At 45.1% G+C, this 72,089-nt stretch overlaps 1 protein-coding gene across 1 annotated transcript; it reads left to right on the forward strand.

The window, feature by feature from the left end:
- Positions 1–31,347: 31,347 nt before the first annotated feature.
- On the forward strand, positions 31,348–33,603 carry LOC114304154 (uncharacterized). Its single transcript, XM_082872322.1, has 4 exons — positions 31,348–31,633; positions 31,703–32,313; positions 32,503–32,635; positions 32,963–33,603. Exons 1-4 carry the CDS (start codon positions 31,348–31,350, stop codon positions 33,601–33,603), a joined length of 1,671 nt encoding a protein of 556 aa, XP_082728448.1.
- Positions 33,604–72,089: the final 38,486 nt, after the last annotated feature.

Raw genomic sequence — 72,089 nt, forward strand, 5'->3', positions numbered from 1 at the left:
CGAAGCTGCCTACGTATCCCAAAGATGGGAATCAAGTCTTACGTAGTTCAGGCTTGGGTTCACTCGAGTATTTTCACTCTCCTTTTGCGCTCTAACTTTTGCCAAGGCCGCCCTTTGCGGGTTTTCAACCTTGCGAGCTCAGTTTTTATATTTTCTAATTTTTTTTGTGCTCTGAATTTTGCCTAGGTCGCCCTTTGCGGGTTTTCGGCCTAGCGAGCCTCTCAAGGATAGTATTTCTTCAACTTGTCCATATTGATCGGTTGTGAGAACTCCAAGCCATCTAGATCCATCAGAACCACAGCCCCACCTGACCAGATAGCTTTGATGATATAAGGACCAGTCCAATTGGGTTTGAACTTGCCCCTTGGGTCGTGGATGGGAGCTCGGTTGTCTTTGAGCACCAAATCTCCTTCTTTCAGATTCCTGGACTTAACTTTCTTGTTGAAAGCCCGGGCGATTCTGCGTTGATAGCCTTGGATGTGGTACAGTGCCTTCAGTCTTCTTTCATCAAAGAGCATGAGTTCTTCGAATCTGCTTCGCTGCCAATCTGCTTCGGCTATCCGGCATTCAGCCAATACTCGTAATGATGGGACCTCAATCTCAATGGGTAGAACAGCCTCCATTCCATAGACCAATGAATACGGAGTTGCTCCAGTAGAAGTTCTGATTGAAGTCCTGTAGCCCCACAGAGCAAATGGCAGCTTGTCTGGCCAATCTCGATAGGTTTCCACCATCTTCTGTAGTATATGCTTGATATTCTTGTTGGCGGCCTCAACCGCTCCGTTGGTCTGCGGCCTGTATGTAGAGGACTTATGGAAAGCCACATTGTATTTCTCCAACAAGTCTATCACTTCTTTCTTGAAGTGGGAACCATTGTCTGAAATTATTTCGTTTGGCACCCCGTAGCGACAGATGATGTTGTTCCTGATGAACTTTGCGACATGCGACGCCTTCAACACTGCGTATGATTGGGCCTCGACCCACTTTGTAAAATAATCTATCGCTACCAGGATAAACTCATGCCCGTTTGACCCCTTCGGGGTAACAGCTCCGATCACATCAATTCCCCAGACTGAAAAAGGCCACGGCGAAGTCATGTTGTATAGTTTTGACGGTGGGATGTTCATGCGATTTGCATGAATTTGACATTTGTGGCATCGCCGAACAAAACCAATGCAATCCTCCTCCATGGTTGACCAGTAGTAGCCCTGTCTGAGGATCTTTCTGGCCAGCATTACTCCATTCATGTGTGCACCGCACTCCCCCCCATGGATGGCTTCCATCAGGCGTTTTGACTCTTCGGCTTCTACGCAGAGCTTATGCATTCCCAGATGACCCCTTTTGTACAGCTTTCCCCCGCAGATAACGAACTGAGCAGCCATTCTTCTGACAGCCCTCTTATCCTTGGCATTTGCCCCTAGTGGATATATCTCCTTTTCCAAGAAGTTCCAGATGTCGTAGTACCAGGGGTTGCCGTCTTGAACCTCATCTATGGCGGAAATCGACTCGTACGCTGGCGCAAACTTCTGATCAATAATGACTGGACGCATCCGGACTCCGGACGGGATGTCTATCATAGAAGATAGAGTTGCTAATGAATTTGCAAACCTGTTGTTCTCTCTTACGAGGTGGGTGAAATTTAGCTTCTCAAACCGAGGAATTAACAAATCCAAGGTTTGGTGGTAGGTTATCATCCTTTCCTCTTTGACCTTCCAATCTCCTTTTGCTTGAGACACAACGAGGTTCGAGTCCCCAATGACGTCCACTCGTCTCGCCCCTAGTTCTAGGGCTGCTTCTAGGCCAGCAATACATGCCTCATACTCTGCTTCATTGTTGGAAACCTTGAACCGGAGCTTGAATGCTAAAGGGATACGGGAATCATCAGGCGCTATCAGCAACACCCCTATCCCATACCCATACTGGTTTGACGCTCCGTCAAAGTACATTGTCCAAGTTTCATCTTTGACGTGCAGAATGGCTTCATCTGGGAATAGATACTCAACCGCTTCATCCCCCTCAACCGGGTGGTCGGCAAGGAACTCCGCTACCGCTCTGCCTTTTACTGACTTGCGCGTCACATACTTCAAATCAAATTCGGAGAGCAACAGCAGCCAACGAGCTAGCCTACCTGTAAGTGCTGGTTTTTCGAAAAGATATTTGATGGGATCCAAACGCGAAACCAACATTACAGAGTGGGCTAACAGGTAGTGCCGCAGCTTCCTGGTTGCCCATACCAAGGCCAAACAAGCCTTCTCCAGCGGTGTATAGCGGGTCTCGTAATCCAACATCTTTTTGCTCAGATAGTAGATGGCTCTTTCTACTTTGTCTTCTGATTCCTGCGCAAGCATGCAACCCATGGTGGTCTCAGTTACTGAAAGGTATAGTATCAACGGTCTCCCCGGCTCTGGCGGTGACAACACGGGTGGGTTCTGTAGGTACTCTTTGATCTGCTCAAAAGCTGCTTGACATCGGCCGTCCCATTGGAATTTCTTTCCTTTCTTCAGGAGACCAAAAAGTGGTTCACAAGTCAAGGTTAGTTTAGAAATAAACCGCCTTATGAATTGCACTTTACCTAGAAAGCCTCGCACCTCCTTTTCAGTCCTTGGTGGTGGCATTTCTAAGATGGCCTTGATTTTGGAAGGGTCGACCTCGATGCCCCTTTGTGTGATCAGAAACCCTAACATCTTCCCTGCTGTAACACCAAACGTGCATTTCTGGGGGTTCAGTCGCAGCCGAAACTCTTTGATCCTTTGAAAGAATTTTTGTAAGGCGGTGTAGTGGCCCTCTCTATCTTTGGACTTGACAATCATGTCGTCCACGTACACTTCGACCTCCTTATGGATCATATCATGTAATATTGTAGTTGCTGCCCGTTGATACGTAGCTCCAGCATTTTTCAAACCGAATGGCATCACTCGATAACAATATGTCCCCCACGGGGTAGTGAACGCAGTCTTCTCTCGGTCTTCGGGTGCCATTACTATCTGATTGTAGCCTGAGAAACCATCCATAAACGAAAGCAAGGCGTGTCCTGCCGTGAAATCCACCAATTCATCGATGTGCGGCAAGGGGAAGTCGTCCTTCGGACTGGCCTTGTTTAAATCCCTGAAGTCTACACAGACCCGAATTCTGCCGTCCTTCTTTGGCACCGGGACTATGTTGGCCAACCAAGTTGGATATTCAGACACCAACAGGAACCCTGCATCAATTTGTTTGGTGACCTCTTCCTTAATCTTGAGGGCCCAGTCCGGGCGAATCCTTCTGAGTTTCTGTTTGACAGGGCGGGCCTCTGGATCAAGAGGGATCCGGTGCTGTACAATCTCAGGATCGATTCCAGGCATGTCTTCATAGGACCACGCGAAAACATCTTTGAAATCCTTTAATAAAGCGACTAAGCGCTCGCACTCCTCTGAAGACAACGTGGACCCGATCTGGACCAGCCGCGGGTCCTTCTCAGTACCAATATTCACAGAAGTGATTTCATCGATTAAAGGTTTAACAAATCTTTCCTGCTCTTGATCAATTAATCGTTGCAAAACTGGAGGAATTTCTTCCTCGCTATTTTCATCAAAGTTTTGAAAATCCTGATTTAAGCAATAAATCAAAGGCACAGAAAAATACTCGGAAACCACATCCACATCATTCTCATTAAATACTTCCAAGCCGTCAGATTCCTCTGTTACAACAGACTCAAAAGAAAATGAAAAAGATGACCTAGACAGGACTGTGGTATCCGGGTTATCACCCCCAGGAATACCGGACTCAGACTCAGTCGAGCTGGAATCTGATTCCGACGCAGAAGATTCGGTAGAATCAGATTCCGGCTCACTACCTGACCCGGAACTGCTAGATAAAAAGCCTTCTTCATATTGCCAGATGAGAGAAGGTGCGATAGATGCATCCAAGATCGACGCTGGAAAGCCCGCAGCTATTTCATCTCCAATCACAGAAACCGAAGAGTTATCCCCCGAGCACTCTTGGCCGATCGGAGGATCTGATAGTAGACTCGCCAGTGCTACCCCCATTTCCATCTCTGTACTCTCAGGATCCACTGCTTCACACTGCTCAGTCTCAGTTGGTGGGTCTGTCTGCGCTTCGGCAACGTCATCCCCAGATAGTTGTATGTCGAAGAAGATTTCAAAACCAGGCACGCGCTCCCCCTTCGCGTTTAGCCATGGCTCCGGGAAGCCGCAGAATGGAAAATCTTCCCCCTCCCGGACGAAACGTCCGTTTAGGGTACCCCAGATGGGCCTGTGCATTAAATCAAATGGCTTCCCGGCCTTCTTTGCCCTGGCCCTTCCGGCCATTTCTTTTCCTTTCCTCACCCAATCCTCCTTGGTGGGCAGATAACCCAGTCCAAAGGCGTGAGGATTGTGCGGCACTTCGGCCAACACTGAGACGCCTTTCCGGCCACTTCTCCCTAATCCCATCCCAGGGGTATGTTTTAGCTTGTTCATGAGGTATATGGATTGTGCACTAACATACATGCCCTCATTCGCAGCCATGACATTCTGCACTACTTGAGCCTCGGCCAAAGTGAACCCCGACAAAAATACATCCTCCGTGCCGTGCTCGATTTCTAAGACGGGTGTAGACACTTCCGGCGGCGGATGGATTGATGAATTCCCAAAAACGACCGCTACCCCTTTCCCGTGAGGGTATTTCAGCATTTGATGTAGGGTGGAAGAGACTGCTTTGACCTGGTGCAACCACGGTCGCCCCAATAGTAAGTTAAAGGTTGCGGGAACGTCCAGGATATGAAATTCGATACTGTGTTGTCCTGGACCAACCTTAGTTTGAATTTTAACAGTCCCCATCACCTCTCTGCTGGTATTGTCATATGCCCTGATCACTTGGGTGGTTGGGACGAAATCTACAGGCTTCAACCCGATTGCATATGCCGTTCTGGTCGGGCAGACGTTAATCGCAGACCCGGTATCAACAAGTACCACCGGTATCCACTTATCTCTACATTCCACAGAGATGTAGAGAGGCTTATTATGATTTGCGCCCTCAGGCGGTAGCTCCTTGTCTGAAAAAGTTAATGCCGGGGAACCTCCTCCCGGAAAAACCAGCCCAACCAGCTGTTCAGGCGTGGTGTCTATAGAAAGTTTCGACTTGTCCATGGCAGATAGGACAGCTTCCCTGTGCACTCGTGATGCCATTAGCAGTCCCCAGATGGAGATGTCTGCTTGCATTTTCTTTAATTGTTTCAACACAGCCTCGTCTTCAATCTGCTTCTCCTTTTGTCTCTCTACTTCTCTGTCTTTCCCGGATGCTTCGGGTTGGTCTAAGTGTGGGGGCTTGAAGTACCGCCCACTTCTTGTCATGTGGTCCACTTCATCAAGATACCAAGTATCATCTGGTTGGCCATTTCCCCAGTCTTCATCGGTGTGGGCAAGACACAAATCGTCATCTTCCCACCACATTCCGCTGGCAGCCAACAGACATCTGTCCGGCTCCAGTCTACTCGCACTTTCAGTGCTCTCTGTCCAAATGCTCGCAGCGTTGTCTGTCTTTGTGCACACAGCACTTCCGGTCCCCTCAGGGCCCTTCGCCTTTCTGGCTCTCTCAGCTTCCTCAAACTTTGCTTGTTCCAACTGCGTCAGTACAGTTGTTTGTTCAACAGTTCCCACATCCGTAATGCCCATGTCCTGAGCGGAATTCTTAACACCGGCGCTCTCCGGCGGTACAACTTGATTTTCGGCCGTTCCGGCCACAAATGATGTTTCTGCCCCTGCCGGGCTCTGTTCTGGTTGGGCTTCCCCCACTGCATCCGGTTGATCTTCAAGCCATCCAGTGGCCTCCTCTGATCCCTCATAATCATTCCAGTTAATGGACGCGTCCTCCAACTCCTGATCATCGCGAAATTGCAAGTTAGCAAAGTCCTCTTCTATGGTTGTCGGCTCATCTGCCCATAGCCTAGATCCATCCTCTCGGATCATGCACAATTCTCCTGTCTCGGGAAATTCTACAATTAGCCCACTTCGGCTCGTTGATAGGATGTGCCTGCTCGGATCATAAGCTCTCTCAGCGAAACTCTGCCCAGTCCCAGATTCAACAGACTCGGTCTCTCCCAAAATCTGCCCTGCCCTGCCTTCAACGGTCACCACCATCGGTTCTGGTTGGGTTTTGGAGGTGTCCACCATGCACAAGAAGTCAGTGCAATCGGGGAGGAGCACCTCTGGCTTGGGTAGGTGGGTGGGAGTAATGTAGATGCTAGGATCGTAAGATGCGACCCCAGTCTGGATAAAGTTAATTCTTTTGGGAGGAGGAGCTTGGTTATGTGATGGGAGAGGGTTGGTCGTAACATTGGGTTGGTCGGGAGGTGCGATCACCTGTTTGTCAATAAGATCTTGGATCTCATGACGCAGTCTGTAACAACGGTCGGTGTCATGACCGTGTTGTTGGTGGTATGCACAGTATTTTGACGAGTCATATGAGGGGGGGAGTGGATTTGGTAACGGCTTTGGTTCCAGGGGTTTCAAATGATTCTTTCTGATCAGTATTCCTAGAACTTTGGTCAGAGGCATATATAGTGGAGTAAAGGTTCTTTGGCCTCGGGGTTGGAATCGGCTGTTTTGTGAGTTGCTTCCGGACGCGCCGGAGAATGGTGTGGCAGTCGTGGGTCTTGGAGGGGGAGGGGGAGTGGTGGTGACCATACCAACTTCCGAGGCTCTCGTATTTGCAGCGCCGCTCGGGCCTGCGTTGTTGTTGCGATTGAAGGTCCTCCTCGGTTGTTCTCTGTCCTGGTCAAGCAGTCCTTGCCTCATAGCATCTTCTATTTGCACCCCCATATCATGTAAATCTGCGAAAGTAGGGAAGGGGACCACAATCATTCTTTGCATTAACTTGGGGTGGAGATTGCGCACAATCATCCGAATTTGATCCTTGTCAGTGGGCCTTAGAGTCATCGTTGACGCCTTTGCCCTCCACCGGATCACAAAGTCCGAGAAAGATTCCTTAGGCTCTTGCCTTGTTGTTTCTAGATCACGGGTTGTGATCTCGATCTGCGTATTATAGGAATATTGTGTGACAAAGGCCTCGGCCATCTCATCCCAGTTCTTCTTTACCTCATCCGATAATCTTGCGTACCAATGGGAGGCCACACCCGACAGGGTTCGGCCGAATAATGAGAGCTTCTGTTGTCGTGTGAGGCCCATTGGCCGCAAGACATCCGCAAACAGTCGGATATGAACCATGGGGTCACCAGTCCCGTCAAAACGGTCTATTTGTGGCATTTTGAATCTATCGGGGAGCGTCACGGCCTCCTCGGTATATCCATCTCCGATATCCGGCATAGCCTTAGCCCCTTGGGATTTTTTGAAAAGCTTCTCCAGTTTGCTCAATTTCAGAGCCGTAGGATCAACCTCGTCCTCGGATGGAGAGTCCGGGTGATTGGATGTATGAGCCTTGGACAGTTGTGGTGGAATTGGGGGCGGGACAGGCCCCGTTGGAAGACTTGTGTCCTCTTGCAGAGTCTGGATGGTTGGTACGGTATTCTGGGTGTTCGGAGGAACGTCATGAACGGCAGGAGCCTTCTCAGGTAATGGGGCCCTTGCCGGGGGAGGGACTTGTTGCGAAGCAGATGCCTCATTCTGCTGTTGCAGTCTGGTAATCAGCTCAGCCTGATGGGTCATAATTTCAGACTGTTGCTTAGCGAGTTCATCCCGGCGAACGGCATCTTGCTGCATGGCCTGCATAGTTTCTTGCATTTGGCGCATCATCTCCTCAATTCCTGTTGGTGCCGTCATACTGTCTTGATTTGTCTGAACTACTGACAGATTTGTCTCAAGGGGGATCTCAGTCCAACTGTCCACTGGTGGGGGATACCACTGTTCTGGTGCTCTCAATTCAGATGTACTGCGCTTCCTTTGTTTCCTTCTTGTAACAGGGGGTAAAGAATGGAACACTGGCTGTCCGTCGATTAGATCCTCAGATCGGTGGAGCCGACGACCGCGCGTCCAAGGTGCTTGGGGAATGCCTGTTGGGTCGGAAGCAATCGTGCTAAAACTGACCTAGCAAAAGATAAATAAAGCGAAAAGGAAATAAATAAACAGATAAACGGGCAGCATAACAGCTTAAAATAAAATGCAAGACACATAGTCGGGCATAATCAACACACAGTCAATAAGCTGAAGTATACACTGTCCTCAAACACTGATTATCATCCCTGTATCATTGTTCCCTAAAACAGAATCTGATATCCGCAGATAAATATTCCTCAAATACTGGCTGACGCCCGCAGGCCTGATACCCGTAATAGAAAACTGATGCCCGCAGGCCTGATGTTGACAATGCTGAACTGATGCCCGTAGGCCTGATACTGTCAATACTGAACTGATGCCCGCAGGCTCGATACTCAAACTCATATACTGATATGATGCCCGCAGGCCTGATACTGCCGATACTTGAACTGAAGCCCGCAGGCCTGATGCCCAAACTCATATACCGATACATGCATTCCTGTAGAGACGCACTCTAAAGCACATAACAGATAAGTGAGAGCCAAAACACCCCTATGTTGGGGTAAGGTTTCCCTGTCCTATTTTGTCAGGAGCTAAGGTTTCACTATGCACATAGCGGTTTCAAAACAACCTATAAACGGGTAAGCAACCTGTCCTAATTTGGAATGGTCACTATGGATCCGAATATGCACTAGGTCGAATGGTCAAAAAGGGTGCCCCGGTAAAACCGGGGTTTGTGTTCCCATACTGGCAGAGCCCACAACCGGTCAGCCTTATGGTCATGCCTTGACAAGACAAGCCTCCGGCAAACCGTTCAGGAATAGCAGATGGCAAACACGGTGTCCTAGGCGCACCAATGCAAATGCAATGCAAAGAAACACACAAGTGTAGTCAAAAACAGATATCATGAGTTCGAGTCAAGTTCTCTAAATCCCCAGCAGAGTCGCCAGAAACTGTAACAGGCCCGCGGGGGGCCTCGCTACAGCTCGGACTCGCAATGTTTGTCACGGTTCTTAATCTGAACCAAAGGAGTCCAAATCCGGCAAATCGTTTTTAGGAAAACTGATTTTTGAAAGAAGTGCCAAACATGGACTGCTTTGCCAGATACAGAGTCGCCACCTAAATATTTTATTTTGGGAAATTTAGGAAACCCTGACTCGGTGCCAAAAGGCCACGTGTCCGTCATCACCAAAGTTGCCTCGGCTCGGGAACTTGGGTACGATTGGGGAAGGTCACTTCGTGAGCACCCCCGCTCGCCCGGTCATAGACCGGCCTCTACTAACCATGATATCAATTTTTGAAAACATTGTGAGTTCTTATTCCGGTTATTAGCCTAGGTTACTATGTGATGCTCACAGCATATAAATATAGACTGGATCGCCTGAATTGGAACAAAACATTTCATGTTCGTTTTTTGAAAATGGTTTGCTACCCGCAGGTAGGCTTTGAAACATTTGATGATTTATTCCAATTCAGATAACCCAACCTTCACCCACAGGCATTCAGTCAGATATATCGGATAAGCACATAGCCTCATGGTAAGCATACTATCATGGCATTCACTCACACACATGCAAGGATGCTAAAGCATAAAACTCACCGAGTACTCCAAGCCAAAATAGAAACTATATTAGAAATCATGCATGATCCTAAGTGTACAGAAATGCCTAATGCAACACATGCAAAATGCAACTATAGTAGGCTCGGCTATTCTAAGATGGCATATGAAATGCTACAACTAACATGTATTCAACTTGGTATTGAAAGTACAATGCAGTTAGTATGATGCGCCGAGCCCGATGCAGGCAATACAGATGAATGATGCAAACATGCTGTCATACTTTATGCTAATTAAAATATGCCCTAATCTAACCATAAAAAAGCGGATAAATAAAAGGGAGAAAGACGTGGGGTTGGAAGACATACATCACACTCACCCACACTTATTACAGTTGTGCCCTCACAGAGAGGGTCCGAATAAATATACAGTCCCAATATTACAGTCCCGAATAAAAGAATATTACAGTCCAAAATATTACAAAATCCTAATTAATTAATGAATTAACTAAGAAAGCAAATAAAACTGGCGTGCAAGCCAGGGACTGCCTTGCTTCTGATGGATGATGCATGTCCGGATTGTCTTGCGCGGAAATCCACCGGAATGCCCCAATTAGCCTCTGTTTACACCTGTTCTTGAAATGCGTGCCAAGCCCCCAAAAGGTTGCTGATTCCTGGTTTTGCTGCAACAGAGAGCAGGAAAGGGGCATAGCAATGTATTTGCACAAATATATGCATGTCTCGATCCTCGTGCCACCAATCGTGCATACCGAGGCATGATGGCCGAGGAGTCGAAATGCACAACTCAATATAGGATAAATGCACATGAAACTACAGCTAAAACCTAACTCCATCATGGATAATCCGGAGTGTCGGTGACTGGGGAATTGAGACACATTCCGTCACTCGGAGTACGAAATGTACCTCGATTCCCGTGCCCGGACTAACTCCTATTCCGGACACGATGCAATATGCATGATATGCATGAAATGTAACTAAGATGCGATCCTAACATGCACAGTGCTAAAAATGAGGTGCCTCGAAATGCGTGCACACGGGCACGCAAACCGCGGTGACGACAGATACAATGAAAATAAGATGCCTCGAAGTACGTGCACACGGGCACGTAAACCGAGGCGATGACAGATACGGTGAAAATGAGATGCCTCGAAGTGCGTGCACATGGGCACGCAAATCGAGGCGATGATAAATGCAATGAAAATGAGATGCCTCGAAATGCGTGCCCACGGGCACGCAAACCGAGGCGATAGATACAATGAAAATGAGATACCTCGAAGTACGTGCACACGGGCACGCAAACCGAGGCAATGATAAATGCAATGAAAATGAGATGCTTCGAAATGCATGCACGCGGGCACGCAAACCGAGGCAATGACAGAATGATGAAAATGAGATGCCTCGAAATACGTGCACACGGGTACGCAAACCGAGGCAATGATAAAATGCAATGAAATGGCATGGAAACGACAAGTGGGCTTATACCAACATGAAGTGGGCCTCAGCCACACTCACATCGGATGCCGATGGCAGAAAATGAAGTGCCTCGAAATGCGTGCACGCGGGCACGCAAACCGAGGCAATGATAAAATGACATGGAAATGACAAATGGGCTTACACCAACATGAGTGAGCCTCAGCCACACTCACGTCGGATGCCGATGGCAGAAAATGAAGTGCCTCGAAATGCGTGCACGCGGGCACGCAAACCGAGGCAATGATAAAATGACATGGAAATGACAAATGGGCTTACACCAACATGAGTGAGCCTCAGCCACACTCACATCGGATGCCGATGGCAGAAAATGAAGTGCCTCGAAATGCGTGCACGCGGGCACGCAAACCGAGGCGATGCAAAAGCGATGCGAATGACATGGAAAATGCAACATGGACTTATACTAACATGAGAGAGCCTCAGCCACACTCACATAAGATGCCGATGGTAGAAAATGAAGTGCCTCGAAATGCGTGCACGCGGGCACGCAAACCGAGGCAATGATAAAATGACATGGAAATGACAAATGGGCTTACACCAACATGAGTGAGCCTCAGCCACACTCACATCGGATGCCGATGGCAGAAAATGAAGTGCCTCGAAATGCGTGCACGCGGGCACGCAAACCGAGGCGATGCAAAAGCGATGCGAATGACATGGAAAATGCAACATGGACTTATACTAACATGAGAGAGCCTCAGCCACACTCACATAAGATGCCGATGGCAGAAAATGAAGTGCCTCGAAATGCGTGCACGCGGGCACGCAAACCGAGGCAATGATAAAATGACATGGAAATGACAAATGGGCTTACACCAACATGAGTGAGCCTCAGCCACACTCACGTCGGATGCCGATGGCAGAAAATGAAGTGCCTCGAAATGCGTGCACGCGGGCACGCAAACCGAGGCAATGATAAAATGACATGGAAATGACAAATGGGCTTACACCAACATGAGTGAGCCTCAGCCACACTCACGTCGGATGCCGATGGCAGAAAATGAAGTGCCTCGAAATGCGTGCACGCGGGCACGCAAACCGAGGCGATGCAAAAGCGATGCGAATGACATGGAAAATGATATGTAAGCATGCTAATGGAATTTCAGCAACAAAATATGGGGGAAAACAGTCCCGAAATGAAGTGAAATGACATGAAATGTAAGGAAATGACCCGAAATGCAACATTAGGCATCCGAAATGGCCTATAGCCATACTAAATATGCACAACATGGACATGAAATGCAAAGACAGAAGCTAGACAGTCCCAAAAGATGCACTTTCGCAGTTATGAACATGGCCAAACAGCAAGCATAGGTAAGGGAAGCATAGCATGCAAGAATGGGGGCCAAAAGAGGGGTAAAGAAGCAAGTGGTGTAAGCAAAACTCAAACTGAAAAATTTCCTTCTACAACACTGAAGATGGACCAAAAATATGAACATTTACAGTATATGGCAGCCTCAAAATCAGTATACAAACATGCTAAAAATATGATGCAAAATAAGGCTCAAAAGGTGCTAAAACATGAAGTGTATAAACTAATCACCAAACAGGAAAAAAGTGTGAATGAAACATGAAGTATAGGCCAAAATAAGACCTCTTTCAGTTCGGACCAAGGTCCAAAAACAGAAGCAAAGAGAGCTATTAATTTATGCAAAAATGGGGCTAAATAGGGGATATAACTACAAGTGACATATGGAAACACCAAACAATGTTGAGCCCTTCTCCAATGTTGAAGAGGGGCTCAAAATATGCCTCATATCAGTTTACAACATGCTCGAAAATAAATTGCTCATAGGTCAAAAAAAGGCATACAAAATCATGACATACAACATGGTCAATGAAGCAAGTATATTATGGAGAGCTCAAACAAGGTTGAGCCCTTAATGAGAAGTGATGATGAGCTCAAAATATGGTCCTTTTCAGTTAGGACCGAAGCTTGAAACCAAAAGAAATGAGGCTTAGAAATAGATCAAAGGAAAGGGTCAAAAGGATCAAAGTGGAACTTACCCTTGAAGATCTAGACTTTGGTTGCTTCTTGGATGGATTTGCTGCTCCTTTGGCCTTCAAGAACCCTTCCTAGCTGCTGGAAATGAGATAGTGGTGGTAGAGTTTGGTGGTATAGAAGGAATGGAGGTTAATGGACTTAGGGTTTTTGAAGAATTGAAGAAGATGAAGATGGAGTTGGCTATGGAGTTCTTAAGATCAAATTTTCTAACCCCCTAGAAGAAGGTCCTCAGCTGGTTATCAGGTCAAGAAAGGGGGTGTAAAAGGGGGGTCAAATGGAGAGGAAAACTCTCTCCCAAAATATCCCCCGGATACAGAAAATATCTGGGGGATATTGCCTCACAGCTGGAAGGGGCACAGTGAGGAGAGCACGGCCGGCCGCTCACTTTGGCCGGAGGTGGCCGGCCGGCCACACCCCCTAGCCGGCCGGCTAGGGGTCAAAAGGGTCAACCATCTTTTCTGGCCGGCCAGGTATTGGGGAGGTAGGCCTATGTGTGTACAACACAACCATGTAATTGAAATTCCAAGAAAGTGGGCCCAAGGGGTTCAACAGTGGCTCGGAAAGAGGGGTTCAAAAGGGTCAAGTGACCTTAATGGCCGGCCATGAACTTTTAGGGGCCTCTCAGATGTGTAGATCACAGATATGTGGTTCAAAGTTCGAGAAAAAGGGTCCAAGGGGTTCAACATTAGCCCGGAAGAAAGGGGTCAAAAGGGTCAGGTGACCTTAATGGCCGGCCATGAACTTTTAGGGGCCTCTCAGATGTGTAGATCACAGATATGTGGTTGAAAGTTGGCAACGCTGGCTCTAAGGTATTCAACATTAGCTCGGAAGTTGGAAAAACGGGCGCCGGGAGGCTCCGGAGGAGAGATAACTGGTTGCTGCAACAATTGCTGGCCTCCCACCCTTCAGTGACCTTCCCTGTGATAAAACAGAGGTACCTGCCAAAAATGAACGAAAACCATTGCAAAACGAATGTTCCGGGGCCAAAACACGCATTTCGAGGTCCCGGAAATGGGCTGTTAAGCACCGAAAATTGTATTTGACCTCGAAGTGGGTTTCTCAGCCCTCAGTGTCCCTCAAAATGGATGAAATAGGATGTATGCCAAAAATCAGAGCAAACGGAGATGGTTAGGTGGTCCCGAACCGAGGCACACGGCCTGACGGCTCCGAAAACCGGGAACCGGACTCCGAAATGGGCAAAATGGCCTACGGCCACCAAATGTAGCCTACGGACATTGAGAGATGGTCTACGGGACCTCTCCCTCCCCTCAGGAAAAGAAACGGAGAAAACCGAGTCTGGCTCGCAAACCGAGACAAGGCACAGAAAAGGGTTTGGAAGTCCGGAGGCAGGGCTCACAGCCGCGACTCTGAAACTTCTGAACAAGCACATTATGCAACATCACCAAGCGCTTAATCGGTGACGTCTGAGTCTTAAGGTCGGTCAAAAATGGGGTGTCTACAGTTGCCCCTCTTTGACAGAACTCGGAAGTCACAAGTGACGGGAGTGAATGTCAAAGCCTAGAGACGACCCATTTTTGACAAGGCCGAAGACTCAGACAAACATACAAGATAGAAAAAGATGTGCCCGCAGGCATGCCCGCAGGTAGGGGGCAAAATGCAAATGATATGCAAGAAGCCGAAGGTAGCCCGATGATCGTGCAAATGCAGCTAGCTGTAATGAGGCAAGTATTCGCAAATAGATGCAACAATTTTAAGCAAGAATGCAAAGCGACAACTACATTTCATGCAGTTAAGAACGCGGGGGATTATTCAATCCCCGCCATGTCTCACACGGAGAAGATACAATACCTGCGTGATTCGTCTGGTCGCACCAGCCTCAATTGAACCATACATACAATATCGTGCCTGCAAGAGAGAGAAATTGCAACAAGCACAATATGCTAACAACATATATTCAATGTGATTTCGAAAGTTTGACACACGCAGTGTTGGTGAGTGGATGCATCGTTATGCAAGAATGAGATATGTGTGACGACGCATGCTCAAACACAGAGGTATACAAATATCTAGAAATGTACATGACGATGCGAGTATGTCTATGAGAGTGCAAGACGTGTGCATGAAAGTACAAAACGAGCATGAATCGGAGTGTCATTCGTCGTGAAACAACGAGTATGGAAATGCGTGTTTTGGCGAAGGTAACTCGATCACGACCTCTGATCTGCTTCTTTGAAAGGTTACAGCTCATTCAAAAATGATACACTTTGATTTCGATGAATGATGATGAGACACATGTCAGCACTCGAAACCGAAGTCCCGACGGAGCAATTTTGCGGCCGGAAGTGTACGTTTCTTGAACTTTTTCAGGTCCCGGGAACTCCGATCTTCCTCAAAATTTGCAGAGAGCTAGGTGAGTATGTGGGGAGCATGGCCGGCCGTTTATCTTCCCAAGGGGGGGTGTCCAACCGTTTTCTAAAAAAGCTAATGGCTGGCCGGCCATTTCTGCAAAAAGCAGATGGCTGGCCAGCTATTTTTAGAGGTCGGCCGGCCGTGCCCTTTTCCCAGGGGCATTTTCGTCTTTTTGCCTCCTTTTTGCATGCATTTCATCCAAGGCTTGAAGCCTATAAATAGCAGCCGAACTCCATTTCATTCCTTGCCTCTTTCAAGGCTTGAAGCCTACAGATGAATGAATGCAAACATGCTATCATACTGTATGCTAATTGAAATATGCCCTAATCTAACCATCATAAGCGGATAAATAAAAGGGAAGAAAGACGTGGGGTTGGAAGACATACAACACACACACGCACACTTATTACAGTTGTGCCCCCGCGCAGAGGGTCCGAATAAATAATGCAGTCCCGAATAAAAAAATATTACAGTCCAAATAATATACAAATTCCTAATTAATTAATGAATTAACTAAGAAAGCAAATAAAACTGGCGTGCAAGCCAGGGACTGCCTTGCTTCTGATGGATGATGCATGTCCGGGTTGTCTTGCGCGGAAATCCACCGGAATGCCCCAATTAGCCTCTGTTTACACCTGTTCTTGAAATGCGTGCCAAGCCCCAAAAAGTTGCTGATTCTTCGTTTTGCTGCAACAGAGAGCAGGAAAGGGGCATAGCAATGTATTTGCACAGATATATGCATGTCTCGATCCTCGTGCCACCAATCACGCATACCGAGGCATGATGGTCGAGGAGCCGAAATGCACAACTCAATATAGGATGAATGCACATGAAACACAGCTAAAACCTAACTCCATCATGGATAATCCGGAGTGTCGGTGACTGGGGAATTGAGACACATTCCGTCACTCGGAGTACGAAATGTACCTCGTTTCCCGTGCCCGGGCTAACTCCTATTCCGGACACGATGCGATATGCATGATATGCATGAAATTCAACTAAGATATAATCCTAACATACACAATGCTATGAAAATGAGATGCCTCGAAATACGTGCACATGGGCACGCAAACCGAGAAAATGACAGAATGCAATCTAAGATACAACCTAGTATGCACTATGCTGTGAAAATGAGATGCCTCGAAATGCGTGCACACGGGCGCGCAAACCAAGGCGACGGTATATGCAATGCAAGTGACTAAAATGGCATGGAAAAGGTAACATGGACTTATACTAACATGAGAGAGCCTCAGCCACACTCACATAGGGTGTCGAATGATGAGAATGAAGTGTCTCGAAATGCGTGCACACGGGCACGCAAACCGAGGCGATGACATACGCAATGCAAATGACATGAAAACATGATATGGGCTTTTACCAACATGAGTGAGCCTCAGCCACACTCACATAGCATGCAGTCGGATAAAAACGAAGTGCCTCGAAATGCGTGCACACGGGCACGCAAACCGAGGTGATGGCAAAATGCGATGTAATGACATGGAAACATGATATGGGCTTATACCAACATGAGTGAGCCTCAGCCACACTCACATAGGATGCCGTCGAATAAAAACGAAGTGCCTCGAAATGCGTGCGCACGGGCACGCAAACCGAGGTGATGGAAAAATGCGATGTAATGACATGAAAACATGATATGGGCTTATACCAACATGAGTGAGCCTCAGCCACACTCACATAGGATGCCGTCGGATAAAAACGAAGTGCCTCGAAATGCGTGCACACGGGCACGCAAACCGAGGTGATGGTAAAATGCGATGTAATGACATGAAAACATGATATGGGCTTATACCAACATGAGTGAGCCTCACCCACACTCACATAGGATGCCGTCGGATAAAAACGAAGTGCCTCGAAATGCGTGCACACGGGCACGCAAACCGAGGCGATGGCAAAATGCGATGTAATGACATGAAAACATGATATGGGCTTATACCAAGATGAGTGAGCCTCAGCCACACTCACATAGGATGCCATCGGATAAAAACGAAGTGCCTCGAAATGCGTGCACACGGGCACGCAAACCGAGGCGATGGCAAAATGCGATGTAATGACATGGAATGGATAGAAATCATTCTAATGGAATTTCAGAACTAAAATATGGGGGAAAACAGTCCCGAAATGAGGCGAAATGACATGAAATGCATGGAATTGTCCCGAAATGCGAATTTAGGCACCCGAAATGGCCTATAGCTATGCCAAACATGCACAACATGGACATGCAATGCAAAGAAAGAAGCTAGACAGTCCCAAAAAAGGCACTTTCACAGTTATAAACATGGCCAAACAGCAAGCATAGGTATGGCAAAAATGGCATGCAAGAATAGGGGCCAAGAGAGGGGTAATGAAGCAAGTGATATAAGAAAAACCCAAACTGAAAAATTTCCTTCTACAACATTGAAGAGGGACCAAAAATATGAATATTTACAGTATATGGTAAACCTCAAATCAGTATACAAACATGATAGAAATGTGATGCAAAATGAGGCTCAAAAGTGGCTATAACATGAGGTATGCAAAATATTCGCCAAACAGCCAAAGACCCTTAATAAAACATGTAGAATAGGCCAAAATAAGCACTTTTTCAGAACTGTAAAATGGCCAAAAACAAAATCATGGTAGGCTAACTAAACATGCAAGAATGGGGAATAAAAGAGAGATATAACATGAAGTGGCATATGGAGGCCCCAAACCATGAAAGGACCTAAATGAAATATGAATAATGGACCAAAATAATCACTTTTTCAGAACTGTAAAATGGCCAAAAACAAAATCATGGTAGGCTGCCATTGCATGCAAGAATGGGGAAGAAAAGAGGAGTATAAAGGTAGGTACAACATGGAAGTCCCAAATGGTGTTGAGCCCTTCTTCAATGTTGAAGAGGGGCTCAAAATAAGCCTAATATCAGTTTACAACATGCTCAAAAACAGATTACTCATGGGCCAAAAATAGCATGCAAGATTATGGCATATAAGAGGATCAATGAAGCAAGTGCATCATGGAGGGCTCAAACAGGGTTGAGCCCTTAATGAAAAGTGAAGATGAGCTCAAAAGAGGGCCCTTTTCAGTTAGGGCCGGAGCTTGAAACAAAAAGCATGTGGGGCTTATAAGTAGATCAAGAAAAAGGGTCAAAGAGGAGAAGTGTTACTCACCCTTGAAGACTAAGACTTTTGTTGCTTCTTGGACCAATTTGCAGCTCCTTTGGCCTTTGAGAAGTCTTCCTTGTTGCTGGAAATGAGGTGGTGATGGTAGAGCTTGGTGGTGTAGAAGAAATGGTGCTTAAGGACTTAGGAATTTTCAAGGAAATGAGAGGTATAGAGATGGAGTTGTGTATGGAAGCTTGAAGAAGAATTTTTCTAACCCCAACATGTGATATAGCTTGCTTGTTATATAGGCCAAAAAGGGAGTGCAAAGGTGGGGGAAAAGGAGAGCAACTTTCCCCCACAAAATATCCCCCGGATAAAGATCTTTTCTGGGGGATAAAGCCCCACAGCTGTAAAGGGAACAGTGCAAGGAGCTCGGCCGGCCTGGTACTTTTGCTGCAGGTGGCCGGCCGGCCACACCCCCTAGCCGGCCGGCTAGGGGTCAAAAGGGTCAATCAGATTTTCTGGCCGGCCACCAATTGATGGTGTCCTCCTATGTGTGTACAACACAACCCTGTGGTTAAAAGTCCAAGAAAGTGGGTCCAAGGGGTTCAACATTAGCCCGGAAAGAAGGGTTCAAAAGGGTCAAGTGGAATTACTGGCCGGCCACCAACTTTTAGGGTCCTCCCATGTGTGTACATCACAAATATGTGGTTCAAAGTTCAAGAAAATGGGCCCAAGGGGTTCAACATTAGCCCGGAAGGAGGGGGTCAAAAGGGTCAAGTAGCATTAATAGCCGGCCACCATTTTTTAGGGTCCTCCCATGTGTGTACATCACAAATATGTGGTTCAAAGTTCAAGAAAATGGGCCCAAGGTGTTCAACATTAGCCCAGAAGTGCGAAAAACGGGCGCCGGAGGGCGTCGGAGGATGCATAACTGGTTGCTGCAACAATTGCTGGCCTCCCACCCTTCAGTGACCTCTCTAGTGATAAAACAGAGGTACCTGCCAAAAATGAACGAAAACCGTTGCAAAACGAATGTTCGGGGGCCAAAACGCGCAGTTCGGGGTCCCGAAAATGGGCTGTTAAGCACCGAAAGTGGCATTCGGCCACGAAGTGGGTTTCTCAGACCCCAGTGTCCCTCAAAAGGGATTAAATAAGATGTATGTTAAAAATCAGAACAAACGGAGGTGGTTAGGCGGTCCCGAACCGAGGCACACGGCCAACGGTCCCGAAAAACCGGAAACCGGACTCCGAAATGGGAAAAATGGCCTACGGCCACCAAATGTAGCCTACGGCCACTGAGAGATGGTCTACGGGACCTCTCCCTCCCCTCAGGAAAAGAAATAAAGAAAACCGAGCCTGGTTCGCAAACCGAGGCAAAGTACAAAAGAGGGTTCGGAAGTCCGGAGGCAGGGCTCACGGCCGCAACTTTGAAACTTCTGAACGAGCACATTATGCAACATCACCAAGTGCTCAATCGGTGACGTCTGAGTCTTAAGGTCGGTCAAAAATGGGGTGTCTACAGCCATCGGCTGAATTTGATGGCCATCGGCCAAAGTTGATAGCCGATCGGCAGCTTTGGTGGTCGGCCGGCAGCCTTGATAGCCGGTCGGCCATTGCTTCCTGCAATTTCTCCTTTTGCTGTAACAGAGCACAAACAGAGGCATGGCAGTGTATTTGCAAGGGAATGTGTGCACAACCACCCTTCCTATCATTTCTTAAGCTCAAGGGAGTGCGATGCTCGGCTCTCAAGCGACCAAACACGCATCTCAATGCATGATGGCCAAAGAGGCCAAGTTGCACAATTTAATGTCAATGAATGCACACAAATAACACAAAGGGCCTCCACCACTATCATGCTTGATCAAGAGGGTCGGCGGCTGAGAAATGAGGCGCGTTTCATCACTTCAAGTATGAAACGCCCCCCGTTTCTCGTGTTTGGATTATCATCCAATCCAAACACAATGCAACACACACAACATGCCTATCTATCAATGATAATATGGCATGCACAAGATTCTACCATAGGAACAATGCATGCATGGCATGTTTAGAGGCTAAGAACATCAAAGCTAGTAAAGAGCATCTTACAAGAGGCATGCAATACCAAGTTTAAATGGCCAAACCAACTATGGACAGACCTCATGTATGCCAAAATAGTGGCTAATATGACCTGAAATGATAGCATGGATGGCAAGAGAATGATGCTCATGCATTGGCTCACAAACAAGGCATAAAGGTGCAACTCTCAAGAGCACCTAAAGAGTGAAAAACATGGAAGTGCGGCAACAATAAATACTCTGAAAGATGCCAAGGCATGCAAATACCTTAAGCCAAGCATGCAAGATACCTCAAAACTCAAAACTAGTCAAGGCTATTACACTACAAGCATGCACAACAAGCATCATACGACCAAGAAGGCTCAAAACAGAGCTAAAGCATGCCAAAATATGAATAAAAGTCTGCTGGAGTAGAGCCAAAAACATGCTAAAAGGTAGTCCAAAGTATAGAACATATTAGGCTAACTAAGAGGATTGCACTACAAGTACATGAAGCATGTGAGAAGCAACCAAACTAACCCAAAATAGAGTTATATCATGTTAGAATAAGGCCTAAAACATGCTAAGATAGAGCCAAAACATGCTAGAAAGACAAACTACTTTGCAAGGCTACAAGTAGGATTACACTACAAGTACTAGAAGCATGCAAGAGGCAACCAAGACAGCCAAAAACAGAGTCATGGCAGGTCTAAAAAGTCACAAAAAAGTACTCAAACAAAGCCTCAAGAAGATAGAAATGCATGCCCTTTTGATGAGCCATCAACACAAGCCAACAAGAGTAGAGGAAGGGGGACAACCCCCACCCATTTGGGACCTCAAGACCACATTTCCACCACTGAAATTCCTTTGGAATTCAGTGGTAGGAAGGCCAAAAAGAGATGGTTTTAAAGGCTTTAGAAGGTAGCATAAAACAAAGCAAATAAGGCACCAAAGGGGGTAAACCACCCCTAACTCAAGCAAAGCCTTAAACAACCATTTTAAACACTTCAAAACAGAACTTTTTTCAGTTGAAAGCAAGGCCTAAAATAGTATGAAAAGGGGGCCAAACACTTAAGCAAAACAAGGATTAAAGGGGGTAACAACTCACCTTTGAAGAACCACAGCAAACCAGCACTTCTGAGCCAAAGAAAACAAACTTTGAGGGTCCAAACAAGGTCCTCTAGTACCTCAGCAACAAAGCAATGGTGCTTTACTAGGTGTTGTAGTGCAAAAGTGAAGAGAAAACACATTTTAAGGCTCACAATAGCACAATATATATATAGAGAGTGAAATATAGAGAGAGAGGGATATGTATCTCTCTCAGCCAATTTTCTGAACCCTGGAGAAGGGGGAGGGCCTCCCCTTATATAGAAACACAAGCTTCAAGCTTCTTGGATAAGCTAGAAGCTTGTTTGAATCCATCCATACACGTGTATGGAGGATACATAAAGTGACCAATAGCTGGCACCAGCTGGAAGAAAAATATCTGCAAAAGTAGAAAAAGGGGCCTCGGCCAAACAAATGGTCGACCGGCCATTAAAGGTGCCGACCGGCCACCACTGATGGCTAATGGAAAGAGGGCATGGCCGATGGGCACAGGGCCTGGCCGATGGGTTGTAGGGCTGGCCAACAGGCCACCCTCTTCCCTCAGAAACAAAGCCACAAGCTCTTGGTCCACAACCAAGCATAAAATAGACAAGCTGAGAGGCTCCAAGGCAAGGCGCACATCCGAGACCTTCAAGAACTCAAAACGAACACAAGCATGGGTGATCATCGAGTGTTCAAACGATGACGTCCAAGTCTTGAGGACGGTAAAAAATGGGGTGTCTACAGTTGCCCCTCTTTGACAGAACTCGAAAGTCATAAGATGACGGGAGTGAATGTCAAAGCCCAGAGACGACCCATTTTTTGACAAGGCCGAAGACTTAGACAAACATACAAAATAACAATACATAGATGTGCCCGCAGGCAGGGGCAAAATGCAAATGACATGCACAATGTATAACATAACTTATGATTATGCAAAGAGGACTGTAATGAAGCATCTAGATGCAAATGTTATGCAAACAAATGCAACAGCAAACTTGTACACAAGCAAATACGCACGAACCAAACTACAACTCATGTGGAAAGGATGTAAGAAAATTACAATTCTCACTGCGTTTCACGCGGAGAAGGCCAAAAGCGACTATCGGTAATACTTGAAGTCTCAAACACAACATCTCTCAGCGTATCACACGCGGGAGAAGGAAAGGTAACACTTCCCAGCGTATCACACGCGGGAGAAGGAGAAGCAACATCTCTCAGCATATCACACGCGGAAGAGGAAAAAGCGACGCCTCTCAATATATCACACGCGAGAGAGGGAAAGGTACACCTCTCAGTGTATCACACGTGAGAGAGGGAAAAGTACACCTCTCAGTGTATCACACGCGAGAGAGGGAAAGGTACACCTCTCAGCGTATCACACGCGAGAGAGGGAAAAGCACACCTCTCAGCGTATCACATGCGAGAGAGAGAAAGGTACACCTTTCAGTGTATCACACGTGAGAGAGGGAAAAGCGACACCTCTTAGTGTATCACACGTGAGAGAGGAAAAAGTACACTTCTCAGCGTATCACACGCAAGAGAGGGAAAAGTACACCTCTTAGTGTATCACACGCGAGAGAGGGAAAAGCACACCTCTCAGCGTATCACACGCGGGACAAGGAAAGGTAACACTTCCCAGCGTATCACATGTGGGAGAAGGAGAGGTACACCTCTCAGCGTATCACACGCGAGAGAGGGAAAAGTACACCTCTCAGCGTATCATACGCGAGAGAGGGAAAGGTACACCTCTCAGCGTATCACACGCGAGAGAGGGAAGGTAAACAGTGCAAGCACTGAGGAGTTGTATAAACATCAGAGTGCGTCCCAATGCTTCTAACAAGGGTATAGCATAAATACCGAGCGCACCCGGGTGTTTCCAACCAACGAGGTGCTAGTGTAGACATAGGGCGTGCCCGAATGCCTCTAACCAACGAGATGCCGGTGAGGAAGGGTGTTACCCGGGATTCCTCTAAATGAACCGTATATACAATATCATGCATGTATGAGAGGGAAACTTGAAAGACACGATGCAATGCCACGCATGTCTTCTGCGAGACGAATGACAACGATGTACACACAATGCAAGATAACCAACAGTGCATATTCAATGCCAGATAAACAACGGTACATAACGATGCGAGTAGAATGGTGCATAGCAATGCAAGTGAAAAGTGCATAACAATGCAACTGAAACGTGCATAACAATGCAAGTGAAAATGTGCATGACAATGCAACTGAAACGTGCATAACAATGCAAGTAGAACATGCATAACAATGCAAGTCTTGCATACATGACAAAATGCACTAACACAGCATATTCAAAGGCGATTCATTGTTTTTGCGGTACACAAAAGGATACGGAAAAGGATACACTTTGTTCGTACTGAGTGCCACGCACTGGAAACATGGTTCGAGGTCACCACGGAGGCCGCTTAAGCTTCAAAAGGTACACTTCCCTGCATTTTTTTGAGAGATGAGGGTACAAATCAACATGATAACCCCAAAAAAGGGCATTGGAGGTTCATCGGCCACAAGAGGGAGCTATCGGCCACCCATCGGCCACCAGAAAACTCCATCAACCAACAATGTGGCCGGCCAGCCAACAATTTGGCCGATCGGCCAACAATGGCAGATTCAGGGCAATTTTGACATTTTGCCTCGGGTCTTTAAGTATAGGGTTCTAAACCCTATTCTTTCACTTCTCCCTTGCCGAAATCCTTCATCCTCTCTCTCTAGATCGCTTTCCTCCCTTCGATCCGAGCTTTACACATGTTTTCAAACCTCCCAAAAATTTTTGATTCGCAAAACCCTCGTTGTTTCAAACACTTTGCACCGATTTAAAAGTGTTTTTGGTGCCACATTCTTGATTTCCATCACTTGGGGTTTGTTTCTCCCGAGTTACCCTTGATCTTCATGCCTTCTTTCGCACTTCGACATTTTTTTCCATTTCTCACCCCTTGGGGTTGAATTTTTGTTGACTTTTGGCATTCTTGCCGATTTTTCATACCTTCGACCATTTTCTCACTCTTCTCGAGATTGCAGATGATATTCCACAGGGTGGGACTGCCCCAGGGATGGATATGGATCCCGAGTTCGAGCCTTTGCCGCTTGGCATTCGGCCTTTTGACCCAGCATCTTATCACCCTGACGTACACGTATTGCCTCCTGACAGTATTCGCCAGTTCAGGAGCTTTGCGCGAGGTGCTTCGGAGGACCTCCTGCTACGCGAGCCGAAGTCACACTTATCCTATGGCGCCGCTGAGGTATATTATTCCTCTTTACTTTTTGCGATGTAGGTCATATATCTTGGATAGCCAATATCACTCTTCATTTGATTAACCCAAACACACTTGTGTATCACATGCCTAGTTCATTTTAAGCACAATCATACATGATACTTTTGTCAACTCAAACATATGTATGCACTGCATTTTTATCAATTCTGAACACATGAATACACTGTATTCCTGACACTGCTTCGCATTTATTTATCTTGAACACAGGGAGATTCTCATGCCTTCCGGGGTTATGGGAACACCATTGCACGAGATTGGCACATGGAGTTACCCGATGATGTTTGCCACATCGTCGATGAGGCCGATTTTGGTATATTCTGCATGGGACTCTCGCGCCTCACTGCGAGTCGGCCTCTTCTAGGCCCCTTAGTGGAGAGGTGGTGGGACACCACCGATTCTTTCCACCTTTCTACAACAGGGGAGATGACGATGACTCCCTTCGACTTCTTGATGCTCACCGGCATCGGAGTAGGGGGTGATCTGATCCCTTTCGACACTGATATGGGCGAGTGGGATGCTGCCCAGATCTTTCTGCTAGGGATTCGCCCACCTCTCTCCCAACCAGGGATGGTGCCATATTCGTGGTTCGAGGACCAGTTTAGGGGGGAGACGCTGACGACCAGCGAGGAGGTCGAGCACTATGCTCAGAGGTTTTTCATGTTCTTGCTTGGCACTACTCTATTCGCCGACTTGGCGAACACTGTTGGCCTCTACCTCTTGAGTGCACTGGTAGACGTGTCTCGCATTCGGTACTATGACTGGGGTGGCACAGGCTTAGCCACACTGTATGGATATGAGTTCCTCATCTCGCCGGAGCGGGCACCTACTAAGAGGCTACTGGAGAGCTTGGGAGGTACATCTTTCCCTTCTACTTTACAGTCCTGCTATACATTATCTGTACACCAAACATACTGTATAACACACAATCTATTTTACACTAGTTGTACACTGCACACACTGCACATCATTCTCTGATTTCTGCTTTATCTGTATACTGCTTTACTGATAAACATACTCATTATTACCCTTTTACATTCTGTAGTTGTGGGTATATGCCTACTTCTCGAGGCTTGCGCCAGAGCTGGAGGTAGAGATGCCTCCCATGGTTCCGTATTCACATAGGTACGATGTGAGATGCGAGCGGAGGCCGCGAGAGTCTTTCTCATTCTTCCGCCAATATTTTGACACTGTAGCCGCAGTGGAGGTATTTCAAACCCTACAGTTCATCTGAGCTTTGCTTTATATTGCACTTTCAATAGCAGATAACAACCTGTATATCCATGATTTGCAGATCACCTGGCAGCCCTGGGCAGTGCTGCCTGATGCAGTTAGAGACCGGTTTATGGGCGCTCGGGAGACTTTCCAATTTCGGGTTTTGCTTGAGGGTTTGGTCTATCGAGCGTAGTACTTGGGTGAACGCTTCCTGCGACAGAGCCTTGGCTTACCCGAGCCGGTGGTTCTGATGTCGCCTCCTTCGCACATGAGGCAGGCAGAGATGTACACCTCGCAGGAGATGGCTGATTTCCCGATAGGTTGGGATGCCGACTTCTTCAGGTAGGACGGCGACTACACCGTCTTCATCTAGACATATCTCATGCAGCCTCTGGCCAGTGTTCGCCGAGGTGAGAGAGAGAGACCTGCAGCCACAGCAGGAGGAGTGGAAGGATCCAGGGCGACCTAGGCCCATGGTAGGAGGGGTTCCCAGAGGGGACAGAGAGTAGAGTGGCCAGACCTGCCCACTACTATGACATGCCAATGACAGGCTGGAGAGAATTATCAGATTCCCATCGCTCTTCCCCCAGTTGATCATAAACTCGTCGGAGTTCGAGGCTTGAACCCGGTATATGCTATACTTTACATTCTGTACATTCATTTCATTTCAGTTGATATCCCACAGATTACTGATTACCTCAACACTTTTGTAGGCTTCCATAGAGTACACTGGGCAGGCTCTGGAGCTGTCGGCTTGGGTGATGGGGATGCTAAAGAGGAGCAAGGACCTGCTCAGTATTTACGGTATTCCGGTAAGTTCTTGCAACCTCCATCCCATAACCCTTTATAATCTGCTCTATATTGATCTGATGCATCACATTATCAATACTACATTTGATACACCACACTTATATACCACTCACGGCACCAATACGCTGCATTTCATATACTGGCCACGACCCTCATACACTGCAATCATTCACTGCTTACAGCGCTCATATACTGCTCACAGCATTCATACACTGTAATCATATACTGCATTTGATAGCATACTCAGCTTCGCATAGCATAACTGATGCGTTTGCCAAATTATTCTTTTCAGGCCCCATTCCAGATACCAACCACAACGGGATATTCAGTGCCTCAGCAAGCAGTAGGGGGAGCGGGACAAGGGACTCTAGCGCACAGCCGGAGCAGAGCTGGGCGTACTCATACTAAGAGCAGTTCACGGAGGCCTGTCCCAGATGATGATGAGTCTAACGAGGAGATAGTGAGTCTACAGTTAGAGTCGTCTCAGGATGGAGATGAGGCTGGAGATGGTTCAGGTTCAGACTCAGGTAGCGGAGCTGACGGTGGTAGTTCTGGGCCTTCGTCAAGGAAGAGGACGAGGAGGCCTTCCTGCTCTTGAGGCGACTGGCGCCGATTCAGATGTTTCACTTTTGCTTTATTTCTGTTTTTGCTTTAGTTTTTGCACATTGTACAGCCTCAGACAGTTTTATGTTCTCTAAAACTTTGTACTTTTGCAAAAAGAAACCATGATGGAATGAAAATAACTTTTGATTGAAAAAGTGTTACATTTTATATTCTAAGCATCACAACACATCGCATCGCACATCATATAAATGAGATTGAATTTTGTTTGAAAACCACACACTCGAATTGCAATGTCTTAATCTGGTAGTGAACCAATTGACAACTGAAAGAACAAAGCAACTCGATAAGCAAGACAAGAACTCAACATGCTAACCAGATGTGAATACAACTCAATAAGCAAGACAAGAACTTAACAATCAACGCAAAATACAACTCGATAAACAAATGCAACAACTCGATAAACAAATTGAAGTAACACAGGCGCGACTTCGCAAAATCGTCACAAAAAGCATTTGAGGTGGAACAAGTCATAAGTTTTCAACACCTCCAACACATGGACAGCTCAGAGAACAAAGGAGGGGCCATCGGCCAAGGTGGGCGGCCATCGGCCATCATAAAGGGCTATCGGCCACAAAAACTAGCCGGTCGGCTAACAAGATGGTCGATCGGCCATTATAACTGGCTGCCACATGTCTTCCACTCAACACCTTATCTTCTATAAAGGTTCCAACTTCGTGGTTTCTCCATTTCAACACAGTTTTTGCACCAAATGGAGGCATTTCTTGTCCAAAATCTCACAAATTGGATTGCAAACTTGGATGGCTCGGAAAAGTTAAACTTCTGGGGTTTCAGAATAAATGCACTATTTACTCTGAGCCGCACCCCACTGCGTTTTCCGTTCCTCCATGCCGCGGCAAGATGTTGGAATCTGGTAACTCATGTTTTTAGCTTCGGCGGACAAGAGATGTGTCCCATTTTCGAAGACTTCCAACCTTTGATGGAATCCGAGTGCGATGAAGAGATCTTGCCCCAACTTCATTTTGGTCACATCCGAGCCTTAGGACGGATGTGCGGACTCACTTTGCATGACGCTCGGTCTTTGATTCTTGACGGGAAATTGGACATCCCCAACTTGATTCGTCGGTCTTCTGATGCAGGTGATCGCGACGATCATCACTGGCAGGGTTTTCTGTGACATGTGCTTTGCTTGTGCATGTTGTCTTATTTCTTGCTTGCCCCAGGCTCCGAAGGATCTAGCGTCTGTTTGATTGAGGTTGCCCAAGGCTTAAAAGAGGGCAAGAGCTGCATTGCCATGACGCTAGCTGAGACACTGATGGGTTTGGATGCTTTCCATCGCCGAGAGATGACTAGATTTGCGGGGAGTCCACTACTGCTGCAGGTAATGTTTCGCTCCCTACCTCACATGTGTATTCCTTACATCACTCGACCCTCAGGCTCTGTTTTTCTCTCAAAATCCTTTTCTCACTTTTCTCTCCACGCACACCTCTCTATTCTTTAATCTCTTATTTTTCATCCCTCCCTAGATATGGTTGATGGACAAGTTGAGAGTGGTGGACTCATGCCCGGTATATTCAGCCCGCGGCTATTTCTTTCGGCGACGTCTAGTCGATGCCCCTGATGAGGGATGGAAGTGCGAATGGATGTGCAGTCTGTCCGCTGTCAGCATTGCTTGGCGCTGCCCCTGGCTCAATCTACCGGCAATGAGTTACAGCATGTCTCGCCAGTCGGGCATTCAGCTGATTGGCTTGACACACTGTGTCTTTTACTTCCCATTCTGATTCCGGTGACAATTTGGGCATGATCAGACTTGTCCGGAAGAAGGGATAGAGTACCCTACCGCATTTTCGGTCCGAGGCGCACAGCTAGATCGGTATGCCACAGTGTGGAGGACGAGAGAGCTTCTGGCCCCCACTCCCACTTTCAGTCGCACCCTCTCTGATGAGTGCATAGCTTGGCTCAATGAAGAGGCACAAACCGGGCCTACTTTGGCATCAGAGGCTTCCACAAGCTCTGGGAGGGGGCGCAGGAACACCTAACTATGCCCCAAGTTTATTTGCTTTAATCAGTACTTTCAAGTTTTCTTATGAATGTAATAAAAAAAAACAACTTCAATTTGTGTTCAAGAACAGGAGAACTCTGTACTGAAATCAATGTAATTGAAGGTCGCGGGTACTGAAATTTTTTTGTTTGGTCCAAAAATGGTCTAAGTTGTAAAAGATTAATTTGAACAAAATCAAATTTTATTAAAACTTTTCAAAACTATTTTCGATATGGATCACAACTGGACACACCCGAGATCTATCATTGAGATGTACAACCCCGGATCCAGCAACTGGAAAGTTGCCCGTAGTCTGAATAGCACTGCACTGGAGATCACAACCGAGCTCTTGAATGCAGAATAGACAAAGATGACAAACATGATCAGATGGACAGAGTTGATTGGGAAAGTTTTTATGGTTGGACTTTAGAATGAAGTTGCCTACGTATCCCACAGATGGGAATGAAGCCTTATGTATTTCGATTCAGGTTCACTCATGTATTAACACTCTCCTTTTGTGCTCTAACTTTTGCCAAGGCCGCCCTTTCTGGGTTTTCAACCTTGCGACTTCAGTTCTTATTATTTCAATTTTTTCATGCTCTAACTTTTGCCTAGGTCGCCCTTTCGGGTTTTCGGCCTAGCGAGCCACTCAGGGAAAGTATTTCTTCAACTTGTCCATGTTGATCGGCTGGGAGAACTCGAGGCCATCTAGGTCCATCAGAACGACAGCTACACCCGACCAGATTGAGTTGATGATGCAGGGACCAGTCCAATTACGTCTGAACTTGCCCCTAGGGTCGTGAATGGGAGCTCGATTGTCTTCAGGCCCTGCCCTGGCCATAGGACCACAAGGCCATGGCTTAGGGCCCCTCAAAATAGGCCCAAAATGGGGGCCCCCTCCTATTATAAGTTAGTATAATATGTTAGGTGTGTTTTGAGTCCAAAAAAATTTTAAAAAAGGTCCAAACTAACTTAATTTTTTTGACCCATTAAAAGGCCCAACAGTCTAAAAGGCCCATATTTTTTCTAATTCCTAACCCTATCATCTCTTAATCCAACCTTCCCTTTGATAGCACACACCAGCAAGGAGAAGAAGCTGTGCAGTCTAGACGAAACAGCGACCAACACAAGTAATTTTTTTTTTCAATTAATTAAATATTTATCTTGTCTTTTGCATAATTAATTACTATTATAATATTGGTGTTTACATCATCAAGAAAAATTTATTTAAGTTTAATAGTTCACATCACATAATTTAAAAATTTTGTGTTTTGTTAAGTGGTGGTACTCTTGTTTTAAATTTTGATTTAAAAAAATATTTTGATCTCAGCGCAGCAAACATAGGTAAATATTTTTTTTTCCTATTCAATTAATTATTGCACAATTAATTGCTATTATAATATTGGTATTTACATCATCAAGAAAATTTTATTTAAGTATAATAGTTCACATCACATAATTTAAAAGTTTTGTGTTTTTTTAAGTGGTGGTGCTTTTGTTTTGAATTTTGATTTAAAAAAATATTTTGACCTCAACACAGTAAGCACAGGCAAATATTTTTTTTTTCTATTCAATTAATTAAATATTTGTCTTGTCTTTTGCCCAATTAATTGCTATTATAATATTGGTATTTACGTCATCAAGAAGAATTCATTTAAGTTTAATAGTTCACATCACATAATTTAAAAGTTTTGTATTTTGTTAAGTGGTGGTGCTCTTGTTTTGAATTTTGATCTAAAAAAATATTTTGATCTCAGCTCATCATGACTCTTAAAAGAAATTATCCGTTTGGATTCGCAAAAAGGAAAAATAAGCAAATAGTCGAAAAATTAGTCGAGTGTCAAAGAGGAGCTATTGATAAATTCTTTACGAGTGACAAACAAATAGAACAATCAGTTGAAGACTTGAATAGTGAAGAATTTGAAACTTTGGTGAATAATGAGAATGAAAATTTGGTGGATAATGAGAATGAAAATTTGGTGGATGAAAAAGGAAATGGAGAATTTGGGAGTGCAAAAGCCAATCAAGATGATGAGATGAATACGGAATGTGAGCATTCAAATATAGATGATCTAGGGACTTGGAAAATAATTGACTAGAATTTACGAGATTTTTTAGTCGAAAGAGGTCCCGTGAGAAGAAATTGTGAGTTCAACTTCCCTAAGGATGATTCTTCTAGGCATAGGCATTTCTCACCTGTTCATTACATTCGGCATTTATCAAATGGAGTAAAATTTGACAGGACATGGCTGATATACTTGGAACTTTTGGATAGAGTATTTTGCATTTGTTGTAAGTTGTTTAAGCAAGAGGGAAATAAGACTCAATTGGCTACCGAAGGATTTAAAGACTGGAGAAATATTGGTGAGAGACTTAAAGGCCATGAAAGTGGTAACGAGCACATTACTTGCATGAGCAGATGGATTGAGTTGGAGGAAAGATTGGGAAAGCATCAAACAATAGATAAAAGTATACAAGAACAAGTTAACAAAGAAAAAGTGCACTTGAGACGGGTTTTATTGATGATAATTGCAGTTGTGAAAACACTTGCCAAGAATAATTTGCCTTTTCGTGGAAGCCATGAGAAGATTTATGAAGAGAGCAATGGACTTTTTTTAAGCACAATTGAAATGATTGGTGAGTTTGATCCAACGATGGAACAACACTTGTGGAGGATAGAAAAGGGTGAGATTCATTACCATTATCTGAGTCATAAAATTCAAAATGAGGTGATACAAATGTTAGTCGGGGAAGTCAAAAGTGCAATTTTGTCAATAATCAAACTAGCAAAATACTTTTCGGTCATACTTGATTGTACACCAGATATAAGCCATCAAGAACAAATGTCTTTTGTCATACGATGCGTGTATGTTTCAACAAGTCCAATTAAAGTGAAAGAGTTTTTCTTGGAATTCTAGAATGTGGATGATACATCGGGGATGAGACTTTTTGATAAACTTCAAGAAGCATTAGTTAGCCTTCAACTTGATATTGGTGACTTAAGAGGGCAAGGATATGTCAATGGCTCTAACATGAAAGGCAAAAACAAAGGTGTTCAAACAAGAGTACTTCAAGTAAATACTAGAGCATTCTATACGCTGTGTGGTTGTCATAGTCTTAACCTTGTGCTTTGTGATATGGCCAACTCTTGCTCTAAAGCAAAAACTTTTTTTGGTGTGGTACAACGCATATATGTATTGTTTTCATCTTCCGTTCAACGTTGGGCAATTTTAAAAGATAATCTAAAGGAAGGCCTCACGGTTAAGTCGTTGTCGCAAATGCGTCGGGAAAGTTGCATTGAAAGTGTTAAACCACTAAGATATCATGCTTAAAAAATAAGAGATGCTTTAGTTGACTTGTACAACAATCCTACCACAGATTTGATTGCAAAAAGTGAAGCTAAATCCCTGGTAACTCATGAACTTGAGACTTTTGAGTTCTTGTTTAGTATTGTAATTTGGTACAATTTGTTGTTTCATGTGAACTCTATTAGCGAGCTTCTTCAAAGTGAAGATATGGATATAGCAGTTACTGTAAAGCAACTAGATGGGCTTGTTAAGTATGTTGCAATGTATAGAGAAGTTGGTTTCACGGAGGCTATGGTTGAAGCTAAAGAAATGGCAAGTGAATTGGGAATTGAACCTATATTTGTTGAAAAGCGCATCATTTCTAGAAAGAAACAATTTGATGAGAATGTTAGCGGAGAGGTGACCCAGTCGGCTGAAGAATCATTTAGAGTTGGTTACTTCCTTTATTTTGTTGATCAAGCCCTTTGTTCACTTAAAAATAGGTTCGAACAATTCAAAGTATATGAGGCAAACTTTGGCTTTTTGTTTGACTTGAAAAAGTGCAGCGATGAATCGTTGAAGGTGGGGTGTGTGAACCTTGAAGAATTTTTAAAACATGGTGAGATTTCCAATATTGATGGAAGAGATTTATTGATGGAGCTAAAAGTCTTGAAAGAGAGATTCCAAAAGAAGTCAATAAGCCAATTGAAGTGCTCAATCATCTGCAGTTGATGGCAAATTGTTTCCCAAATTCATGGGTTGCTTACAGGATACTTTTGACTATTCTAGTTACAGTTGCATCGGGGGAAAGAAGCTTTTAAAAGTTAAAAATCATCAAAAATTACCTTCGATTAACCATGTCACAAGAAAGATTGAATGGATTAGCATTGTTATCCATTGAAAATGATTTTGCAAAAAAAAACTAGATTATGCAAGTATGATTGATCTATTTTCTTCTAAAAATGCAAGAAGAGCGAGGATCAAGTGATACATATTAGTTATTATAATGTAATGCTAAGTATTTTTTGTGATTTTAATACAAATCTTTTGTCCTATACCTTAATTTTTTTTTTCATTCAATAAAAAAAATGTGAAGGCCCCCAGAAATTTAGTAGTTGATTATTGGCTTTGGGCCCCGAAAATCTCAAGACTGAGCCTGATTGTCTTTGAGCACTAGATCCCCCTCTTTCAAATTCCTAGACTTAACCTTCTTGTTGAAAGCCATGGCAAGTCTTTGTTGATAACCTTGGACGTGATACAATGCTTTCAGCCTTCTTTCATCAAAGAGCATGAGTTCTTCGAACTTGCTTTGCTGCCAATCTGCCTCCGCTATCTAACACTCGGCCAATACCCATAATGACGGAGCCTCAACTTCAATAAGCAGAACAGCCTCCATCCCATAAACCAAGGAATACGGAGTTGCCCCAGTAGAAGTTCGAATTGAAGTCCGGTAGCCCCAAAGAGCAAATGGCATCTTATCTGGCCAATCCCTATAGGTTTCCACCATCTTCTGTAGAATGTGCTTGATGTTCTTGTTGGTGGCCTCAACTGCCCCGTTGGTTTGCGACTGATATGTGGATGACTTATGGAAAGCCACGTTGTATTTCTTCAACAAGTTGATCACCTCCTTCTTGAAGTGGGAACCATTATCCGAAATAATCTCGTTCGGGACCTCGTAGCGACAGATGATGTTGTTTCTGATGAACTTAGCAACGTTCGACGCCTTCAACACTGCGTAAGATTAGGTCTCAACCCACTTCGTGAAATAGTCTATCGCTACCAAAATGTACTCATCCTCGTTTGACCCCTTTGGAGTGACAACCCCAATCACATCAATCCTCCAGACTGAAAACGGCCATGGCAAAGTCATGTTGTACAGCTTCGATGGTGGAATGGTCATGCGGTTTGCATAGATCTGACATTTGTGGCATCGCCGAACAAAGCCAATACTATCCTCCTCCATGGTTGACCAATAATAACCCTGCCTAAAAATCTTCCGGGCTAACATCACCCCACTCATGTGCGCTCCACACTTTCCTCCATCGATGGCCTCCGTCAGGCGCTTGGACTCTTCAGCATCAACACACAGCTTGTGCATCCCGAGATGACCCCGCTTGTACAGTTTACCCCCGTTGACGATGAACTGAGCATCCATTCTTCAAATTGCCCTCTTATCTTTGGCATTTTCCCTTGGTGGATACGCTTCCTTTTCCAAGAAGTTCCAGACGTCGTAATACCATGGGTTTTGATCTTGTACCTCATCTATGGCAACAATCAGCTCGTAGGCTGGCATGAATTTCTGTTCAATGATGATCGGACGCATCCGGACTCCAAAACGGATGTCTATTATAGAAGATAGAGTTGCTAATGAATCAGTGAACCTGTTGTTCTCTCTTAACAGATGAGCGAAGTTCAGTTTTTTAAACCGAGGAATCAGAGCGTCCAAGGTCTGGTGATAGATTCTCATCTTTTTTTCTTTAACTTTCCAATCTCCTTTAGCTTGAGATACAACAAGGTTCGAGTCCCCGATGACATCCAACCGTTTTGCCCCTAGTTCCAGGGCGGCTTCTAGTCCAGTAATACATGCCTCATATTCTGCCTCATTGTTCGACACTTTGAACCAGAGTTTGAAGGCTAAAGGTATATGGGAATTGTCGGGTACTATCAACAACTCCCCTATCCCATACCCGTACTGGTTTGATGCTCCGTCAAAGTACATCGTCCAAGTCTCTTCTTCAATATGCAGAATGGCCTCGTCTAGGAACATATACTCAACTGCTTCATCTCCCTCCACTGGGTGATTGGCTAGGAACTTTACTACCGCTCTCCCTTTCACTGACTTGCGCGCCATGTACTTTAGATCAACTTCGGAAAGCAGAAGCAACCAACGAGCTAGCCTACCCGTAAGTGCCGGTTTCTCGAAGAGATATTTGATGGGATCTAATCTCGAAACCAGTATTATAGAGTGAGCTAACAGGTAGTGCCTTAGCTTCTTGGTAGCCCATACCAAGGCCAGACAAGCCTTTTCCAATGGAGTGTAGTGGGTCTCATAATCTAGCATTTTCTTGCTCAGGTAGTAGATAGCCTTCTCCACTTTGTCCTCAGACTCCTGCGCAAGTATACAGCCCATTGTCGTTTCGGTCACTGATAGGTATAGAATCAACAGTTTTCCCAGCTCAGGCGGTGACAACACATGTGGGTTTTGTAAATATTGCTTGATCTGCTCGAAAGCAACTTGGCATCGGTCATCCCATTGGAACTTCTTTTCTTTCTTTAGGAGACCAAAGAGTGGTTCACAAGTCAAGGTTAATTTGTAATAAACCGTCTTATGAATTGCACTTTACCCAGAAAGCCTCGCACCTCCTTTTCAGTCCTCGATGGTGGCATTTCTAAGATGGCCTTGATTTTGGAAGGATCGACCTTGATACCTCTCTGTGTGATCAAGAACCCCAGCATTTTTCCTACTGTAACACCAAATGTACATTTCTGAGGATTCAGCCGCAACTAATACTCTCTGATCTGTTGAAAGAATTTCTGTAAGGCGGTGTAGTGGCCCTCTCTTTCCTTGGACTTGACAATCATGTCGTCCACGTACACCTCAACCTCTTTATGGATCATGTCGTGCAAAATCGTGGTCGCAGCCCGTTGATATGTAGCCCCAGCATTCTTCAACCCAAACAGCATCACCCTGTAACAATAGGTTCCCCACGGGGTAGTGAAAGCAGTCTTTTCCTTGTCTTCGGGTGCCATCAAAATCTGATTGTAGCCTGAAAACCCATCCGTAAATGAGAGCAGTGCATGCCCAGCAGTGAAGTCCATTAGTTCGTCGATATGCGACAGAGGAAAGTCGTCCTTCGGACTAGCTTTGTTCAAATCCCTGAAGTCCACACATACCCGAATTCTGCCGTCCTTCTTCGGTACCGGAACTATATTGGCCAACCAAGTAGGGTATTCAGATACCAACAGGAACCCTGCATCAATCTGCTTGGTGACCTCTTCCTTGATCTTCAGAGCCTATTCTGGGCGGATCCTTCGGAGCTTTTGCTTAACAGGTCGGGCCTCTAAGTCAAGAGGGATCCGGTGCTATACAATCTCAGGATCGATTCCAGGCATGTCTTCGTAGGACCACACGAAAACATCTTTGAAATCTTTTAATAAAGCGACTAAGCGCTCGCGCTCCTCCGAAGACAACTGTAGACGTCCCCGAACGCCCCGGGAGGAACGAGCTCCCGTTCCGTTCGTTTTGGGGTCACTACAGCTCAGGACTCTCAAATTTGTCACGGTTCTAAATCTGAACCAAAGAGTCCAAATCTGGCAAATCGTTTTGAGAAATAGATTTTTGAAAAGAAGTGCCAAACATGGACTGCTTTGCCAGATACAGAGTCGCCACCTAAATGTTTTTTTTAATGGGAAATTTAGGAAACCCTGACTCGGTGCCAAAGGCCACGTGTCCGTCATCACCAAAGTTGCCTCGGCTCGGGAACTTGGGTACGATTGGGGAAGGTCACTTCGTGAGCACCCCCGCTCGCCCGATCAAAGATCGGCCTCTACTAACCATGATATCTATTTTTGAAAACTTTGTGTATCCTTATTCTGGTTATTAGCCTAGGTTACTATGTGATGCACACAGCATATAAGTATAGACTGGGTCGCTCGAATTGGAACAAAACATTTCCTGCTTGTTTATTTGAAAGATGGTTTGCTACTCGCAAGTAGGCTTAAAATGCAGATTTTGCCACCCTCGGGTGGGCTTAGTAAAGATGGTTTTGCCACTATCTAGTGGGCTTAAAACTCACAGTCAATGATTTGTTCCAATTTAAACAAACCAACCTTCACCCACAGGCATTCAGGCAGTTATATCACATAAGCATATTGCCTCATGGTAAGCATGCTATCATGGCATTCACTCATACGCATGCAAGGATGCTAAAGCATAAAGCTCACCGGGTACTCCAAGCCGAAACAAAAACTCATTAGAAATCATGCATGAATCCTAAGTATACAGAAATGCCTAATGCAACACATGCAAAAATGCAAACTATAGCAGGCTCGGCTATTCTAAACATGGCATATGGGATGCTACAACTAACATGTATTCAATTTGGAATTGAAAGTACAATGTAGTTAGTATGATGCGCCGAGCCCGGTGTATGCAAAACAGATGAATGATGCAAACATGCTGTCATACTGTATGCTAATTGAAACATGCCCTAATCTAACCATCATAAGCAGGTAAAATAAAAGGGAAGGAAGACGTGAGGTTGGAAGACATACAACACACACACGCACACTTATTACAATTATGCCCTCGCGCAGAGGGTCCGAATAAATAATACAGTCCCGAATAAAAGAAATTACAGTCCAAATATTACAGTCCGAATAATATACAAATTCCTAACAAATTAACTAAGAAAACTGTAAAACTGGCGTGAAAGCCAAGGACTGCCTTGCTTCTGATGAATGATGCATGTCTGGGTTGCCTTGCGCGAAAATCCACCGGGATGCCCCAATTAGCCTCTGTTTAGCAGTTATTCTTGGAAAGCGTGCCAGACTCCGAAAAGTTGCTGATTCTTCATTTTGCTGCAATAGAGAGCAGGAAAGGGGCATAGCAATGTATTTTCACAAATATATGCATACCTCGATCCTCGTGCCACCAATCGCGCATATCGAGGCATGATGGCCGGGGAGTCGAATTGCACAATTTAATATGGGATGAATGCACATATAAACACAACAAGAACCTAACTCCATCATGGATGATCCGGAGTGTCGGTGACTAGGGAATTGAGACACGTTCCGTCACTCGGAGTATGAAACGCACCTCGTTTCCTGCGCCCGGGCTAACGCCTATTCCGAACACAATGCAATATGCATGACATGCATGAATGCAACTAAGATACAGCCTAGCATGCACAATGCTATGAAAATGAGATGCCTCGAAGTGCGTGCACATGGGCACGCAAACCGAGAAAATGCATGAATGCGATCTAAGATACAACCTAGTATGCACAATGCTATGAAAATGAGATGCCTCAAAATGCGTGCACACGGGCACGCAAACCGAGGAAATGTATGAATGCGATCTAAGATACAACCTAGTATGCACAATGCTATGAAAATGAGATGCTTCGAAGTGCGTGCACACGGGCACGCAAACCGAGAAAATGCATGAATGCGATCTAAGATACAACCTAGTATGCACAATGCTATGAAAATGAGATGCCTCGAAGTGCATGCACACGGGCACGCAAACTGAGGAAATGCATGAATGCGATCTAAGATACAACCTAGTATGCACTATGTTGTGAAAATGAGATGTCTCGAAATGCGTGCACACGGGCACGCAAACCGAGGAAATGCATGAATGCGATCTAAGATACAACCTAGTATGCACTATGCTGTGAAAATGAGATGCCTCGAAATGCGTGCATACGGGCACGCAAACCGAGAAAATGACATACGCAATGCAAATGACATGGAAATATGATATGGGCTTACACTAACATGAGAGAGCCTCAGCCACACTCACATAAGAGGCCGATAGATGAAAATGAAGTGCCTCGAAATGCGTGCACACGGGCACGTAAACCAAGGCAATGGTATATGCAATGCAATGGCATGGAAATGGCATATAGAATGCAACATGGACTTATACTAACATGAGAGAGCCTCAGCCACACTCACATAAGAGGCCGATAGATGAAAATGAAGTGCCTCGAAATGCGTGCACACAGGCACGCAAACCGAGGCAATGGTATATGCAATGCAATGGCATGGAAATGGCATATACAATGCAACATGGACTTATACTAACATGAGAGAGCCTTAGCCACACTCACATAAGAGGCTGATAGATGAAAATGAAGTGCCTCAAAATGCGTGCACACGGGTACGCAAACCGAGGCAATGGCATACGCAATGCAATAATGGGCTTATACCAACATGAGAGAGCCTCAGCCACACTCACATAGGAAGCCAATAGATGAAAATGAAGTGCCTCGAAATGCGTGCACACGGGCACGCAAATCGAGACAATGGCATACGCAATGCAATAATGGGCTTATACCAACATGAGAGAGCCTCAGCCACACTCACATAGGAAGCCAGTGGATGAAAATGAAGTGCCTCAAAATGCGTGCACACGGGCACGCAAACCATGGACCGACCCTCAGGCGCCAAAATGCCACTCTAATGAGACATGGCAAAGACATGGAAAATGATATGCAAACATGCAATTTTCAGTAGCAAAATGAGGGGCAAAACAGCCCCGGAACGAGGCAAAATGACACCCGATGCATGGAATCTCTCCCGAAATGCAAATTAGGCGCATGGAATGAACTACAACTATACAAAGCGCGCATAATTGGTACATGGAATGAAAATACAGAAGCAAGGAACCCCCAAAACTAGCATTTTATTAGTACAAATCATGGCCAAACAGCAAGCGAAGATAGGGCAACAATGGCATGCAAAAATGGCCCTAAACATGAGATTATGAAGCAACTCACAGCTGCGGACCCCAAACAGGTTAGGGCCCTTCAACAACATTGAAGAGGGGCCCAAAATATGCACATTTACAGAACTGTAAAAACCCTAAAAACAAACATAGATATAGCTAAGCTCTTATGCAAGAAAAAGGGCCAAAAGGTGGCCAAAGAGGCAAGTGGTATATGCAAAGCCCAAACTGAAAAATTCCCTTCTACAACATTGAATAGGGACCAAAAATATTCATATTTACAGAACTGTAAAAACCCCAAAACAGTATACAAACATGCTAGAAATGCGATGCAAAATGAGGTTCAAAAGTGGCTATAACACAAAGTATACAAAATATTCATCAAATAGCCAAAGACCCTCAATGAAATATGAAGAATGGGCCAAAATAAGTCTATTTATAGTACTGTAAAATGCCCAAAAATGGAAGCATAATGGGCTGCCAAAGCATGCAAAAAAATAGCATTCAAGGAAGGTATTGAAGCAAGTGCAAGATGGGGGGCTCAAACAGGGTTGAGCCCTTAAGAAAAAGTGAAAAAGAGCTCAAAATAAGGCCACTTTTAGTTATGGCCGGAGCTCAAAGCAAAAAGCATATATGGCTAAGAAACGGTGCAAAAATGAGCTAGAAAAGAGGGAAAGTGGACTTACCCTTGAATACCAATGCTTTTGTTGCTTCTTGGACCAACCTTGATGACTCTAAGCTGCTGGAATTCTTCCCCTTGCTGCTGGAATGGAGTGATGGTGGTGGTGCTTGGTGGTGATGAAGAAATGAGGTAGAACTTAGGAGTTTTTTTTTAAGAAAAATGAGAGAGATGGATGGAGATATGTATGTATATCCTTGAAGCAATTTTTCTAAGACCTAAAACAAAGGTTGGCAGCTGGTTATAAGGACCAAAAGGAGGGGGAGCATGGAGAGAAAGGGTGGGGGAAAAGGACCAAGGCTTTCCCCCACAAAATATCCCCCGGATACAGATCTTTTCTGGGGGATACAGCTATACAGCTGTAAAGTGTGAATTGAGATGATCATGGCCGGCCACCTTTTGGACTTGCAGGTGGCCGGCCGGCCACCTCCCCTAGCCGGCCGGCTAGGGGTCAAAAAGGCCAACTTGCTTTAGTGGCCGGCCACCACAAAAAGGTGGCCTCCCTGGTCCCCTCATCACAACCCTGTGGTTCGAATTTGGAAACTGTAAAACAAGAGAGAGAACAAGCCATTTTTAAGAGGGGTTCAAAAGGTTCAATTGGAGTTTCTGGCCGGCCATAAACTTTTAGGGTCCTCCCATGTGTGTACAACACAAATATGTGGTTTGGGGTTGAAGAAAGTGGCCCCAAGGTGTTCAACATTGGCTCGGAAGTGCGAAAAACGGGTGTCGGAGGGCGAAATTGGAATATAACTGGTTGCCAAGATAATTGCTGGCCTCCCACCCTCCAGTGACCTTCCTGGTGATGAAACAGAGGCACCTGCCAAAAATGAACGAAAACCGATGCAAAACGAATGCTCGGGGGCCAAAACACGCAGTTCGGGGTCCCGAAAACGGGCTGTTAAGCACCGAAAGTGGCATTTGGCCACGAAGTCGGTTTCTCCGGCCCCAGTGTCCCTTGAAAGGGAGTAAATAAGATGTATGCCAAAAATCAGAGCAAATGGAGATGGTTAGGCGGTCCCGAACCGAGGCACACGACCAACGGTCCCGAAAAACCGGAAACCGGACTCCGAAATAGGCAAAATGGCCTGCGGCCACAAAATGTAGCCCACGGCCACTGAGAGATGGTCTATTGGACCTCTCCCTCCCCTCAGGAAAAGAAATAGAGAAAACTGAGTCTAGTTCGCAAACCGAGGCAAGGCATAGAAGAGGGTTCGGAAGTCCGGAGGCAGGGCTTGCAGCCAAGACTCTGAAACTTCTGAACGAGCACATTATGCAATATCACCAAGTGCTCAACTGGTGACGTCTGAGTCTCAAGGTCGGTCAAAAATGGGGTGTCTACAACAACGTGGACCCGATTGGGACTAGCCGCGGGTCCTTCTCAGTACTAACATTAATTGTGGTGATTTCATCAACCAAAGGTTTTACAAACCTCTCCTACTCTTGATCAATCAAATGTTGTAAAACCGGAGGAATTTCTTCCTCGTCGTTTTCATCAAAATTTTGAAAGTCCTGACTAATGCAATAAACTAAAGGCACAGAAAAACATCCAGTGCATCACAACCATACCATTCTCATTAATAACATCCAGTCCATCTGATCCTTCGGTTACAACAGACTCAAAGGAAAACGAAAAAGATGACCTGGACAGAACAGTGGCTTCCGGGTCGTCACCCCCAGGAATACCGGACTCAGACTCAGAAGAGCTAGAATCTGATTCCGACTCCACAGACTCGGTGGAATCAGATTCCGGCTCACTACTTGACCTAGAACTGCTCGATAAAAAGCCCTCCTCGTATTGCCAGACGAGGGAGGGTGCGATGGATGTATCCTGAATGCTAGAAAGTGGGCCCACAGCTGCTTCATCCCGATCATGGAAACTGATGAGTTATCCCCCAAGCACTCTGGTACGATATGAGGATCTGTGAGGAGACAAGCCAGTGCTACCCCCATCTCAATTTCTGTACTCTCGGAATCCTCCTCCTTGCACTGCTCAGCCTCAGCTGGTGGGTCTGTCTGCTCTTCGGCAACTTCATCCCCGAACAACTGAAGATCAAAAAACGATTTCGAAGCCGGGCAAGCGTCGCTTCTCTGAGTTTAACCAGGGCTCCGGAAAGCCACAAAACGAGAAGTCTTCCCCCTCCCGGACAAAGCGGCCGTTCAGGGTCCCCTGGATAGGCCTTTGCACCAACTCATAATGCTTCCTGGCTTGCTTCGCCTTGGCTCTTCCAACCATCTCTCTTCCTTTCCTCGCCCAATCCTCTTTGGTAGGCAGATAACCTAAGCCAAAGGTATATGGGTTATGCGGCACTTCGGCCAACGCTGTGATGCCCTTCCAGCCACTTCGCCCTAATCCCATCCTGGGGATGTGTTGAAGCTTGTTCATAAGGTAGACAGACTATGCACTGACGTATAGCGCCTCATCAATATCTAGCATATTCTGTACAACTCGGGCCTCAGCTAGGGTAAACCCCAAGCACTCTGGCGGTGGATGTATTGAAGAATTTCCAAAAACGATGGCCACCCCCTTACCGTGGGGGTACTTCAGCATTTGGTGCAAGGTGGAAGAGACGTCCTTCACTTGGTGTAGCCACGGCCGCCCCAGGAGTAGGTTGAAGGTGGCTGGAACGTCCAAGACATGAAACTCAATGTCATGCTGCCCCAGGCCAATCTTAGTCTTGATTCATACAGTCCCCATCACCTCCCGGCTAGTATTATCATAGGCCCGTATCACCTGGGCAGTAGGCACGAAATTCGCAGGCTTCAACCCAATAGCATATGTCATTCTCGATGGACACACATTGATTGCGGACCCCGCGTCGACCAGGACCACCGGTATCCACTTTTCCATACACTCCACAGAGATGTAGAGCAGCTTGTTATGATCTGAGCCCTCAGGTGGCAGCTCTTTGTCGGTAAAGGTCAAGGTCGACGAAGCTTCTCCCGGGAAAACCAGCCCTACCCACTGCTCCAGAGTTGTATCGATTGAAAGCTTGGCCTTATCCAGGGCTGTTAGGACAGCCTGTCTGTGAACCCTCGAGGCTATTAGCAGTCCCCAGATAGAGATGTCTGCTCAAATCTTCTTTAGCTATTTCAGTATAGCCTCCTCCTCTAGCAGTTTTTGTTTCTACCTCTCTGCTTCTTTATCTTTTCCGAATGCCTCCGGCTGGTCCAAGTTTGGGGGCTTGAAATACCGCCCACTTCTAGTCATGTGGTCAACTTCCTTAACATACCAGGTGTCATCTGGTCAGTTCTGTTCCCAATCCTCGTCAGTGTGGGCAAGACATAAGTCATCATCTTCCCACCACATACCATCGGCAACCGACAGACAGCTGTCCGGTGCCGTTGTAACTGTTTTGGTGCTCATAGCACATTCTGCACCCTCAGGCGCCTTGGCTTTTCTAGCCCTTTCAAGTTTCTTGATTTTTTCTTGCTCAAATCTCTTCAATGCAGCCTCTTGTTCGGCATCTGCTGTACATAAACTGCCCGATTCTCGAGCATAATTCTTCACGCTGGTGCTCTCCGGCGATTTCTCCTGATTCTCGGCCATTTTGGCCACTCTTGATATTCCAGCTTCTGATTGCCCCTGTTCTGACTGAGGTTCCTCAACAACATCTCGCTGGTCACTGAGCCGCCCCATATTCTCTGCCGATCCATCCAAGTCAAACCAGTTGATGTTCACATCCCCTGAGTCCTGCTCTTCAAAGAACTGCAGATTTACAATGTCCTCCTCCAACTCTGCTAGGTCATCTAACCCCTGACCAGGTCCATCCTCCTGAACCACATTGATCTCTGTCCCAACTGGCAACTCTTCCCTCGGCTTAGACTGATCCGTTAATGTGATATAACTACTCGGGTTGTACGCAAAGCTCCTAGACCCCTCAGGCTCTGAATCATCATTCCCATCTTCCTCCAAAGTCAACCCTGTTCTATCTTCGATAATCGCCACCACCGGCTCGGGTTGGGTTTGGGAGGTGCTTAACATGCACAAGTCTGTGTTGTCCGGGATGAACACCTCAGGCTTGGGTAGGTGGGAAGAGGTGATGGTATATGCTTGGGTCATATGGAATGGCCACGGTTTGGATCAGCTTGATGTGCTTGGGTGGTGGAGCTTGGTTATGTGGTAGAAGTGGGTTGGTTATGACATTTGGTTTTTTTGGAGGTGCAATCACCATATTGTCAATGAGATCCTGAATCTCATGACGAAGTCTGTAGCACTGGTCGGTGTCGTGATCATGCTGTTAGTGAAAGGCACAGTATTTGGCTGGGTTATGGGTTGGTGGGAGGTTATTTGGTAATGGCCGCGGCTCCAGGGGCTTCAGATGCCCCTTCCTGATTAAAACCCCCAAAGCTTTGGACAAAGGCATATATAGTGGGGTAAAAGTCCTTTGGCCCCGGGGTGGGTATTTGGCTGTTTGTGAGCTGGAAATGGACGAACCGGTGAATGGGGTGGTTGTTTTTGGTGTGGTGGTGGTGACCATGCCCACGTCGAAAGTTTTGGCAGCTGCAACATTACTCGTGCCTGCATTCGAATTGCAGGTAAACGCCTTCTTGGCCTGCTCTCTCTCGTGGTCAATCAGACCTTGCTTCATGGTGTTCTCAATCTGTACCCTAATCTCGTGTAAATCAGTAAAGGTAGGGAGGGGTAAGAAAAATATCTTTTGCATCAGTTTGGGTTGGAGGTTATGCACAACCATCTATATTTGATCCTTCTCGATCGGCTTGGTGGTCATCATAGAAGCTTTGGTTTTCCAACGGGTTACAAAGTCAGAGAAGCCCTCTTTTGGCTCTTGCCTGGTTGTCTCGAGATCACGAGTTGTGACCTCGATCTGGGTATTGTATAAGTACTGGGCAATGAAGGCCTTAGCCATTTCTTCCCAACTTCTTTTGACAGAATCTTCCAACTTCGCATACCAGATGGCCGCGACACCCGACAGGGTCCAGCCGAAGAGGGAAAGCTTTTGCAGTTTGGAGAGGCCCATTGGCCTTAGGATATCTGAGAACAACCGTAGGTGTACCATGAGATCCTCAGAACCATCAAAACGGTCTATATGCGGCATCTTGAATCGGTCCGGCAAAGTCACCGCCGAATCAATGTATCCATCCTTTATGTCCGGAATGAAATTAACGCCTTGAGCTTTTTTGAATAGCTTTTCTAACTTGCTCACTTTCAGTGCTATTGGATCCACCTCAAATTCAAGCGGTGTATCCACTGGATTAGCTGGTGCTTTAGACAGCTGAGGTTGGATTGGGGGTGGAACTGGCCCCGTTGGAACGTCCGTATTTTCCTAGATGTGAGCTACATCCCCGAGTATCGGAACCCTAGGTGGGGGTGGGGGTGGGGGTGGGGGTGGGTGCGAAGCAGATGCTCCGGCTTGTTGTGGTTATTGTTGCTGCTGAAGTCTGGCAATCAGTTCTTCCTGTTGAGCGACAACCTCTGTTTGGCGAGCAACATCCTGCTGCATGGCTTGCATAGTCTCTTGGAGCTGACACATCATCTCCTCCATACTGGCCATAAGGTGCTGATCTAACTGAACAACAGGTGTATCTCTCTTTGCGGTAGAAACGAAAACCTCAGCCCGACTACTCACTGGTGGGGTGGATAAGGACCGCTGATCTGGTAACTGTTGTACTGATGAACTGTGCCTAACTGACCTCCACGTAGTAACCGGGGGTAATGAAAAGAACATTGTTTGTCCGTCAACTAGATCCTCGGATCGATAAAGCCTTCTACCTCTAACCTAGAGTGCTTTGGGGAAAATTGCCTCCTTGGAAGCAATGATGCTATACTACTTTGCAAAAAGATAAAAAAAGAAAAAATAAGGAAACAAACAACCAGAAAAACGGACAGCATTTCGGCTTAAATAAACACAACACATATTTGGTAATCACAAGTTGAAAGAACTGTTCTCAAACACTGAACACTGCCCCCCAAATCACTGCCTCAAATCTGATACCCTCAGGTAAAATTGATTCCCCCAAATACTGATGCCCACAGGCCTGATGTCCAGACTTGCAAACTGACACATTGTAGACACCCCATTTTTTTGACTGACCTTAAGACTCAGACATCACCGATTGAGCGCTCGGTGACGCTGCATATTGTGGTCGTTCGGAAGTTTCAGAGTCGCGGCCGTGAGCCCTGCCTCCGGACTTCCAAACCCTCTTCTGTGCCTTGTCTCGGTTTGCGAACTAGACTCGGTTTTCTCTGTTTCTTTTCCTGAGGGAAGGGAGAGGTCCCGTAGACCATCTCTCACTGGCCGTGGGCTACATTTTGTGGCCGCAGGTCATTTTGCCCATTTTGGAGTCCGGTTTCCGGTTTTTCGGGACTGTTGGCCGTGTGCCTCGGTTCGGGACCGCCTAACCATCTCCGTTTGCTCTAAATTTTGGCACACATCTTATTTTCTCCCTTTCAAGGGACACTGGGGTCTGAGAAACCCACTTCGTGGCCGAACGCCACTTTCGGTGGTTAGCAGCTCATTTTCGGGATCCCAAACTGCGTGTTTTGGCCCCCGAGCATTCATTTCGCATCGATTTTCGTTCAATTTTGGCAGGTGCCTCTGTTTTATCATCGGGAAGGTCACTGGAGGGTGGGAGGCCAGCAATTATCTTGGAAACCAGATATATTCCATTTTCGCCCTCCGACGCCCGTTTTTCGCACTTCCGGGCCAATGTTGAACACCTTGGAGCCATTTTCTTCAAACCCAAACCACATATTTGTGATGTACACACATGGGAGGACCCTAAAAGTTCATGGCCGGCCACTAATTCCATTTGACCCTTTTGAACCCCTCCTTCCGGGCCAATGTTGAACAACCTGGGCCATTTTTCTTGAACTTTGAACCACATATTTGTGTTGTACACACATGAGAGGACCCTAAAAGTTGGTGGCCGGCCATTAATTCCATTTGACCCTTTTGAACCCCTCTTGAAAATGGCTTGTTCTCTCTCCTGTTTCAGAGTTTCCAAATTCGAACCACAGGGTTGTGAAGAGGAGACCTGGGAGGCCACCTTTTTGTGGTGGCCGGCCACTAATTGAAGTTGACCCTTTTGACCCCTAGCTGGCCGGCTAGGGGGGGTGGCTGGCCGGCCACCTGCAGCAAAAGCAAGGGGCCGACCATGATCCTCTCAATGCACACTTTACAGCTGTGCAGCTGTTTCCCCCAGAAAAGATCCCAATCCGGGGGATATTTTGTGGGGGAAAGCTTGCCTCCTTTTCCCCCACCTTTACACCCTCCTTTTGGTCCTTATAACCAGCTGCCATTGGTTGTTTTGAAGGTTATAAAATTTGTTCTTCAAGCCTCAAGATCCATATCTCCCTCCATCTCCCTCATTTCCTTGAAAACCTTCAAGCTCTACACCTCATTTTCTTCATCACCACCAAGCTCTACCACCACCACTCCATTCCAGAAGCAAGGAGAGGAATTCCAGTAGCTAAGAGGCAACAAATTTGGTCCAAGAAGCAACAAAAGTATTGATCTTCAAGGGTGAGTTGCATCTTTCCCTTTTTGGCCCATTTCTTGTATCTTTTGTAAGCCATCTATGCCTTTTGCTTTGAGCTCCGGCCATAACTAAAAGTGGCCTTATTTTGAGCTCATTTTCTTGTTTCATTAAGGGCTCAACCCTGTTTGAGCCCTCCATATTGCACTTGCTTCAATATCCTCCTTAAATACCGTTTTCTTGCATGCTTTGGCAGCCTATCATGATTCCATTTTTGGACGATTTACAGGCCTAGATATGGCCTTATTTTGACCTTCTTAACATGTCTCATTAAGGGTCTTTGGCTGTTTGGTGAATATTTTTCATACTTCATGTTATAGCCTCTTTTGAGCCTTACTTTGCATTGCATTTCTAGCATGTTTGTATACTGTTTTTGGGCTTTTACAGTTCTGTAAACATGCTTATTTTTGGTCCCTCTTCAATGTTGTAGAAGGGAATTTTTCAATTTGGGCTGTGTATATACCACTTGCCTCTTTGGCCACCTTTTGGTCCGTTTTCTTGCATAAAAGCTTAGCCTTATCTATGTTTGTTTTTGAGGTTTTTACAGTTCTGTGAAAGTGCTTATTTTGGGTCCCTCTTCAACATTGTTGAAGGACCCTAACCTGTTTGGGGCCAGCAGCTATGAGCTTCTTCTTAATCTCATGTTTAGGGCCATTTCTTGCATGCTATTTTTGCCCTATCTTGGTTTGCTGTTTGGCCATGATTTGTACTGGTAAAATGCTAATTTTGGGACTTCCTAGCCTCTGTATTTACACTTCATGTCCATATTGTGCATGCATTGCATAGCTATAGGCCATTTCGGGTGCCAAAATTCATATTTCGGGACTATTCCATACATCGGGTGTGTTTTCGCCTCATTTCGGGGCTGTTTTCCCCCACTTTTCAGTGATGAAATCCCATTAGCATGTTTGCATATCATTTCCCATGCCATAGTTCGCATTTTTGCATCGTCTCGGTCCGCGTGCCCGTGTGCACGCATTTCGAGGCACTTCATTTTCATCCATCGGCATCTTATGTGAGTGTGGCTGAGGCTCTCTCATGTTAGTATAAGTCCATGTTGCATTCTATATGCCATTTTTGCCATATTGCATTGCGTATGCCATCGCCTCGGTTTGCGTGCCCGTGTGCACGCATTTCGAGGCACTTCATTTTCATCCATCGGCATCTTATGTGAGTGTGGCTGAGGCTCTCTCATGTTAGTATAAGTCCATGTTGCATTCTATATGCCATTTTTGCCATATTGCATTGCGTATGCCATTGCCTCGGTTTGCGTGCCCGTGTGCACGCATTTCGAGGCACTTCATTTTTATCCGTCGGCATCCTATGTGAGTGTGGCTGAGGCTCACTCATGTTGGTATAAGCCCATATCACATTTCCATATCATTTATATCGCATTTTGCCATTGCCTCGGTTTGCGTGCCCGTGTGCACGCATTTCGAGGCACTTCATTTTCATCCGCCGGTATCCTATGTGAGTGTGACTGAGGCTCACTCATGTTGGTATAAGCCCATATCACATTTTCAGGTCATTCGCATTGTGTATGCCAATGCCTCAGTTTGCGTGCCCGTGTGCACGCATTTCGAGGCACTTCATTTTTATCCCTCGGCATCCTATATGAGTGTGGCTGAGGCTCACTCATGTTGGTATAAGCCCATATCATGTTTTCATGCCATTAGATTGCATTCTGTCATTTTCTTGGTTTGCGTGCCCGTGTGCACGCATTTCGAGGCGTATCATTTTCATTTTATTCTGCCATTTTCTCGGTTTGCGTGCCCGTGTGCACGCATTTCGAGGCATATCATTTTCATTGCATTCTGTCATTTTCTCGGTTTGCGTGCCCGTGTGCACGCATTTCGAGGCATATCATTTTTATTGCATTCTGCCATTTTCTCGGTTTGTGTGCCCGTGTGCACGCACTTCGAGGTATCTCATTTTCATAGCATAGTGCATACTAGGTTGTATCTTAGATTGCATTCTGCCATTTTCTTGGTTTGCGTGCCCGTGTGCACGCACTTCGAGGCATCTCACTTTCATAGCATGGTGTATGTTAGGATTGCATCTTAGTTACATTTCATGCATATCATGCATATTGCATCGTGTCCGGAATAGGAGTTAGCCCGGGCACGGGAAACGAGGTACATTTCGTACTCCGAGTGACGGTATGTGTCTCAATTCCCCAGTCACCGACACTCCGGATTATCCATGATGGAGTTAGGTTTTAGCTGTAGTTTCATGTGCATTCATCCTATATTGAGTTGTGCATTTCGACTCCTCGGCCATCATGCCTCGGTATGCTTGATTGGTGGTACGAGGTTCGAGACATGCATATAATTGTGCAAATACATTGCTATGCCCCTTTCCTGCTCTCTGTTGCAGCAAATCAAGAATCAGCGGTCTTCCGAGGCTTGGCGCGCATTTCAAGAACAGGTGCAAACAGAGGCTAATCGGGGCATCCCAGTGGATTTCCGCGCAAGGCAGCCCAGACATACATCTTTCATCAGAAGCAAGGCAGTCCCTAGCTTGCATGCCAGTTTTATTTATTTTCTTAGTTAATTCGTAAATTAATTAGGAATTTGTAATATTCGGACTGTAATATTTGGACTGTAATATTCTTTTATTCGGGACTGTATATTTATTCGGACCCTCTGCGCGAGGGCACAACTGTAATAAGTGTGCGTGTGTGTGTTGTATGTCTTCCAACCCCACGTCTTTCTTCCCTTTTATTTACCTGCTTATGATGGTTAGATTAGGGCATGTTTAAATTAGCATACAGTATGATAGCATGTTTGCATCATTCATCTGTATTGCATGCACCAGGCTCGGCGCATCATACTAACTGCATCGTACTTTCAATTCCAAATTGAATACATGTTAGTTGTAGCATTTCATATGCCATGTTTAGAATAGCCGAGCCTGCTATAGTTGTATTTTGCATGTGTCGCATTAGGCATTTTTGTATATTTAGGATCATGCATGATTTCTAATGTAGTCTCTTTTTTTGGCTTGGAGTACCCGGTGAGCTTTATGCTTTAGCATCCTTGCATGCGTGTGAGTGAATGCCATGATAGCATGCTTACCATGAGGCAATATGCTTATGTAATATAACTGCCTGAATGCCTGTGGGTGAAGATTGGGTTGTTTAAATTGGAACAAATCATTGGCTGTGAGTTTTAAGCCCACTAGATAGTGGCAAAACCATCTTTTCTAAGCCCACCTGAGGGTGGCAAAATCTGCATTTTAAGCCTACTTGCGAGTAGCAAACCATCTTTCAAAAATAAACATGAAATGTTTTGTTCCAATTCGGGCAACCCAGTCTATACTTATATGTTGTGTGCATCACATAGTAACCTAGGCTAATAACTGGAATAAGGATACACAAAGTTTTCAAAAATAGATATCATGGTTAGTAGAGGCCGATCTTCGATCGGGCGAGCGGGGGTGCTCACGAAGTGACCTTCCCCAATCGTACCCAAGTTCCCGTGCCGAGGCAACTTTGGTGATGACGGACACGTGGCCTTTGGCAACGAGTCAGGGTTTCCTAAATTTCCCAAAATAAAATATTTAGGTGGCGACTCTGTATCTGGCAAAGCAGTCCATGTTTGGCACTTCTTTCAAAAAATCTATTTTTTCTCAAAACGATTTGCCGGATTTGGACTCTTTGGTTCAGACTTAGAACCGTGACAAATTTGAGAGTCCTGAGCTGTAGTGACCCCATATGAACGGAACGGGAGCTCGTTCCTCCCGGGGCGTTCGGGGACGTCTACAGTTTCTGGCGACTCTGCTGGGGATTTAGAGAGCTTGACTCGAACTCTTGATATCTGTTTTTGACTACACTTGTGTGTTTCTTTGCATTGCATTTGCATTGGTGCGCCTAGGACACCGTGTTTGCCATCTGCTATTCCTGAACGGTTTGCCGGAGGCTTGTCTTGTCAAGGCATGACCATAAGGCTGACCGGTTGTGGGCTCTGCCAGTATGGGAACACAAACCCCGGTTTTACCGGGGCACCCTCTTTGACCATTCGACCTAGTGCATACTCGGATCCATAGTGACCATTCCAAACTAGGACAGGTTGCTTACCCGTTTATAGGTTGTTTGAAACCGCTCTATGCATAGTGAAACCCTAGCTCCTGACAAAATAGGACAGGGGAATCCAACCCCTTCATAGGGGTGTTTTGGCTCTCACTTATCTGTTATGTGCTTTAGAGTGCGTCTCTACAGGAATGCATGTATCAGTTTGTAAGTCTGGGCATCATGCCTGCGGGCATTACTATCAGTATTTGGGAGTCAGCTTTACCTGTGGGTATCAGACTCAGATTTGGGGCAGAATTTTGGGGCAGAATTCAGTAGAGGGCACACTCATTCAACTATGCTCGTATCTGTTCAGATGGAATCAGGCTGAGATGCTGTCTTGTTTCTCTTTTGCTAGGTAGTCTGGGAACCATAGCTTCAGAAGGCTCTAATATCCCCCGAGGTTCATCGAACTTGTGCTGATAGACTTTGTCAGGTCAGAGATTCAGTTCAAGGGCAATCAGTGTTCCTCCGCCAGAGGCAGGGTAAGAAGGTCTAGTTGGGCACAAATCACCGGTTCAGCAGTTACCAGATCAGTGGCCCTTATCCACCCCACCAGTGAACAGTCAGGCTGAGGTCTCAGTTTCTACTGCAGGGATAGATACCGACCAGTCAGATGGATCAGCCAAACACATCAGAGATGGAGGCAATGATGCGCCAGATGCAAGAGAGTATGAAACTCATGCAGCAGGATGCTGCCCGTCAGGAGGAATTTGCCAAACGGCAGGCTGCAATCATGGCCCAGCAAGCCGAGCTTATCACCAAGCTGCAACAACAAAGCGACGCGTCCACTTCACAACAAGTTCCTCCCCCAACAGGAGTTCCAGCACCTGGGGAGATGCCAAATGTCCAGGAAAGTACGGACATTCCGGTAGGGCCGGCTCCGCCCCCAATTTTACCCCAACTATCCAAAACACCTACCAATCTGCCGAACTCTCCCTCCGAGTTCGAGGTCGACCCCACAGCGTTGAAGTTGAGCAAGCTTGAAAAGTTGTTCAAGAAATCCCAGGGGGTAAAATCCATCCCGGGCATCGAGGACGGGTACACCGACGCAGCTGTAACTCTGCCGGACAGGTTCAAGATGCCTCACATCGACCGTTTTGATGGGTCAGGAGATCCCATGGTCCACTTGAGCTTGTTTTCAGATGTTTTGCGCCCGATAGGCTTGACAAGATTACAGAAGCTCTCCCTTTTTGGCAGGACCCTGTCGGGTATTGCGGTCACTTGGTATGCCAAATTAGAGGATTCAGTGAAACGAAGCTGGGAGGAGATGGCCGAGGCCTTCGTCGCACAATATTCATATAATACCCAAATCGAGATTACGACCCGTGATCTTGAGACGATGAGGCAGGAGCCGAAGGAGAGCTTCTCAGAATTCGTGACCCGGTGGAGGGCGAAGGCCTCGATGATGACTCTAAGGCCTACTGATAAGGAGCAAATTCGGATGATTGTGCGCAATCTCCAGCCCAAGCTGATGCAGAAAATGATTGTGATCCCCTTCCCTACCTTTTCAGATTTGCATGAGATGGGAGTACAGATCGATGACGCTATGAAGCAGGGCCTTTTTTACCAGGAGAAGGAGCAGCCCAGGAGGGTGTTTTCCCGCAGTTCGAATGCGACCACTAGTGGTGATGCTGCTGCAAGATCTTCTGATGTGGGCATGGTGGCTACCACCGTATCAAAAACAGCTACCCCATTCGCCGGTGCGTCCGGAAGTAGCTCACAAGGAACCAAATACCCACCCCGAGTTAAGAGGGTTTTCACCCCGCTTTATATGCCCTTGTCAAAAGCTCTAGAGGCCTTAATCCGGAAAGGGCATCTGAAACCGTTGGAACAACGGCCCTTACCCGATCCTATCCCTGCAAAGCATGACCATACTAAGTACTGCGCCTACCATCAACAAACCGGTCATGACACTGACAGTTGCTTTCGTCTGCGCCATGATGTACAAGATCTGTTTGACAACAGAGTTATCCCCGCGCCAGTCCAGCAAAGTCCATCGGCACTTGATCAGTGAATCTGTGGGAGATAATGTGATCTGACCAGAGATTGAACCAGCTGCAGATGGGGTTCAGATTACTCCAGTTGTGGTGGATGGCATGCACTGTTTTAAGCAATGTACAAGTGCTGTTAATTTTGCATTCTAACCTGGGTATTGGGACAGTCTTGTTATTTTGTTTTTGAGTCTGTCTTTTGTCTTGAATCAGTCTCTTTTTGGTTTTGGGTCTGTCTTGTTGAGTCAGTCCTGTTATATAGGAGCCGGGTGATTCCGGGGGGTGTTACCTCGGGCATCACCATTTTGTTTTGTGTCTGTCTTTTTCGTTTTGTTTTGAGTCTGTTTCTGCCAAGGAGCCGGTAACACCAACAGATTTTGAATGAAACAGCAGTAATTTTTGCACTTCTGTGTTCGCTTCTGCCGTGTGCTAGTTGTGACGGAATCTGAATGAGATGGCAGTGCATTCCACCTGCTCTCTTGTGCCCCAAAATCATTGCATTGACCTAAGTTTTTCAAAACCTTTTGAACACTGCGGTGAAAATAAAGAGGAAGGACTTCCTCGGGATTTGCAAAACTTTGATCAAATTAAGAGAAAGAAAGGCGTGCTAAGCCCTTAATGAATGGAATCATGCTTGTTAGCGTGAGTACTGAGAAGGACCCTGGCTTGATCCAGACTGGTTTCACACTATCTTCAGCACGAGCGATTTGTCGCTTCCTTAAAAATTTTCAAAAACAAAATGTTTTGTGCGCTCCTACGAAGACCTGTGTGGAATCACTCTTGAGATTGTGCAGTCTAGGATCGCTCTCAGCCTCGAGACTCAACCCCTTCGCTTCCAAACCTTGAAACTTGAATTCAGAAGGTTCAACGATCAACTACGATGTGAGGCCTGCGTGGCCGGATTCAAAGCAGCCCTCGAACAAGAGGCAAGAAAGTCAGATCAAGAAGATCAGATGTCATCAAAAGAAGCTTGCGAAGCTAGAACAGCAGCCATTCTCCTGGATTCAGATGACTTCAGGATCTCAAAACCATTTGACATGGACAAAGCTACACTTTTACCCTTGAGAGGCTCGCTGGGCCGAAAACCCGGAAGGGCGACCCAGGCAAAAGTTAGAGCAAGAAAAAAATACAAAAAAAGAAGCAATACAAGAATGCAAAAGAAAACAAAAAAGAGAACAAAAAAGAAAGATACAAAAAAAGAGAACAAAAAAGGGAAAAGAAGTGAAAAGAATTGAAAAGAAAAGAAGAACAAAGCTCGCAAGGCCGAAAACCCGCAACGGGCGCCTTGGCAAAAGTTAGAGCATAAAAAGGAGAGGTTAATACCCGAGTGTACCTTAACCCCGAACTACGTAAGGCTTGATTTCCATCATTGGGATACGTAGGCAACTTCATTCTGAAGTCCAGCCCTAAAACACTTCAAATTCGATCATGTCCATGTAATGGTTCTGGTAATCTTTGTCTTCTCTATATCCGAGAGTTCGGTTGCAATCATCACTTCGAGGACTGATTATAATGCGCTGCAATGCCATTCACACAAGGGGCAACTTTTCGTTGCCATTCAATGCGCCGCGGTGCCATCCAAACAAGGGGCAACTTTCCGTTGCCATTCGAAGCGCTGTGGTGCCGTTCAAACAAGGGGCAACTTTCCGCTGCCATGCAGTTCCCCTCAAGCAAGGGGGCAATCTTCCTTCGAATCCGAGGTTGTGCATCTCGAGAGTAGGTTCCGTGCTCGTTGAGCAATGGTCGTTTGCAAAAATAGTTTTTGAGAATTTTTACTAAGGTTGACTAATATTCTCGAAAAGTATTCCATTTTTCAAAACTGGACCATTTCTTGGACCCAAAAGAGGAAAAATTTCAGTGCTCACAGCCTAACTCGCATGATTTTAAATCAGAAAATTGAACAAGCGCGTAATCTAACTCTCATTTTGGTCAAATTTTTTTTAGGAGAAAACTAAAACAAAAAATGGTCAAAATGATGAACTAAGGGCACAGTTGAGTCAGGCTTCCTGTCTTTCCCATTGTCAACATACTTGCCAGAAAGGCACCGTATTCGCCAGAAAAGGGCACAACAAAGGGCAGAAAGCTCTCTCATCCTCCAAGCAGCGAGGCATCAAGCCGAGTGCAAAGCACGAATTTGGAATGGATCGAGTTGCCCCATTCCCTCATCCGGCGCATCGACAGATGTCACCGAAGGAAATAGCCGCGAGCTGATTATGTTGGGTGTGAGCCCGCAACTTCCTGTTCATCCATCAACCACCCAGGGGAGGGATTGGAAAAATGAGAGATTGAAGAATAGAGAGATGTGCGATGAGAGGAAAAGTGAGAAGAGGGCTTTTTCAGAAAAACAGAGCTTGAGGGCCGAGTGATGTGAGAACCACAAATGAGAAAGGGTGGGAAATACTACCCGATGAAACAGGCTCCCTGTGCACATTTGAGTGTCGTGTCTTTTTGTTTTATCTCGATTCTTGTTTTGAGTCGTTTCGAGTGTTACCCGATGTGTCTAGGTTGTGTGCCTTTTATTTCCGTGTTGAGTTGTCTTGCTGTGTTCAGTCGTAGGCTCGATACCCGGTCAAGAGCTCATTTATCAATTTCAAAATAAAATCGTTTTGCACTTCGAGTGCCGTGCCGTTCTCCACATCTGTGCAAAAACAAGATTCGTTCTTTCATAAAAACCGCAGGGTTCGACCCAGGTCATGTCAGAACAGCAAAACTAGGACCTATTTGAAGCTATATGGGTTCCAGACTACAAAGCAATAGAAAAGAGGAAATGTCGGGTATCTGAGTCTGTTTCAATTTCAGTAAGTTCCGAGACTACATCCCGTGTGTACCTCTTCAGGTCTTGCCAATGCTCCGAAGTATGAGTGTGCCTCTACCTCAAGCTCAAGATCAAGTCTGCTTCAAGCCAAAATGGTAATCAGAAGTGCTCTCCCTGAGTACCATTCCCCGCCAGAAGCATCTTGGCTGTGTTCACAATGAGTTCCTAGGAGACCAACTGCGACGGTGGAAACTAGAGTTCGAATGGCTGATGCCTAGAACACAAAGGTTCGGGATTTCCGAAACTAAAGTCTGGTTTAAATACCCAGAGGCGTGTCCTCGGCTTGAAATCTGTATGGAAGCCCCATAGGTTGAGATAGCGTGTATGCACCTCAATTCTGGATACTGAACCAACCTAGTCTGTCACCCCGTTGGAGAATAGGGAAAGTTGTGAATATGATCAGGAAGAAAGGCAACATCCAAAGTGTTCTACATGAAGAACCCTTGTCAGTATTTCAGAACCTTTGTACTATGAGTTGAAGGTAAGTGTTCGAAGAGCACAGGGGAAGATCCCTATCGGAGCAGAGCGGTTCACCGCCACTCACCTCATGAGGTGCTTTCTAAAACGCTGTTTTGTATATTTATTGCTTTTCTTAAGCATCATGCATTGTATTGCATTGTACCTATCAAGTTTCTTTCTCATTCATACACGATATTGTATGTACGGTTCATTCAAAGAAGTTCCGTTTGAGATCGTTTATTTAGTGTATCAATCACACTTTATTCAGTTAGTGTATCAATTACACTTCATTTATTTAGTGTATCAATCACACCTCTATCACACTTTCTTCGTTCACTTGGTGTATCAATCACACTTTATTTATTTAGTGTATCAATCACACTTCATTTCTTTAGTGTATCAATCACACTCTCTTCACACTTCACTCATTTAGTGTATCAATCACACTCTGTTCACATAGTGCATCTATCACACTTTGTGTTCGCTTTTAGTATATCAATCATACTCTACTCACATTGTGCATCTATCACACTTTGTGTTCATTTTCAGTATATCAATCATACTCTGTTCACATTGTGCATCTATCACACTTTGTGTTCACATTTAGTATATCAATCATACTCCGTTCACATAGTGCATTTATCACACTTTGTGTTCACATTTAGTATATCAATCATACTCTGCTCACATTGTGCATCTATCACACTTTGTGTTCATTTTCAGTATATCAATCATACTCTATTCACATTGTGCATCTATCACACTTTGTGTTCACATTTAGTATATCAATCACACTCTGTTCACATTGTGCATCTATCACACTTTGTGTTCACATTTAGTATATCAATCACACTCTGTTCACATAGTGCATCTATCACACTTTGTGTTCACTTTCAGTGTATCAATCATACTCCGTTCACATAATGCATCTATCACACTTTGTGTTCACATTTAGTATATCAATCATACTCTGCTCACATTGTGCATCTATCACACTTTGTGTTCATTTTCAATATATCAATCATACTCTGTTCATATTGTGCATCTATCACACTTTGTGTTCACATTTAGTATATCAATCACACTCTGTTCACATTGTGCATCTATCACACTTTGTGTTCACATTTAGTATATCAATCACACTCTGTTCACATAGTGCATCTATCACACTTTGTGTTCACTTTCAGTGTATCAATCATACTCCGTTCACATAGTGCATCTATCACACTTTGTGTTCACATTTAGTATATCAATCACACTCTGTTCACTAAGTGCATCTATCACACTTTGTATTCACCTTTAGTGTATCCATTACACTTTGCTCACTTCACCCTTTGTATATCAATTACACTTTGCTCAAATAGTGCATCTATCACACACTCGCTTTGCTCACTTAGTGCATCTATCACACTTTGTGCTCACCTTTTTGTGTATCAATCACACACTCTCGCTTTGTGTGTCTATCATACTCATCTATCACACTTTGTGTTCACCTTTTTGTGTATCAATCACATATTCACTCTGTGTATCTATCACACATGCACACTATATTTGCAGTGAGAATTTCATAATTTTCTTACATCCTTTCTGCACGAGGTGCAGTTTGGCTCGAGTTTACTTGCTTGCCTAGCGTTCGCTTAAAATGTTGCATTTATTTCGCATAATTGCTTCGTTACAGCTCTCTTTGCATGATCATGAGTGATAACCGGCTTCGCGTAGCGTATTAGTCCAACTTTCAAAACCGGCTTCGCGTAGCGTATAAGTCCAATCTTCAAAATCTTCTTGCATATCATTTTGCATTCTGCCCCCTTTTGCCTGCGGGCACGCCTGTGGGCACATCTTTGTCTATCTTGTCTGCTTTGTCTAAGTCTTCGGCCTTGTCAAAAATGGGTCGTCTCTGGGCTTTGACATTCACTCCCGTCATTCTTATGACTTCCGAGTTCTATCAAAGAGGGGCAACTGTAGACACCCCATTTTTTTGACCGACCTTAAGACTCAGACATCACCGATTGAGCGCTCGGTGACGCTGCATATTGTGCTCGTTCAGAAGTTTCAGAGTCGCGGCCGTGAGCCCTGCCTCCGGACTTCCGAACCCTCTTCTGTGCCTTGTCTCGGTTTGTGAACTAGACTCGGTTTTCTCTGTTTCTTTTCCTGAGGGGAGGGAGAGGTCCCGTAGACCATCTCTCACTGGCCGTGGGCTACATTTTGTGGCCGCAGGTCATTTTGCCCATTTTGGAGTCCGGTTTCTGGTTTTTCGGGACTGTTGGCCGTGTGCCTCGGTTCGGGACCGCCTAACCATCTCCGTTTGCTCTAAATTTTGGCACACATCTTATTTTCTCCCTTTCAAGGGACACTGGGGTCTGAGAAACCCACTTCGTGGCCGAACGCCACTTTCGGTGCTTAGCAGCTCATTTTCGGGATCCCGAACTAGGTGTTTTGGCCCCCGAGCATTCATTTCGCATCGATTTTCGTTCATTTTTGGCAGGTGCCTCTGTTTTATCACCAGGAAGGTCACTGGAGGGTGGGAGGCCAGCAATTATCTTGGCAACCAGTTATATTCCATTTTCGCCCTCCGACGCCCGTTTTTCGCACTTCCGGGCCAATGTTGAACACCTTGGAGCCATTTTCTTCAAACCCAAACCACATATTTGTGATGTACACACATGGGAGGACCCTAAAAGTCCATGGCCGGCCACTAATTCCATTTGACCCTTTTGAACCCCTCCTTCCGGGCCAATGTTGAACAACCTGGGCCATTTTTCTTGAACTTTGAACCACATATTTGTGTTGTACACACATGAGAGGACCCTAAAAGTTGGTGGCCGGCCATTAATCCCATTTGACCCTTTTGAACCCCTCTTGAAAATGGCTTGTTCTCTCTCCTGTTTCAGAGTTTCCAAATTCGAACCACAGGGTTGTAAAGAGGAGACCTGGGAGGCCACCTTTTTGTGGTGGCCGGCCACTAATTAAAGTTGACCCTTTTGACCCCTAGCTGGCCGGCTAGGGGGGGTGGCCGGCCGGCCACCTGCAGCAAAAGCAAGGGGCCGGCCATGATCCTCTCAATGCACACTTTACAGCTGTGCAGCTGTTTCCCCCAGAAAAGATCCCAATCCGGGGGATATTTTGTGGGGGAAAGCTTGCCTCCTTTTCCCCCACCTTTACACCCTCCTTTTGGTCCTTATAACCAGCTGCCATTGTTTGTTTTGAAGGTTAGAAAATTTGTTCTTCAAGCCTCAAGATCCATATCTCCCTCCATCTCCCTCATTTCCTTGAAAACCTTCAAGCTCTACACCTCATTTTCTTCATCACCACCAAGCTCTACCACCACCACTCCATTCCAACAGCAAGGAGAGGAATTCCAGCAGCTAAGAGGCAACAAATTTGGTGCAAGAAGCAACAAAAGTATTGATCTTCAAGGGTGAGTTGCATCTTTCCCTTTTTGGCGCATTTCTTGTATCTTTTGTAAGCCATCTATTCTTTTTGCTTTGAGCTCCGGCCATAACTGAAAGTGGCCTTATTTTGAGCTCATTTTCTTGTTTCATTAAGGGCTCAACCCTGTTTGATCCCTCCATATTGCACTTGCTTCAATATCCTCCTTAAATACCGTTTTCTTGCATGCTTTGGCAGCCTATCATGATTCCATTTTTGGACGATTTACAGGCCTAGAGATGGCCTTATTTTGACCTTCTTAACATGTCTCATTAAGGGTCTTTGGCTGTTTGGTGAATATTTTTCATACTTCATGTTATAGCCTCTTTTGAGCCTTACTTTGCATTGCATTTCTAGCATGTTTGTATACTGTTTTTGGGATTTTACAGTTCTGTAAACATGCTTATTTTTGGTCCCTCTTCAATGTTGTAGAAGGGAATTTTTCAATTTGGGCTGTGTATATACCACTTGCCTCTTTGGCCACCTTTTGGTCCGTTTTCTTGCATAAAAGCTTAGCCTTATCTATGTTTGTTTTTGAGGTTTTTACAGTTCTGTGAAAGTGCTTATTTTGGGTCCCTCTTCAACATTTTTGAAGGACCCTAACCTGTTTGGGGCCAGCAGCTATGAGCTTCTTCTTAATCTCATGTTTAGGGCCATTTCTTGCATGCTATTTTTGCCCTATCTTGGTTTTCTGTTTGGCCATGATTTGTACTGGTAAAATGCTAATTTTGGGACTTCCTAGCCTCTGTCTTTACACTTCATGTCCATATTGTGCATGCATTGCATAGCTATAGGCCATTTCGGGTGCCAAAATTCATATTTCGGGACTATTCCATACATCGGGTGTGTTTTCGCCTCATTTCGGGGCTGTTTTCCCCCACTTTTCAGTGATGAAATCCCATTAGCATGTTTGCATATCATTTCCCATGCCATAGTTCGCATTTTTGCATCGCCTCGGTTCGCGTGCCCGTGTGCACGCATTTCGAGGCACTTCATTTTCATCCATCGGCATCTTATGTGAGTGTGGCTGAGGCTCTCTCATGTTAGTATAAGTCCATGTTGCATTCTATATGCCATTTTTGCCATATTGCATTGCGTATGCCATCGCCTCGGTTTGTGTGCCCGTGTGCACGCATTTCGAGGCACTTCATTTTCATCCATCGGCATCTTATGTGAGTGTGGCTGAGGCTCTCTCATGTTAGTATAAGTCCATGTTGCATTCTATATGCCATTTTTGCCATATTGCATTGCGTATGCCATTGCCTCGGTTTGCGTGCCCGTGTGCACGCATTTCGAGGCACTTCATTTTTATCCGTCGGCATCCTATGTGAGTGTGGATGAGGCTCACTCATGTTGGTATAAGCCCATATCACATTTCCATATCATTTACATCGCATTTTGCCATTGCCTCGGTTTGCGTGCCCGTGTGCACGCATTTCGAGGCACTTCATTTTCATTCGCCGGCATCCTATGTGAGTGTGGCTGAGGCTCACTCATGTTGGTATAAGCCCATATCACATTTTCATGTCATTCGCATTGTGTATGCTAATGCCTCGGTTTGCGTGCCCGTGTGCACGCATTTCGAGGCACTTCATTTTTATCCGTCGGCATCCTATATGAGTGTGGCTGAGGCTCACTCATGTTGGTATAAGCCCATATCATGTTTTCATGCCATTAGATTGCATTCTGCCATTTTCTTGGTTTGCGTGCCCGTGTGCACGCATTTCGAGGCATATCATTTTCATTGCATTCTGCCATTTTCTCGAGTTGCGTGCCCGTGTGCACGCACTTCGAGGCATCTCATTTTCATAGCATAGTACATACTAGGTTGTATCTTAGATTGCATTCTGCCATTTTCTCAGTTTGCGTGCCCGTGTGCACGCACTTCGAGACATCTCACTTTCATAGCATGGTGTCTGTTAGGATTGCATCTTAGTTGCATTTCATGCATATCATGCATAGTGCATCGTGTCCGGAATAGGAGTTAGCCCGGGCACGGGAAACGAGGTACATTTCGTACTCCGAGTGACGGTATGTGTCTCAATTCCCCAGTCACCGACACTCCGGATTATCCATGATGGAGTTAGGTTTTAGCTGTAGTTTCATGTGCATTCATCCTATATTGAGTTGTGCATTTCGACTCCTCGGCTATCATGCCTCGGTATGCGTGATTGGTGGTACGAGGTTCGAGACATGCATATATCTGTGCAAATACATTGCTATGCCCCTTTCCTGCTCTCTGTTGCAGCAAATCAAGAATCAGCGGTCTTCCGAGGCTTGGTGCGCATTTCAAGAACAGGTGCAAACAGAGGCTAATCGGGGCATCCCAGTGGATTTCCGCGCAATGTAGCCCAGACATACATCTTTCATCAGAAGCAAGGCAGTCTCTAGCTTGCATGCCAGTTTTATTTATTTTCTTAGTTAATTCGTAAATTAATTAGGAATTTGTAATATTCGGACTGTAATATTTGGACTGTAATATTCTTTTATTCGGGACTGTATATTTATTCGGACCCTCTGCGCGAGGGCACAACTGTAATAAGTGTGCATGTGTGTGTTGTATGTCTTCCAACCCCACGTCTTTCTTCCCTTTTATTTACCTGCTTATGATGGTTAGATTAGGGCATGTTTAAATTAGCATACAGTATGACAGCATGTTTGCATCATTCATCTGTATTGCATGCACCGGGCTCGGCGCATCATACTAACTGCATCGTACTTTCAATTCCAAATTGAATACATGTTAGTTGTAGCATTTCATATGCCATGTTTAGAATAGCCGAGCCTGCTATAGTTGTATTTTGCATGTGTCGCATTAGGCATTTTTGTATATTTAGGATCATGCATGATTTCTAATGTAGTCTCTTTTTTTGGCTTGGAGTACCCGGTGAGCTTTATGCTTTAGCATCCTTGCATGCGTGTGAGTGAATGCCATGATAGCATGCTTACCATGAGGCAATATGCTTATGTGATATAACTGCCTGAATGCCTGTGGGTGAAGATTGGGTTGTTTAAATTGGAACAAATCATTGACTGTGAGTTTTAAGCCCACTAGATAGTGGCAAAACCATCTTTTCTAAGCCCACCTGAGGGTGGCAAAATCTGCATTTTAAGCCTACTTGCGAGTAGCAAACCATTTTTCAAAAATAAACATGAAATGTTTTGTTCCAATTCGGGCGACCCAGTCTATACTTATATGTTGTGTGCATCACATAGTAACCTAGGCTAATAACTGGAATAAGGATACACAAAGTTTTGAAAAATAGATATCATGGTTAATAGAGGCCGATCTTCGATCGGGCGAGCGGGGGTGCTCACAAAGTGACCTTCCCCAATCGTACACGTGGCCTTTGGCAATGAGTCAGGGTTTCCTAAATTTCCCAAAATAAAATATTTAGGTGGCGACTCTGTATCTGGCAAAGCAGTCCATGTTTGGCACTTCTTTCAAAAAATCTATTTTTTCTCAAAACGATTTGCCGGATTTGGACTCTTTGGTTCAGACTTAGAACCGTGACAAATTTGAGAGTCCTGAGCTGTAGTGACCCCATATGAACGGAACGGGAGCTCGTTCCTCCGGGGGCGTTCGGGGACGTCTACACACATGCATTCCTGTAAAGACACACTCTAAAAGCACATAGCAAGCAAGTGAGAGCCAAAACACTCCTATGGAAGGGTAGGGTTTCCTTGTCCTATCTTGTCAGGAGCTAGGGTTTCACTACGCACGTAGCGGTTTCAAACAACTTACAATTGGGTAAGCAACCTGTCCTAGTTTGGAATGGTCACTATGGTTTCCGGTATGCACTAGGTCGAATGGTCAAAAAGGGTGCCTCGGTAAAAATCGAGGTTTGTGTTCCCATCGTGGCAGAGCCCATAACCGATCTGCTTTATGGTACGCTTTTTCAAGCAAGCCTCCGGTAAACCGTTCAGGAATAGCAGATGGCAAACACGGTGTCCTAGGCGCACCAATGCAAATGCAATGCAAAGAGACACATAAGTGTAGACAAAACAACATATCATGAGTTCGAGTCAAGTTCTCTAAATCCCCAGCAGAGTCGCCAGAAATTGTAGACCGCCCGAAACTCTGCTCCGCACTCGAGGGCGCAAATTGTAGTTCTTAGCTACTACAGTTCGGACTCCTATCACGGTTTTGAATCTAATCTCACAAAGTGCAATGCAAGACTAATAAATCACCAAAGAGTCCAAATCTGGCAATTGGTTTTGAAAAATCAATTTTGAATCAAATAGTGCCAAACATGGACTGCTTTACCAGATTTCAGAGTCGCCACCTAAATGTTTTGTTTTTGGGAAATTTAGGAAACCCTGACTCGTGCCAAAGGCCACATGTCCGTCATCACCAAAGTTGCCTCGGCTTTGGAACTTGGGTATGAGAGGGAAAGGTCATGAAATGAGCACCCTCGCTCGCCCGATCAAAAAACGGCCTCTATTAACATGATATGTTGTTTTTGAAAACACATGAGTTCTTATTCCGGTTTATTAGCTAACATTACTACGTGATGCGCACAGCAAATAAGTATAGACTCAATCACGTGGATTGGAACAAAACAACTCATGTTTGTTTTTCAAAAAATGGTTCGAAGTTGCTACTCGCAAGTAGGCTAAGACGCAGATTTGTCACCCTCAAGTGGGTTAGCAAAACATGATTTTGCCACTTCAAGTGGGCTTAAAACTCACAATCATCGAGTTGCCCTAATCCAGGCAATCAAGCCTCCACCCACATACATTCATACAGTTAAACAATTAAGCAAATAGTCTCATGGAAAGCATGCTATCATGGCAGTCACTTACACACATGCAAGGATGCTAAAGCATAAACACTCACAGTGTACTCGGAGCCAAAAAAGAAGCTAGTTAGTAATCAATGCATGATCCTAGCTATGTTAAATGCCTAATGCAACACATGCAAACATGCAACTAAATAGGCTTGGTTATTCTAAGATGACATATGAATGCAACAATTTGATACATGTATTCAAATAGGAATTGAAATACAATGCGGTTTGAATGATGCACCGAGGCCGGTGCATGCAATACGAATGAATGATGCAAACATGCAAGGCATAAGTATGCTAATTGAAACATGCCGTAAACTAACCATCGAAAGCTGATAAGTAAAAGGGAGAAAGAAATGGGATTGGAAGACATGCATCACACACACGCACACTTATTACAACATTTGCCCTCTCGAAGGAGGGTTCGAATGAATTTAGCTAACTAGCTACGCTAATTAAACTAATTATTATAAATCAACTAATTAATCAAATTAATTAAGTTACAAAACCAACTAATTATGAAAAGCATCAAAATTAGGCTGCCACAGCTCCGCCTTGAACAATGAAGGATGCATGCTCGGTCGCGTCCTCTCGGAAATCCACCGCCTTGCCTCAAGATGCCTCTGCTTGCACACCTTCTGTACTTCTGAAAATTCTGACCCACCTTAGGAACATGCTGAGGGATGATCGGCCAAGAAGGATGGCCATCGGCCAAATTTGATGGCCATCAGCCAAAGTTGATAGCCGATTGGCAGCTTTGGTGGTCGGCCGGCAGCCTTGATGGCCGGTCGGCCACTGCTTCCTATAATTTCTCCTTTTGCTGCAACAGAGCACAAATAGAGGCATGACAGTATATTTGCAAGGGAATGTGTGCACAACCACCCTCCCTATCATTTCTCAAGCTCAAGGGAGTGCGGTGCTCAGCTCTCAAGCCACCAATCACATATCTCAATGCATGATGGCCAAAGAGGCCAAGTTGCACAATTTAATGTCAATGAATGCACACAAATAACACAAAGGGCCTCTACCACTATCATGCTTGATCAAGAGGGTTGGCGACCGAGAAATGAGGCACGCTTCATCACTTCAAGAATGAAACACCCCCCGTTTCCAATCCAAACACAATGCAACACACACAACATGCCTATCTATCAATGATAATGTGGCATGCACAAGATTCTACCATAGGGACAATGCATGAATGGCATGTTTAGAGGCGAAGAACATCAAAGCTAGTAAAGAGCATCTTACAAGAGGCATGCAATACCAAGTTTAAATGGCCAAACCAACTATGGGTAGACCTCATGTATGCCAAAATAGTGGCTAATATGACCTAAAATGATAGCGTGGATGGCAAGAGAATGATGCTCATGCATTGGCTCACAAACAAGGCATAAAGGTGCAACTCTCAAGAGCACCTAAAGAGTGAAAAACATGGAAGTGCGGCAGCACTAAATACTTTGAAATAACATGCCAAATGATGCCAAGGCATGCAAATACCTCAAGCCAAGTATGCAAGATACCTCAAAACTCAAAACTAGTCAAGGCTATTGCACTACAAGCATGCACAACAAGCATCATACGACCAAGAAGGATCAAAATAGAGCTAAAGCATGCCAAAATATGAATAAAAGCCTGCTAGAGTAAAGCCAAAAACATGCTAAAAGGTAGTCCAAAGCATAGAGCATGTTAGGCTAACTAAGAGGATTGCACTACAAGTACATGAAGCATGTGAAAAGCAACCAAACTAACCCAAAACAAAGTTATATCATGTTAGAATAAGGCCTAAAACATGCTAAGATAGAGCCAAAACATGCTAGAAAAACAAGCTACTTTGCCAGGCTACAAGTAGGATTACACTACAAGTACTAGAAGCATGCAAGAGGCAACCAAGACAGCCCAAAACAGAGTCATGGTAGGTCTAAAAAGTCACAAAAAAGTGCTCAAAAAAAGCCTCAAGAAGATAGAAATGCATGCCCTTTTGATGAGCCACCAACACAAGTCAACAAGAGTAGAGAAGGGGGGACAACCCCCACCCATTTGGGACCTCAAGACCACATTTCCACCACTGAAATTCCTTTGGAATTCAGTGGTAGGAAGGCCAAAAAGAGATGGTTTTAAAGGCTTTAAAAGGTAGCATAAAACAAAGCAAATAAGGCACCAAAGGGGGTAAACCACCCCTAACTCAAGCAAAACCTTAAACAACCATTTTAAACACTTCAAAACAGAGCTTTTTTCAGTTGAAAGCAAGGCCTAAAATAGTATGAAAAGGGGGCCAAACACTTAAGCAAAACAAGGCTTAAAGGGGGTAACAACTCACCCTTGAAGAACCACAGCAAACCAGCACTTCTGAGCCAAAGAAAACAAACTTTGAGGGTCCAAACAAGGTCCTCTAGTACCTCAGCAACAAAGCAATGGTGCTTTACTAGGTGTTGCAGTGCAAAAGTGAAGAGAAAACACACTTTAAGGCTCACAATAGCACAATATATATAGAGAGAGAGTGAAATATAGAGAGAGAGGGATATGTATCTCTCTCAACCAATTTTTTGAACCCTGGAGAAGGGGGAGGGCCTCCCCTTATATAGAAACACAAGCTTCAAGCTTCTTGGACAAGCTAGAAGCTTGTTTGAATCCATCCATACACGTGTATGGAGGATACACAAAGTGACCAACAGCTGGCACCAGCTGGAAGAAAAATATCTGCAAAAGTTGAAAAAGGGGCCTCGGCCATTGAAGGTGCCGACCGGCCATCAGTGATGCCGACCGGCCACCACTGATGACAGATTAAAAGAGGGCATGACCGATGGGCACAGGGCCTGTTCGATGGGTTGTAGGGCTGGCCAACAGGCCACCCTCTTCCCTCAAAAACAAAGCCACAAGCTCTTGGTCCATAACCAAGCATAAAACAGACAAGCTGAGAGGGTCCAAGGTAAGGCGCACGACTGAGACCTTCAGGAACTCAAAACGAACACGAGCATGGGTGATCATCGAGTGTTCAAACGATGATGTCCAAGTCTTGAGGATGGTCAAAAATAGGGTGTCTACAGGCCTAGAGTCACCAAAAGAGTTATGCCGACCATAGAAGGAGGCCTTTGTTGTTCGAGGTGGGTGATCACGTCTTTTTGAAAATATCACCTAGACGGGGTTTGATTAGGTTTGGGAAGAGTAGAAAGTTGTTCCCTTGGTTTATTGGCCCTTTTGAGATCTTTGAGCGGATTGGGGAGGTTGCCTACCGTCTAGCATTGCCGCCGCAACTCTTCAGAGTGCATGACGTGTTTCATGTTAGTATGCTTCGGAAATATGAGCCGGATCCATCACATGTGTTGGATTAGACTGACTTAGAGGTAGATGATGATGCTTCGTATGAGGAGAGACTGGTAAGAGTCTTGGATAGACGGGACCAAGTCTTGCGAGGCAAGACGATTCCCTTAGTTAAAGTATTATGGAAATATCACGGAGTCGAGGAAGCCACTTGGGAACGTGAATTAGAGGTCCGAGAGAAATATCCGAACCTGTTTGTTAATGTTTGAGCATATGTTGGAAATTTGGTTTTGTTGATGAACTCTAAGAACATTGAATATGTTTTAGATTATGGAAGTATTGTAACTATTAAATATGTCTCGGAAATGCAAGTTCAATTTAAGCATTGTATATGTTGAATGTGTTTTAGAAATGCAAATATGTTATTAACATTGAATATGTTATGGAGATATGGAATATGTGTATTGAGATTAGATGAATTCCGAAAGGATGCATGTTGATATTGTATATTGAACTATATCTATAAAGTTGTTCTCTTGAGAAGAGATGGAATGACCGGTAGCGGATCATGTTGGTGAGTGTTGTATTGTAATCATATTGAAAATTGAAATAATCATGATTTTGAAACTTGTATAAAATTTCGGGGACGAAATTCTTTAAGGGGAGGGGGGAGGTTATAGCGATTCCGGTTTTTTCTCGTCATTTATTGTATTCCGGACTCTGGTTCCGTGGTTGTATGTCATTGTCTATACCTTATTTCCATCCTTTACTCTTTGAATTTGAGTTTTAGAATGTCTTGGGTGTGTTTAGAACATGTTGTTTGCTAATTAGTCTAGAACCTTGTTGCCCAGAATTTTGGTCTTCCGATCGAGTGGGTCCTTTTACGCTCGAGCGGGGTTTGCAATCTTTCAGTACTTTGTATAGCGATCCCGGTTTTCCCCGTCATTTACCTTGTTTCGGACTTAGGTTCCGTAGTTGTTGGTTGTTGTCTATATCTTGTTTCCATCCTTTGATTCTTTGTATTTGAGTTTTGGGATGTATTGGGCAGGTTGGTAACAGGTTGGTTGTGAGTTAAAATAAATGGTTGCTATCCAGATTTTTTGTTTATTCGCTCGAGTGAGGCTTTTGTTGTAGTTCCTTCGCTCGAGCGAGCTTTGAGTGGTGTGTCTCTTGGCTCGAGCGAGCACTCTTGCGCTCGAGCGTGCGTCTGCATCTCTTTTTGACCTGAAGGTTGTGTTTCTTCGCTCGAGTGAGCTTTCTTTAACTCGAGTGAGCGAGGACTATGTTTTGAGTTTCTTCGCTCGAGCGAGGACTCCTGCGCTAGAGCGTGCTTCTGGGTTACAGACCTGAAGCTTTTCATTGTGTGCTCAAGCGAGGCTTCTTGTGCTCGAGCGAGGTGTCTATTGTGTCTGGTCGCTCGAGCGACCACTCCTTCACTTGAGCGAGCCATGTATATATTAGTTCGCAGCAGCGGGTTACACTTCATCTTTTCATCTCCATTTCTCTCCAAACCCTAGTTCCGACACACTCTCTCTCTATATATACCTTCTCTCTAGAAATACACTTGGTTCTTGGGTGTCTCTACCCTAGTCTCTTTGAAGAAAAGGTAGAGCTTTGTGTGGGCTACGCTTTGATCCGAAAAAGTTAAGCTTTGGAGCACCTTGAGTTTCTTCCTCCTTCTTCTTTGAGCTCCTAAATTTGGGGTAGGGATAACCTACTCCTTCTTATGAGTTTTAACATAAATTTTAGTCATTTTGTATAAATTGTGGGATTTGGAAGTTTTGGGAAACTAGGGTTTGAGATGTGTGAATTTTAAAAGAGGGGTTTTGTGTTTTAAAGCTCCATGTGCATATAAGGCCTTGAGAATGAGGGTTTGTGGGTTGAATTGGTGGAATTCGGTCTTAGGATCAATGTTTGAGAAAAGGGGGGAAATACCCTAATTGAACTTAAACAATTAATTTGTATAATTAATTTGGTAATTGTGAGAATGTGAAATTGATTTGAAAATCATGAAATTGGGAAATTTTGAGATAGAATGGTGTAATTGGATTAATAAATCACTCACCTATGCAAATGTTGATAATTTATCTGTTTGACGAATTTATTATCTATTAGAAATAATTGTTTTGGGCTATCGGTGGAGGATAGTCTTGATTGTTGTAGACACTGCATGATGATTAGGTAAATTGAAACTAATCTATTGAAATATGTCATTAAATATGACGAGTGGATTGTAACATTGAATATGTTAGCGAATTGGTCATTGTATATGACGACTTGTTTAAATACATTGCATATGTATCTTGTCTGGGAGGAGATAGGGGATGTACTCCATGGTTTGGGAGGAGATAGGGGATGTACTCCTAAACCTATTTGGGAGGAGATAGGGGATGGACTCCATTGATAACTAAGTTGGCCGGAGTGTCCAGGGTGAAAGTCCCGAAATCCTAATTACGTTTGCATAACGTAGATGAATTGAAGTATTGAAGTGTTACTAATATGAGTTGTAGTCTCATTTTGAATTGAAGTGTTAATAATATGAGTTATAGTCTCATTTTGAATTGAAGTATTAAAGTGTTAATAATATGAGTTGTAGTCTCATTTTGAATTGAAGTATTGAAGTGTTAATAATATGAGTTGTAGTCTCATTTTAATTGATTATGATTGAAGTATTGTTAATATGAGTTGTAGTCTCATTTTAAACTGTCTGGATAAACAGAGAACCATATCTATGAATTGATTTGGATAATGAAATGGAAAGGGATTGAA

Source organism: Camellia sinensis, chromosome 5 (assembly GCF_055761805.1).
Source record: "Camellia sinensis isolate YWXY chromosome 5, ASM5576180v1, whole genome shotgun sequence".
NCBI lineage: Eukaryota > Viridiplantae > Streptophyta > Magnoliopsida > Ericales > Theaceae > Camellia > Camellia sinensis.

Coding starts and splice junctions, on each gene's coding strand:
- LOC114304154 (XM_082872322.1), top strand. CDS start 31,348: ATGACTCTTAAAAGAAATTATCCGTTTGGATTCGCAAAAAGGAAAAAT. Junction 31,634..31,702: donor TGATGAGATGAATACGGAAT/GTGAGCATTCAA, acceptor GAGATTTTTTAG/TCGAAAGAGGTCCCGTGAGA. Junction 32,314..32,502: donor GTCATAAAATTCAAAATGAG/GTGATACAAATG, acceptor TTGGAATTCTAG/AATGTGGATGATACATCGGG.